The sequence below is a fragment of the Pseudophryne corroboree genome, chromosome 6 (assembly GCF_028390025.1).
Source record: "Pseudophryne corroboree isolate aPseCor3 chromosome 6, aPseCor3.hap2, whole genome shotgun sequence".
NCBI classification, from domain to species: Eukaryota; Metazoa; Chordata; class Amphibia; order Anura; family Myobatrachidae; genus Pseudophryne; species Pseudophryne corroboree.
The window spans coordinates 721,519,822-721,591,910 of record NC_086449.1 but is presented as its reverse complement, the minus strand read 5'-3'; the positions used below and the strand labels follow the sequence as shown (position 1 = coordinate 721,591,910).

Here is a 72,089-nt window from a genome sequence, read left to right as displayed (position 1 = left end):
CATATAATTCACAACCAATAGTGTGCTGTGCTGTATGTCCCAGTATCACATATCTGTGATACTCATGTGGATTTAACACCTGTGGATTAATCTATATATCCTTGCACGGATATTTATTACTATGAACTTTTTTTATTAAATCATTGTTTTTAAATAAAAACCTACATTTTGTCTGATTTTCCTTTTAGTGGGAAGCGGTGTACATGCCTAGAAAAGTTTTAAAGTAAAACTGCTTTTATGTTTATCAGTGGATTATATGCTGGCAAAAATTTATGAATGATATTGCTTGTGAATATGCTGCACTAGATTGTCTTTCTTTGTGTTTTCATATGTCTTACTGACTGGATATTATCTTTCAAAACACTTGAGAAGAAACAAGCAGACTGAGAAAGTTTAAACCACTCAGAAGTTAAGTGAAAATATATGTTGTATTATTGGCTCATTAGGAGGCGCAGAGAAAGGGCCACCCCAATCTTTTTTCTATATTTGTATTTCTTTTGGAAAAAGGATAATGCCCGAGGGGATTGCCTATTCTTTGCTGCCTCGTCTTTAGCGCAAATTGGTGTGGGTGCAATTCTCTTTTTAGTGGATATGACCATACCAAGTTACAAGAACAAAAACAAGAAGTCCTTGCTCTCTCTTGAGATACCTTGCTGACAAAAGTCAGTAGGGATACGAAGGATGTTATCCCATGGAAGAGCGAGTTCAGTACTTCCAGCCCGGTAGTCCAAGCCTATAGTGTCGACGGACAGTAAATTGAAATGCTTTAAGTCCAAAAGACCCATGAATTGCTTTACGAGAGGGAAGAACATTAAGGACAGCATAGTGCATTCAGATATTACAGGTTTTGACCATAATCCCCCCAAATTTCCTCACTGAGGCACCTGGGTGCTATAAATGTCTGGGGTGGACTACATGTAAATCCATGTCAACAGGATCCTCATTTAAACATCCCAGTAGGGAACAGACATATAGTACACGGCATGTACTGTCTTGTACCATGACCCACATCATCTACCTTATCACATGCCCTTGTGGGCTTGGATACGTGGGAAAATCCACCAGGAACCTGAGACAGAGAATGGCACTACATAGATCTGCAATATCGGCAGCGATTAAAAGCAGAAAATCAGACCAGCCTGTCGGCCAGAGTTTTGTTGATAAACATCATGAACTTAGTGCGTTAAAACACATGGTCATTGACCATGTTCCCAGCAACCTAAGGGGTGGAGACAGAAACGGAAAGCTGCTGAAGATGGAAGTGTGCTGGATGTTCAAATTGGATACCATACAACCGAATGGGCTTATTAAACAGATCTTGTGGAACACCATGGGCAAGAGCTAACCCAGTAGATATCTAGAACTGACTGAAGGGAGTACATCGCTTTGGGTAATCCTCTTATGTGAAGAAAGGGGTGGGCTACTGGGCCTTACTTTCCTTTGCTGTCCTTTAAACCACTACTAGGTGTCTTCCTCTTGTACTAATCCAACATAGGGTGGGATATAACAAGTAACCGTACCACTTATTGGGAAGACTCAAGGGAGTAAAGATCCACATACCCTGGAATCTTTGGGTTCACTTTTAGATAAGTATAGGGACTTTGAACCATGTATTCATATTTCCACATTCAGTGGCATATCCTATATTAGGCATATGTCCCTCCCTAAACTAGTTATATAAGTAAACAAATGGGGGCCACTTAGATTAATATGAATAGTTTATTTTCCATAGTAATACACACTTTCTTACGCTGCAACACGCTACATATATTTTATAATTAGACAACACATTACACTAATCATTAGAGATCCACTTGAATATCTATATGATTACGAGCTGTATATTTATTATATCACTTTTTCACTCTTGCAGAACCTGGCGCGCAAGTGCATTTGGAAGCGGCATTGGTAGCCATGGCGACCGTGTCAGGAACAAATCGTGACGTCAAGACTACGGGATCCCGGAAGCGCCCCGGCGGCACGTGTGATGCGGAGTCCGCGAGACGCCGGAAGCTCCCCGGCGCTCGGCAGGGCTGACGGTGCGGGTGATGCTCCTCCACACTAGTGGTGGTGAAAGGCTTTAAAGGTAAACGGTTTTTCTTTGCACATGACTTCACACCTTGACAAAGGGGCTGGGGCCCGCGAAACGTTGGATATGTGATTTGCATAATACACATTTGAAGATTGCACTTTTCAAAGTCTTGGAGTGACGCTGTCTTATTTAGCTCTATTACCTACACCACTACGGAGGGCACCCAGGCAATAGATCCTCATAGGACCAGGAGTGCCGGGCATCATCTTTAACTATATATATATATATATATATATATATAACCTGCACAGTGACCCGGCACTCCTGCGGTCCCCTCCGCCAGCAAACAGCCGCTCCTGGTGCCCTCCTCGTGGAGAGAGTCCTCCGTCATACAAACAGGGTAATGAGGCGGCACTCCGGAGACTTTTCAAAGACTTTAATCAGGTGATCTACGTTTCGGGGACACAGCCCCTTCGTCAGGATAAGTGTGTGTAACAAAAAACAGTGTTTAAATACATACATAAGTGGGAATACTCACACCCGCCGCCTCCAGCCGCGTCGCCCGGTTTCCGGCCGCGTCCTCCCGGTCCCACCGGAAATGACATCATGCCGGCCCGTCCAGCTGACGCGTTGTGGCTAGGAAGAAAGAAACCATAGCAACATATAAACAAAAAATAATATGCCTCCTTTCAGCCATTGCATTGTGCATCAAAACAACACTGGTGTATAAATAAGACGATCTGATCCATACGAAAAATCAAACATATATACATCTTATGGTAATCAGAACGATGTAAGTGTGAAACATAAGTTATATTAATACAACGAGCCGTAGGTTGCATATTAAAATCACGAATAAAATATAAATGTTAGTGGCATAGAGAAAATATTAATAACATGGGAAAAAATTTATTAGTGACATAGGAACTAATATATGTGACATAGTAAAATATGTATCCATAAGGCTATCACATTATTTTTATTGGGATTAAACCTGGTTGTTACCAGTGCAAATAATTATTGCATCATCTTCACTTGCCTGACAACTGCTCATAAAAAACATCTTAGATTAAGGGCTTCATTGAGCCCTTTAGGGGCAAGTGTGCCTAATGTGTGTATCCAACGGGACTCAAGTTGTAGGAGTTTTTTAGATCTGTCTCCACCTCTTAAAGATTTGGGAACCTGGTCAATAATTTTATAACGGAGAGTGGCCATGTTATGTTGTTTTTTAGCAAAATGACGAGCTACTGGCTGTTCGCTATCACCCGCTTTTATGGCTTCACGGATGGCATACCTGTGTTGTGCCATCCTGATCTTAAAAGTACAATCCGTCTTGCCCACATATGATAAACCACATGGGCATGTAAGTAAATAGACCACAAACTTCGATTCACAAGATAGGTACTGTTTGATGTTATATGATTTCCCAGTATGTGGATGCAAAAATTTCGTACCCGGAGTCATATAACTACACGTTGTGCATCCACTACACCGGTAACATCCCGCTTTTCTGCTAAGAAAATGTTCCTTGGCCACACTAAATTGAGAGATATCGGTTTTCATGACTATATCTCTTATACTGCTATTATTAGAATAGCTGGGTAATAATTTAGATTGGAATGCCTCACCCAACCCCTTATCAGTAGCCACAATGGGCCAGATTTGTTTGGTCTTTTTTGTCAGATGACAAGAATTACCCGTTTTAATTCTAGTAGTCATCATCTGACAAAAAAGACCAAACAAATCTGGCCCATTGTGGCTACTGATAAGGGGTTGGGTGAGGCATTCCAATCTAAATTATTACCCAGCTATTCTAATAATAGCAGTATAAGAGATATAGTCATGAAAACCGATATCTCTCAATTTAGTGTGGCCAAGGAACATTTTCTTAGCAGAAAAGCGGGATGTTACCGGTGTAGTGGATGCACAACGTGTAGTTATATGACTCCGGGTACGAAATTTTTGCATCCACATACTGGGAAATCATATAACATCAAACAGTACCTATCTTGTGAATCGAAGTTTGTGGTCTATTTACTTACATGCCCATGTGGTTTATCATATGTGGGCAAGACGGATTGTACTTTTAAGATCAGGATGGCACAACACAGGTATGCCATCCGTGAAGCCATAAAAGCGGGTGATAGCGAACAGCCAGTAGCTCGTCATTTTGCTAAAAAACAACATAACATGGCCACTCTCCGTTATAAAATTATTGACCAGGTTCCCAAATCTTTAAGAGGTGGAGACAGATCTAAAAAACTCCTACAACTTGAGTCCCGTTGGATACACACATTAGGCACACTTGCCCCTAAAGGGCTCAATGAAGCCCTTAATCTAAGATGTTTTTTATGAGCAGTTGTCAGGCAAGTGAAGATGATGCAATAATTATTTGCACTGGTAACAACCAGGTTTAATCCCAATAAAAATAATGTGATAGCCTTATGGATACATATTTTACTATGTCACATATATTAGTTCCTATGTCACTAATAAATTTTTTCCCATGTTATTAATATTTTTTCTATGCCACTAACATTTAGATTTTATTCGTGATTTTAATATGCAACCTACGGCTCGTTGTATTAATATAACTTATGTTTCACACTTACATCGTTCTGATTACCATAAGATGTATATATGTTTGATTTTTCGTATGGATCAGATCGTCTTATTTATACACCAGTGTTGTTTTGATGCACAATGCAATGGCTGAAAGGAGGCATATTATTTTTTGTTTATATGTTGCTATGGTTTCTTTCTTCCTAGCCACAACGCGTCAGCTGGACGGGCCGGCATGATGTCATTTCCGGTGGGACCGGGAGGACGCGGCCGGAAACCGGGCGACGCGGCTGGAGGCGGCGGGTGTGAGTATTCCCACTTATGTATGTATTTAAACACTGTTTTTTGTTACACACACTTATCCTGACGAAGGGGCTGTGTCCCCGAAACGTAGATCACCTGATTAAAGTCTTTGAAAAGTCTCCGGAGTGCCGCCTCATTACCCTGTTTATATATATATATATATATATATATACAGTATATAGACGAGTCAAGTAAGCGGCGCACTGACCAGTCTTCCTTACGAATAAAAACGTCCTTTATTGAGATCCTACGTTTTGGGGATGGACCCCGGCATCAGAGACAGCATAACATATAACAAGTGCATAAAATAAGCATTTATACCTACACCTAATCACAATCAAACAACCTGTTCCACCCGGAGGACGCCTCCCCCTAGGCAGAGAAAGCTGCGGGGAGCCGGAAGTGTGATCAGCTATGTATGTCCGATGGACACACAAGCTGATCACAAAAGAAAAATTTTAAAGTGAAAAAAAAAAATACCTACCCAGGGTCCAGTGATCAGTGCTCCGGTGTGGGCATCCGGTCATCGGGGCTTCCAGCTGCTGCTGTGACCCCCGGTGCAGTAATGTGATGCTGCAAAGCGGCAAATTATAGGCTACATTATCTAAAAATGGGGACAAATCTCACAATTTAGCAGCCCCATAGACACTTATGAAGGACCAAAAAGGCCAGAATGGCCATCTGGTACTTATGGTAAATTCCAAAAGGGTCTGAAGCCTGGCGGTGCAGCTCCACTACTCGGCGCTGTGCTCAGCTGGCATGCAGAGATGGAGTTCGACATGAGACTCGCATTATGCACCAGTCAGGTGTTGCCATAACCCTTTTTTGTGCGCACACAAAGAAATGCCAGTGCTGAAATGCAGTCCCATCCTGTTCCTGGCGACTGCAGCAGATATCTACATACGTACATTCTGGGGATACTCAATCTTTGTGGGTACAGACATTTTCAGGGAATTTCCTGCAATATATAACCCATTGTGTCTTGGAGTTTACTTTATCCATTGCATCACTCACTTAAAAAACCTAGATCTTCCTTCGTTACTGTAAGAACTCAATGTTTAATTTAGATAATTAAAACACCAGTGTTCTGGAATCACTGCAAGCAAGTGCTTATCAGTAGGGACAGCTATCTTAAATTATTTAATGAGTTACAGTGAGCATCACTACCAACTAATGGAGGAATGTGTAAATTGCACTTCGTAAATCATTCTGCAATCCTTAGTGGCACAAAACGTGTTAATTCTCTGGCTGATGTAATTCCAATGTATCACAACTTTCTACTTGGGTTTTATTAATTGGTTTGATTACATTGATTTAAAGAGGCAGCTTGCAAGCTGTGGATTCACAAGCTAATATTGATTTACTAAAGTCCATTTAGTAACACGGCTCCCTGCGCTCTGACAGCTGCTTGGTGATTATTCTGTAAAATGTCATTCCAGCCACCAAACGACATAAGAGTACATGCTGAGAAAACACTCTATTTAACATGGATTCCAGCAAGGCATGCTGGGTGATGTGGCACAGCAAAGCTCCCTGGGAAATCTAAGCATTATATAGCCATTTCTTCCTCATATGGACAATGTATTAGCACCATTGTGTGTGATATGAAAATCATTACGGTGGGTACAGCAATTTACTGGAATAACTCCTAATACTTGAAATAAAACTTATGACTGAAAATTACTGTTGAAAACTCAGACAAACACTGTTGTTGTCATTGGACAGAAGAGCTGTAAATAACAGGCGTTTGTAGCCATGGAAACAAACTGTAAGAGGGGAGACGGTGGTGCGTGTGGTGGTACCTGCTGCCGTGCAGGTGTAGTTTCGGTACTCACCAGGCGCCGCTCTCTCTCACCTTCAGGTACCGAAACCTTCAACGGACCTGGCTGAAATTCCTCTGTCGGACCCGGACACGATGACCTAGGAGGAAGGAGATTACTGAGTGCTGTCCTCCTAACTGTGGACCGAAACGCCCTCCGGAGCCGAGGAAAGTAGTGCTTTCGGGCTAGGTGAGGGTCATCCCAGGCGTCCGCCTCAGAGCCCGAATTTCACCTATTGGCACTCTCGCACCAGGTGGAAATTCTACCTTGCACCGGCGTGCAAGGCTCACCGTTCGCCCTGAAGGAAGGGAGACAGGTAGGGACACACAGACAGATGTTACTCACCGTCCTACGTCTTGTACTCCGATCTTCTCCACTTACAGGTCCCTGTAAGGAGGCAAAAAGAGAAAAAGCCGTGCAGGGCCTAACTCTAATCTAGTGTGCGTCCGCTACACTAACTGCATAACAAAGCCCTCAAACTGGCTCAAGTGTAAGTGGTGCAACACAAACTATGCACAAACTCTATAACAACGTTTTGCCCTGCACGGTAACAACACACACATCGGAGTACAACATCAAACGGTGCTGTCCCTTTAAATCACTACCGCTGAAAGGGGGGTGGGCGCCACACAGCCTGCCCACCTCCTGTACACTTCCGGGGGCTCAGGTCAAGCGGACCTGCCTACCTAACACCTCAGGGTGGCCTGGGCCTAGTGCCCAGTGTCACCTTTATTCACCTTGTGGGGGCACTTACTCACTGGGCCTAGCGCCCCTGACTGCGCACAGGCTGGAGGCCTGACTTCACCCACGGGCCTAGTGCCCGCCTAACTCGTCGCTCGGGGGGTGACCTGGGCCTGGTGCCCAGGGTCACCTTATGTTCTCCTAATGGACCAAAAAAACACTAGGGCCTAATGCCCTCTAATGTCCCCACAGGCCTATTGCCTGGATTGCCCCCGGGCCTAGTGCCCGCCTACTGCGCCGCTTAGATGGCTTGGGCCTAACGCCCAAACCACCGACTGGGTATGTATGCCCCTTCTCTCCGGGCCGGGCCACGGGCCGGGGGGAACCCCGACTGCGTGCAGCCTCGGACCCAGAGGAGCCGATCGATTATACCCACGGGCCGGGAGGGCCCGACTGAATGCCCACAGGCCGGAAGGGCCTGACTTTACCCACGGGCCTAATGCCCGATCACCCGGTGGTCTAGTGGGGAACCACCCTACAAGAGGGTGGTGCAGGCCCAAGGCCTCTTACCCGCCTCGACGGGAGAGGCTGCAGAGGGGAGCTTCGTCAGCTCTTTTGCTTCCCTCTCTCTGCAGCACTCTCCGCCGGACCTCCGCTGCTGGACTCCTGGCTCCGCCTCTTCTGTCTTCTCCGCGCCGGCTGCCGTCTTCCTTCGTCGCTGGTTCTTCAGCCTCCTTCGGCGGCGCTGCTTCTCGTCTTCTCCCGCTGTCTTCTGGAGCTCTTCACTGCTCCGGCTCCGGTGCGAAACTGAGCTCCGCCGCCGCCCAGCGCCTGATATAAGCCGCTGGGAGGAGGCGGAGCCATGACGCGGCGGACTCCGATTGGTCCGCCGCGGCGAGCACTGATTGGCCCGCCACGGAGACTCCTCATTGGGCGCCAAACCACGAGCCGCGATTGGCTCGCATCCGGCGCCCAGCTCAAATCCTGGGGCGCTGATTGGAGGAACTTGGATCCTTTCGGATCCCAGTTCCTCCGTGCCCCGGCCCGACCGCCGTGCCGCCGCCCGCCGCCACCTCACATTTCCCCCCCGTTTGTCCTTTGTAGTCCCTACAAAGGAAGCCTGAGACAAGATAAAATCCGGGTCGGCATACTGAGGACCAGGCACACCGCGGCTGGAACGTTGGGACCGCCAAGGCAAAGGAGGTACCACAGGCCTGGGGGCCACAGCATCCTGGAGGCTACTGTCGTGAGGTGGGACCACTGGGACCCACCAATCTTCATCCAGGCCAGCCCCCCTGGGCAAAGATGTCAATGCGGTGTCCTCCTTAACCATTGGAGCCGTATCCAGACCGGGGGCACCATCGTCCTCCCCGTCCTCTGGGAACCAACAAGGGCGCAGCATATCCCGATGAAGGGTCCTCAACCGACCAGACCCATCTGTCGCTTCCACCTGGTAAACCGGACCCTCTTCGGTGAGGCGCTTTCGGACAACATAGGGCCATAACTCCCACTTCTCCGCCAGTTTGCCGCCCGGCCGTGTCATGCGGACCAGCACCCGCTGCCCCACGTCAAAAGGCTCCGCCCCTCGAGTTCTAGGGGGTATATGAGTGTGGTCGGCTATTCTCCTCCGAGTTACTTCGTGAGCCACCCTTAAACGCTGCTGATGTTCTGCGACCCAGTCTGAGGGCAATGAACCCCCTTCCTCCCGAAATTCAGCCAAGTGCAGGTCTTGCGCTTCACGACCTGGGCGGCCAAACATCAAAAAGAAAGGGGAGTAGCCGGTGGTGCTGTGAACCCGGTTGTTATAGGCCCACACCAGCTCGGCCACATGCTCGGGCCACCTCCTTCTATTGGTGTCCTCCAGGGTCCACAGCATCTGGAGCAAAGTCCGATTGAAACGCTCACAGGCCCCATTTCCCTGAGGATGATACGGAGTGGTACGGGATTTCCGCATCCCATAAAGTCGACAAAGCTGTTCCATTAGTCTCCCTTGGAAACAAGCCCCTTGGTCTGAATGGACCCTCTCGGGGCACCCAAACTGCCGGATGAAATGCTCGACCATGGCTTTGGTAGCAGACTCCGCCGTCTGATCTCTGGTGGGGACCACGACCGTGAACTTGGTGAAGTGATCCGTCATGACCAGGGCATATTGATGACCACTAACGGACTCCCCAATCAGAACATAATCAATCATCAACAACTCCAGGGGATGACTCGTCTGAACAGTATGTACCGGTGCGTGCTGTGCGTTTGGTTTGACAACCCCACATCTCCGACACTCTCGGCACACTCTCTTCACCAACGTCCACAACTGAGGGGCAAAAAATTGGCGCTGCATCCACTGAAAGGTTTTTGCTGCCCCCAAATGGGCTCCGCCCTCGTGCGCTTCCGTCACTAAAGCCCTTAGAGCCGCCTCTGGCACCACAATCTGTTCCACCACCCTGAGTTCGTGGTGAAGGTACACTTGTCGACGCAGCGTTCCGGCGCAGACGAGTAACCGGTCCCAGCTCCGCAGGACCCTTCGACAGTAGGGAGTCAGCCGACTCCTCTCCCACCGGCTAGGCCAATGTCTCTTTTGTTTCCATTGCCTTATGATGCAAAGTCCTGGATCGTTCTCCTGTAAGGAAGCCCACTCTTGTTCCGTGTTCCGGAGCAGAGCAGCACACTCAACTACTGCTGGCCCTCCCGTGGTAACAGGGCCTTCGATCCTGGTCAAGTCCGGGACTTCAGTGCTCTCGTCCTCGAGGTACCTCGAAGTCGGGGGCAGGGGCATAGGAAACCGCGACAGCGCATCCGCGTTCCCGTTACTCTTCCCTGGCCGATAGTGTATTTTATAGCTGAATTTCGCCAACCTGGCTACCCACCGCTGCTCCAGGGCACCCAGCTTTGCAGTTTCTAGATAGGCCAGGGGATTGTTGTCCGTATAGATTTCCACATGGGTAGCGGTCAAGTACTCGGCGAACTTCTCCGTCACGGCCCAGACGACAGCCAACAGTTCTAACTTAAAAGAGCTGTAGTTGTCCGGGTTCCGCTCGGTTTCCCTCAAACTTCGACTACCATATGCGATCACTCGTTCTTGGCCATCTTGTTCTTGCGAAAGGATTGCTCCCAATCCCTGTAGGCTACCATCGGTGCAGAGCCGAAATGGTTTCTCAAAATCAGCATACCCCAGAACCGGAGCCTCCGTGAGCATTTCCTTCAGTCGCCGAAATGCCTTCTCCTGTGCCTCACCCCAGGCTATCACCTGCGATTTTTTTTGTAGTGGGCACCCCTCGAAGCAGGGCATGCAACGGTTCCGCGATTTTCGCAAAGTCCTTGATAAACCGCCGATAGTACCCGACCAACCCCAGGAACGCGCGCAGTTCAGTGGTAGTGGTTGATGTCTTCCAGTCCTGGACTGCTGAAATCTTGCCGGGCGTAGGACAGACTCCTTCTCTGGACACCACATGCCCCAAGTACTCCAAGCTCGACTTTAGAAGATGACACTTGCGGGGCTTGAGCTTGAGCCCATACTTCTCCAGGCGCTGCAACACCACATCCAGACGCGTCAAATGTTCCTCCAGAGTGGGGGCAAACACAATGATATCGTCCAGATATATCAGCAGTGCTTCGAAATTCAAGTCTCCCAAACATCTCTCCATTATCCGCTGGAATGTAGCCGGAGCATTGGTGAGTCCAAAAGGCATGCGCAAGAACTCAAACAGCCCCATCGAAGTTGTAAAGGCGGTCTTTTCTTGATCCGGTGGGTTAACCGCCACTTGCCAGTACCCACTGGCCAAGTCCAGCGTGGAGAAATACAGAGCATTCCCCAGGGCCGCCAAAGACTCCTCTATCCTGGGCAACGGGTAGGCATCTCTCACGGTACTACTATTCAACCGCCGATAGTCCACGCAGAACCGGATGGAACCATCCTTCTTCCGTACCAACACGATGGGCGCAGCCCATGGACTTTTGCTCTCACGAATGACCTGGTTGTCCAACATCTGCCGCAACATCTTCTTGACCTCCTGATAGAGTTTAAGTGGGATGGGACGATACCTTTCCCGGATTGGAGGGCTCTCTCCAGTACGTATCTCGTGTTTCAAATCTTCCGTATATCCGAAATCCTCCTCATGCCGGGAGAACGCCTTCCGCCATTCCCACAGCATATGCTCCAACTTCTGTACCATAACGGGGCTACATTCGTCCAGACAGACATCCATCTGTTCTCGGATAACCCGGCCGCACCAATCCGTACTGGGTTCCTCATCCTTATCCAGGCTCACCGCCATGGACCACGGTCCTTGTTCATCCGTATGCAGCAAGACCTGTCGCCCCCCTGAAACTCCATCTCGGGCGACAGTCGTTACGTTGGCAATGGTGGCTCCTGCCGGAATTTTCCTGGTCTCATCCAGGAGATTACACAGCCGAACCAAAACCTTGCCGTCCCTTACTACCGCCAGGGTTCGGGCTAGGATGATTCCAGAGTCCATTCCAAGGTAACCATTGGGTTCCACCATCACTTCCAATCCCTCCAAGCGTTGGTGAGTCCGCACCTCGAGGGGAAGGATTATTTCCTGGCGGGGAGGTAACTCTATCCGTTGCCGATGACCGGTCCTAATTGCCCCCAGGGATTCCTGCCGATGTCCAGCTTCACATATTCTCCCCACCTGCTGAAATGCTTGTTGCACCGGCCGTTGGACACTCATTTCCTTCCAGTACTGCGGACCCCTTTCCTGGAACAAAAGCTGATTGAGATCTTGGAGGACGTTCATGCCCACAATCACTGGTCCGTGACTCAAACCCGGGCTTCCCACGACCAGTATTCCTTTCTTCCCCACTGCCTGTCCACAGATCGAGATCTCCATCCATACCACTCCGACAACCGGAATAGGAAGGTTGTTGGCAGCCGTAAGGGTAACCCAGCTTTCCAGCACCGAATCCTTCAAATGGGAATAATGCTCCAGGAAACAAGTCTCAGACATGGTGGTGACCTGCGAACCAGTATCCAACAGGCATTTCTGCTCCTATCCCCCAAGACACCCAACCACAACGGGACACTCACCCACTATATCGGCCGAATCCACTATAGTGGTTCTCCCTCCGCTCGTCTCCCTCGCGGGTGGTCCCGCTACCGCGAGGGACTCTAGTTTAACGAAGGGTCTTGCCTAGGCTCACTACATTCCCAGGCAATATGTCCAAACCTATTGCAGCGGTAGCAACGGGGACCCCTACCTTCCCTGGGACGAGCGCCCCCAACATTGGCTCGTGATTCCCTGTGCTGACGGTGCGGCGCCCGATCTTCGGACCCACCCTGACCTCTCTGCCAATGAACCTCTTCTCGCAACTGGGAGATCTCTGCTTTCATTTCCAGAGTGACTTTGGCGAATGCCGCCTTGAGGTCTTGGACACAGGCTTCCATGGGGCTGGGTTCTCTACTGGCCACAGCAGACACTGGTGCCAACCATTGTGGGGCCATGGCATAAGGTCCAAAATTGGCATTTCGATCCCTAGCGACCGCCTCCACTTGGACCTGATGGAAGGTCATCTTCTTGTCGTTGGCAATCTTATCCAACAGGATCTGTCGAATGGGGATACTCCGTAGGCCCAGTGCAAACTGATCCCTCAGCATCACGCTGGGGTTAACCAGGGACCCCAAACCTTCCGGGTCACGCCGCGTGATTTCACTCAACATTTCCTGCAGTGCATTGGCAAACTGGGGTATAGACTCGTCCTCCCTCTGGAATCGGTTGAACAATTGCTGACGCAGGGTTCCCGCAGAAGCCATGTTACCATAGGCACCCTCGAGGATCGCGAGTACCTCTTCCAACGTCTTCCGCTCCTCCTCGGGAACAAGGATCACAGACCGCCAGGCTTCTCCATCCAGCGTATTCAAGGCCAAGTGCAACTGCATTTCAGGGTGCACCCCATACAGCTGGATGATTCCATCCAGCCTCTTCTTCCAGTCTGCCAACGGCATATTCTGCTATCGTACCGAGGGGTATGCGTCAATGCCGGTCCAAAATTTAATTTCCTCTCCGTTCCCGGAGGAGCGTCGTTGTCCGCGTACATGATCCTGCCGACTACGCCAAATGTAAGAGGGGAGACGGCGGTGCGTGTGGTGGTACCTGCTGCCGTGCAGGTGTAGTTTCGGTACTCACCAGGCGCCGCTCTCTCTCACCTTCAGGTACCGGAACCTTCAACGGACCTGGCTGAAATTCCTCTGTCGGAGCCGGACACGATGACCTAGGAGGAAGGAGATTACTGAGTGCTGTCCTCCTAACTGTGGACCGAAACGCCCTCCGGAGCCGAGGAAAGTAGTGCTTTCGGGCTAGGTGAGGGTCATCCCAGGCGTCCGCCTCAGAGCCCGAATTTCACCTATTGGCACTCTCGCACCAGGTGGAAATTCTACCTTGCAGCGGCGTGCAAGGCTCACCGTCCGGCGCCCAGCTCAAATCCTGGGGCGCTGATTGGAGGAACTTGGATCCTCCCGACCAAGAGTGCGCAAAGCTGTCATTAAAGCAAAAGAGGGCTACTTTGATTTGTTTAACACTTTTTTGTTTACAACATTATTCCATATGTGAAGGTGTGTCCAAACTGGTACTGTAATATATATATATATATATATATATATATATATATATGACGAAAACCGAGGACCGGTTGAAACAGCTGTCGGGCTGTGAATGCTGCATTTGACATGTCGTCTCTGTAAGGAATAAAAAACCCTTTTTTTCATTCATCAAAACCGTGAGAGCTGGCTATTTTTGCTTTTTTAGGTACACTGTGAGAAAGTGAGTGTGATTTTATATATATATACGTATTATCTTCTATTGGATGTACCCTTGATACTTTCGGATTACACCGGGTTCTAATTGAATAATGTAAATTACTGGGAGAGCACTGGTCACCACTTTCTCCTGCATGTAATTTCCTGATATCATTCAAACTGCCAGAGGCGGATATTTAAATCCCCATGCTTTAAAGGAAACAACCAGCACAAAGGACCTGCCATGCAATTGACTTGTATGGATATTAAACTACACAATTCCTATGTTTTCTTAGGGGGTTATTCAGACCTGATCGCCGGGCTGCATTTTTTGCTGCCTTGCGATCAGATAGTCGCCGCCTACAGGGAGAGGGTGAATTCGCTGTGCAAGTGTGCGTTCAGATGTGTAGCAGAGCTGCACAAACTGATTTTGTGCAGTCTCTGCTCAGCCCAGGACTTACTCAGCCGCTGTGATTGCTTCTTGCTGATCGGGGCCGGAGCTGGCTTCAGACACCCTACCTTCAAACGCTTTGACATGCCTGCGTTTGTCCGGACACTGGAAATGGTCAGTTGCCACCCACAAATGGCCTCTTCCTGTCAATCACCTTGCGAACCCTCGTGCAGTCGGATTTATCACACCATCCCGTCGCTGACCGGCGATCCCCGTTGCTGCGCATAGTGGAGCATACGCATGCGCAGTTCCGATCTGCTCGCACGCTGTGCGAAAACGCACAGCAGCAATCAGGTCTGAATTACCCACTTAGTGTGTAAATAATGCACGCCATGATCTGTTAGATACACTCAGATAGACAATGGAGAAGTGGGAGTTTGGAGAAATTGCCCATAGCAACCAATAATCCTCTACTTATCTATCATTTTATAGAATGCGTTTGGTAAATGTTAGAAGCTCATTAGTTACTGTGTACATCTTCTCTAGTTGGTCACTATATAACCCCAAAAATGATCAATATTGCTCAGAAACTTGCTATTGCTACATATGTGCCTCAGTGGTGCAAGTAGAAAAAATGTCTTATAGGTACTGTGTGTGCGCGCGCCGAAGGCGCTCACCCCGAAAATGGTCGTGGCCAAATGCCACAGGGGCGTGGCCTATGAAAATGGGGGCGTGGTACACATATGGGGGAGCCAGATACACATATGACCCCAATAGTGCCAGATACACGTTGCCCCACAGTGCCAGATATACATTGCCCCCACAGTGCCAGATATACAATGCCCCACTGTGCCAGATATACAATGCCCCAGCTGTGTCAGATATACATTGCCCCCACAGTGCCAGATATACATTGCCCCCACAGTGCCAGATATACATTTCCCCCGCTGTGTCAGATATACATTGCCCCCACTGTGTCAGATATACATTGCCCCCGCTGTGTCAGATATACATTGCCCCCCTGTGCCAGATATACATTGCCCCCACAGTGCCAGATTTACATTGCCCCCACAGTGCCAGATATACAATGCCCCCACAGTGCCAGATATACATTGCCCCCACAGTACCAGATATACAATGCCCCCACAGTGCCAGATATACATTGCCCCCACAGTGCCAGATATACAATGCCCCCAAAGTTCCAGACATACAATGCCCCCCACAGTGCCAGATATACAATGCCCCCACAGTGCCAGATATACATTGCCCCCACAGTGCCAGATATACAATGCCCCACAGTGCCAGATATACATTGCCCCCACAGTGCCAGATATACATTGCCCCCACAGTGCCAGATATACATTGCCCCCGCTGTCAGATATACATTGCCCCCACAGTGCCAGATATACATTGTCCCCACAGTGCCAGATATACATTGCACCCACAGTGCTAGATATACAATGCCCCCACAGTGCCAGATTTACAATGCCCCACTGTGCCATATATACATTGCCCCCACAGTGCTAGATATACATTGCCCCCACAGTGCCAGATATACATTGCCCCCGCTGTCAGATATACATTGCCCCCACAGTGCCAGATATACATTGTCCCCACAGTGCCAGATATACATTGCACCCACAGTGCTAGATATACAATGCCCCCACAGTGCCAGATTTACAATGCCCCACTGTGCCAGATATACATTGCCCCCACAGTGCCAGATATACATTTCCCCCGCTGTGTCAGATATACATTGCCCCCACTGTGTCAGATATACATTGCCCCCGCTGTGTCAGATATACATTGCCCCCCTGTGCCAGATATACATTGCCCCCACAGTGCCAGATTTACATTGCCCCCACAGTGCCAGATATACAATGCCCCCACAGTGCCAGATATACATTGCCCCCACAGTACCAGATATACAATGCCCCCACAGTGCCAGATATACATTGCCCCCACAGTGCCAGATATACAATGCCCCCAAAGTTCCAGACATACAATGCCCCCCACAGTGCCAGATATACAATGCCCCCACAGTGCCAGATATACATTGCCCCCACAGTGCCAGATATACAATGCCCCACAGTGCCAGATATACATTGCCCCCACAGTGCCAGATATACATTGCCCCCACAGTGCCAGATATACATTGCCCCCGCTGTCAGATATACATTGCCCCCACAGTGCCAGATATACATTGTCCCCACAGTGCCAGATATACATTGCACCCACAGTGCTAGATATACAATGCCCCCACAGTGCCAGATTTACAATGCCCCACTGTGCCATATATACATTGCCCCCACAGTGCTAGATATACATTGCTCCCACAGTGCCAGATATACATTGCCCCCACAGTGCTAGATATACAATGCCCCCACAGTGCCAGATTTACAATGCCCCACTGTGCCAGATATACATTGCCTCCACAGTGCTAGATATAGATTGCCTCACTCAAACTGCTCCACGTCCCCTCCAACTGATGTGCTCTCTGCTCCGCCTCCTCCTAACGCGCGCGGCTCAAGCAGCCTCAGCAGCCAGCCCCCCTCTGCGCCCACTGCCGCGGGATCGTGATGACATCACGATCACGCTTCCAGCACACTGGGAAGGGGAGGCGCAGCAGCGGCAGTAGCGGTACCCGGCCGTCCACAGAAACTGGTGAGCGCTGCACACATCAACGCTGTGAGCGGCGGCCCAGCGGAGTGGGTGTGCTGTACCCGCGGCTAAACTCTTAAGGCTACGCCGTACCCGCCCATACCCGCCCACTTGCAGCACTGATGTGACTCCTAGACACTATGTAATAAGGAGATTGGACCACACCGCTCATATTTAGTAAAGGAGTTCTGAGGGAGTATGGATTCTAAGCAACCTTTTTATTGAGTTGCTATGTACTCAGCTGGATGCAGGGCTCGGAGGGATAAGAGGGCAACTGGCCCGACACCCATTGGGAATGTTCCATCTAAATTGGGACAGTTAGAATATATGTAAATTCTTACACAGAGGGCCAGGGTCTATGCGTGTCAGACTGGAGCATGAAGGGCTCATCAGGAAAAGCAATATATATATATATACACTGCTCAAAAAAATAAAGGGAACACTAAAATAACACATCCTAGATCTGAATGAATGAAATATTCTTATTAAATACTTTGTTCTTTACATAGTTGAATGTGCTGACAACAAAATCACACAAAAAGTAGGATTTTGGTACTTACCAGGTAAATCCTTTTCTTTGAATCCATAGGGGGCACTGGAGTACTCTTGGGATATGGACGGCTTCCACCGGAAGAAGGCACTGAATAAATTAATTTTTGAGACTACTCCTCCCCTCCATATCCTCGAGCACTTCAGTGTTTTTTACTGAGCCGAACAGGATCGATAGAGAGATTGACAAAAGGAGAATTACCTATAATCTCACGGACAACAATAAAGTTGACACAAAACGTAACAGACAACTAAACAGTTGACACCCTAACTGATTAACCTTTGTTAAATTTAAACCAGTCGTGAAAGTGTGTTACCATAAGAACCACTGAACTTCCTAAAACAGATAAACTGCTCTGGGTGGGCGTCCAGTGCCCCCTATGGATTCAAAGAAAAGGATTTACCTGGTAAGTACCAAAATCCTACTTTCTTTTTCATCCACTAGGGGTCACTGGAGTACTCTTGGGATGTACCAAAGTTTCCTCCGTGGCGGGAGAGCTGTTTGGCACTTGTAACACTAAACGGCCAAAGCTAGATGCTGATGCCGCGAACGTATCAAACTTGTAAAAGCGCACAAACGTGTGCACTGAAGACCAAGTAGCCGCACGGCAAAGCTGTGTCGTAGAAGCCCCACGACTCGCTGCCCATGACGTTCCCACAGAACGTGTGGAATGAGCTGTTACTGATGTAGGTGGCTGTAACCTAGCATGAAGGTAAGCCTGACGTATGGTCAGTTTGATCCATCTGGATAAGGTCTGCTTAGAGGCTGGCCAACCCCTCTTAGCCGCATCATAGAGAACAAACAACGTATCCGTCTTACGAACCGTAGACGTTCGGGATACATAGACGCGTAATGCGCGAACCACATCCAACGTTTCAGCATTCTCTGTTAATACCGGAACTACTATTGGTTGATTGATGTGAAAAGACGACACTACCTTTGGTAGAAAAGCGGGATTCGTCCGAAGTTCCGCTCTGTCATCATGAAAAACTAAATACGGTGACTTGCACGACAAGGCACCCAGATCTGAAACTCGCCTAGCCGAAGCTAAGGCTAAAAGAAAAATCGTTTTCCAAGTGAGAAATTTAATATCCACTTGTTGTAAGGGTTCAAAGTAATCGGACTGTAAGAAATCTAAAACCAGATTCAAGTCCCATGGTGCTGTAGGTGGAATGAAAGGAGGCTGTATCCTCATTACACCCTGTAGAAACGTATGTATTGACGGCAACGAGGCCAATTTCCTTTGAAAGTAAATTGACAACGCAGATACCTGCCCCTTTAGTGTGGAAAGACGTAGTCCTCCATCTAACCCCATCTGTAAAAATAACAAAAGACGGGATAAATTAAAAGATGATGTCGGAAACTTCCGAGCTTCACACCAACCTATATAAGTACGCCAGATTCTGTAATAATGAGCTGCCGTAACCGGCTTCCTAGCTCGTACCATGGTTGGTATAACAGACTCCGGAATGCCCTCTCTTCTCAAGATGGCCTTTTCAACAGCCACCCCGTCAAACGCAGCCGCGCTAAATCGGGGTAAAGGAACGGACCCTGTTGTAACAGGTCCGGACGTAGTGGGAGTGGCCACGGATCGTCTGCGAGGAGATCCGAGAACCAAGTTCTCCGAGGCCAATGAGGCGCTATTAGTATGACTGTGACGGACCCTCTCTTGATCCGTTTTAGCAACAGCGGGAGCAGCGGAAACGGTGGAAACAGATACACGAGGCTGTACGGCCACGCGGCTGTGAGAGCATCCACCGCCACTGCCCTTGGATCTCTTGTTCTGGACACATATCGTGACACCTGATGATTGTGGCGGGATGCCATCAGATCCACCTGAGGGTAACCCCACCTCTGGATCAACATCTGAAACACCTCTGGATTTAATGCCCACTCTCCTGGATGAAAATCCCGACGACTGAGAAAATCTGCCTCCCAGTTGTCCACTCCCGGAATGAACACTGCCGACAATATCACCTGGTGATATTCGGCCCATCTGAGGATCCGAGCTACTTCCCGCATTGCCATGCGGCTTCTCGTTCCTCCTTGTTTGTTTATGTATGCGACTGCCGTCGCATTGTCTGACTGCACCTGAACAGTCTGAAAACGAAACATGTACACTGCTTGTCTTAGAGCATTGTAAATCGCCCTGAGTTCCAGAACATTTATGGATAGCGATCTTTCGTGATCTGCCCAGAGGCCCTGGAGCCGATAACTCTGAACTACAGCTCCCCAACCTCTGAGACTTGCGTCTGTTGACAGAATTATCCAATTCACGACGCCGAATCGTCTCCCTGCAGATAGATTGTGTATTTTTAACCACCAGAGAAGAGACACCCTGACTTGTGGCGACAATCTCACCCTGTGGTGCATCTGCAGATGTGATCCCGACCATTGCGCTAACACCTCCAGTTGAAACGGACGTGAGTGAAATCTTCCGAACTGAAGTGCTTCGAAAGCCGCCACCATTGTGCCTAAAAGGCGAATGCACAAATGTACTGAGACTGTGCGTGGCTTGAGCACTAATTGCACCAGATGACGAATGACCTGTACTTTCTGTTGTGGCAGGTAAACCTTTTGATTTACTGTATCGAGAATCATCCCTAGGAATTGAAGTCGTTGACACGGAATTAGATGTGATTTCTTTAAACTGACTATCCAACCGTGCTGAACTAGTACATTGTACGTTAGCAAAGCATGCTGGAGAAGCAATTGTTGAGACGGAGCCTTTATGAGTAGATCGTCCAAATACGGAACAATTATTACTCCTAGGGACCTGAGATGAGCTATCATCACGGACATTACCTTGGTGAATACCCGAGGCGCTGATGAGAGGCCAAACGGCAGAGCCTGAAACTGGTAATGGTCTCGCCTTATTGCAAACCTTAAGAAACTCTGGTGAGGTGGCCAAATCGGAATGTGTAAGTACGCATCTTTGAGATCCAGTGCAATCATGAATTCCTGTGGCTCTAACCCTGCAATTACTGACCTGAGAGATTCCATCTTGAATCTGTGGTAAGTGACGTAATGATTGAGACCTTTTAGGTTCAATATTGGCCTGACTGAGCCATCTGGTTTTGGTACCAGAAACAGACTGGAATAATAACCCTGCCCCTGTTCCTGCACGGGGACCGGAATTACAACTGCAGCATTCAGCAGAGACTGAATGGCAACCTGCAGAACTGCTTTCTTGTCGTCCGACACAGGCAGTCCTGTCGTGAAAAATCTTCCTGTCGGAAGATAATCGAACTCTATTTTGTAACCCTCTAATACTAAATTGCGGATCCACCCATCTGTGGACGTCTGCAGCCACGCCCCCTGAAAGCTCTGAAGGCGTGCTCCCACAATTGGAGATCCGAGATGGGCTGGGAGCCCGTCATGCCACTGGTTTGTTAGTGGTCTTAGTGTCTTGACGACGTGCATTGGATTGTCGGGCACTACGTCCCCGACCTCTTCTACCAGGCGTGACTGCTCCTGTGCCCTGCCCACGAAAGGGCTGAGTTCTAAAGGATTTGAACGCCGGACCAGAATATTTCCGTTTAGGTATAGTTGTAGGCGATGGAAGAAACACAGACTTTCCTCCAGTAGCCTCAGAAATCCATTTGTCCAATTCAGGACCGAAAAGCTTCTCGCCATCATAAGGCAATGCCTCTATACCTTTTTTAACCTCCGTCTCCGCCTGCCAAGAACGCAGCCAAAGTGCTCGTCGTACTATGACTAGCGATGAGGACAGGCGAGAAGTAAGCTGACAGACGTCAGTAGAAGCTGTACATAGATATTCAGCAGCTTCCCAGATTTGATCCGCGAGAAGTATAAGATGGTCATCTTGCAGAGCCGACTTGAGCTCTTTTATCCATACCATTAATGCTTTAGTAACCCAAATGCCAACCAACCCAGGTCTCAGCAGCACTCCAGCTGCTGTATACATGGACCTTAGCATAGCCTCTATTTTACGATCTGCAGGGTCTTTAAGCGTAGTAGCAGTTGGTACTGGTATGGTTAACTTCCTTGTAAGTTTAGATACGGATGAATCCACCGATGGTGGGTTCTCCCATGTAGCTGTCATGGACTCTGGAAACGGGTAACTCGATTTAAATCTACGAGGTATAGAAAACCGTTTATCCGGATTCTTCCGTGTTTCCAGTAACATTTTATTAAGAGATTCCGAAATAGGGAAACACATCGGAGATCTCTGTCGTTTAGTAAAGACTACCTCATCATTCGTCAGGGGCTCCTCAGTTTCCGTAAACTCCAGCGACTGACGTACTGCTCTGATGAGATTATCAATACCTGGGCTGTCAAAATCGTCACTATCTGACTGTTGGTCTATTTCGCCCTCCTCATACTCATGTTCAGTGAGGTCTAGTATCCCAGAGACTGGAAAATTATTAGGAAAAGGAAACTTATCTTTTCCACTCAAGGTGGACCTCTGACCAGATTGAGACTCCCCTGGTAACTCAAATGGTCTCATTTTAAACTCAGATCTTGCCGCCTCTCTTTCTTCACGAGAGGCGGCCAGCTCTGATTGTAAACCAACTAATACATCTGCAAGTAAAGCCCATGGAGGGTCCAGAGATGCTGGCTTTACTTCTGTGGAAATCGTATTTGTGGCTGTATTAACAACACATGCTGTACATGTGGTGGATCCATCAGGCAACACACTCTTACAGACATGACATGAAAAATGTTTCTTAGATTTTGCTGGTGTCTTACTCATTATAAAGACAGACAATACAAACTACACACAGACAGTCTGCACGACTCAGTAATAACACCAAAGTTCCTTGTATATATCAGGCAAGTGCAGTGCCTGCCAGCAATAAGAAAACTGACCCCCAAATTCCCCTAGTACCACTCTTAAGCCGAGATGTAATATAGGAATCCTGGAACAGACAGGAGAACATTAAACATGTTAAGTACCAAGTTTTTCTACCAAGCTTAACACTGCCAATACTGCTAATGTCTCCCCCCACCCCCACGACCTCCGTGTACAGCACCGGGTCGGGGCCTGTGGAACTTTGCATAGGGCCGTGTGAGCGGCCTGTACCTGTATGCCAAGGCAGCGGGGAACTCCTCGGCTGATGCGGGCGGTCAGCGGGAGCAGAGAGCGTACTGCATAGAGCCGTGGAGCGGCCTATGCACACGCGCTCCCGGCCCGCCACACACAGCATAGAGTGGAGTGGCCTCCTGTGTAGCCAGGCAGCGGGGAACATATCGGCTGCTGCGGCGCAGGGAGCAGCGGTCTGCTAGGTAACTTAAGATGCTGGGAGCGGCGGAGAGTGAGAGCGAGCTGCATAGAGCCGTGAAGCGGCCTATGCACACGCGCTCCGGGCAGCGGTCGTTAGTGAGTAAAACATGCCCAATACAATCCCCAATAGTGGGGCGGCAGCATAAGCTGACCGCCCCTACCCAACATACCTGGACCATAACAAAAGTCTATGACGGGGCTTCTCATCCAAGCTCCGTCCAGCTTTTTGCAGGCAGCCTGCAGGTGGAGTGAGGGAGCTCTTTACAGAGAGGTCCAACACTCACGGCTGTTCTCAGCCGCTTCCACTGTCCCTGACCCACGCCTGTTAGAAGGGGGGAAAGGACGTGGAAATCCTTGAAAGGAAAAAAAAAAAACTTAGAAAAAATTCCAATACTTTGTGGACGAGCTCCACTATGCCTTCTAACTGTGTCGAGCACAGAAAAAACACTGAAGTGCTCGAGGATATGGAGGGGAGGAGTAGTCTCAAAAATTAATTTATTCAGTGCCTTCTTCCGGTGGAAGCCGTCCATATCCCAAGAGTACTCCAGTGACCCCTAGTGGATGAAAAAGAAATTATCAATGTAAATCAAATTTATGGAGGTCTGGTTTTGGAGTCACACTCAAAATTAAAGTGGAAAAACACACTACAGGCTGATCCAACTTTGATATAATGTCCTTAAAACAAGTCAAAATGAGGCTCAGTAGTGTGTGTGGCCTCCACGTGCCTGTATGACCTCCCTACAACGCCTGGGCATGCTCTTGTACAGTCTGTGGTGCAACGTGGCATTGGTGGATGGAGCGAGACATGATGTCCCAGATGTGCTCAATTGGATTCAGGTCTGGGGAACGGGTGGGCCAGGCCATAGCATCAATGCCTTCGTCTTGCAGGAACTGCTGACACACTCCAGCCACATGAGGTCTAGCATTGTCTTGCATTAGGAGGAACCCAGGGCCAACCGCACCAGCATATGGTCTCACAAGGGGTCTGAGGATCTCATCTCGGTACCTATTGGCAGTCAGGCTACCTCTGGCGAGCACATGGAGGGCTGTGTGGCCCCCCAAAGAAATGCCACCCCACACCATTACTGACCCACTACCAAACCGGTCATGCTGGATGATGTTGCAGGCAGCAGAAAGTTCTCCTTGGCATCTCCAGACTCTGTCACGTCTGTCACATGTGCTCAGTGAGAACCTGCTTTCATCTGTGAAGAGCACAGGGCGCCAGTGGCGAATTTGCCAATCTTGGTGTTCTCTGGCAAATGCCAAACGTCCTGCACGGTGTTGGGCTGTAAGCACAACCCCCACCTGTGGACGTCGGGCCCTCATACCACCCTCATGGAGTCTGTTTCTGATCGTTTGAGTAGACACATGCACATTTGTGGCTTGCTGGAGGTCATTTTGCAGGGCTCTGGCAGTGCTCCTCCTGTTCCTCCTTGCACAAAGGCGGAGGTAGCGGTCCTGCTGCTAGGTTGTTGCCCTCCTACGGCCACCTCCACGTCTCCTGATGTACTGGCCTGTCTCCTGGTAGCGCCTCCATGCTCTGGACACTACGCTAACAGACACAGCAAACCTTCTTGCCACAGCTCGCATTGATGTGCCATCCTGGATGAGCTGCACTACCTGAGCCACTTGTGTGGGTTGTAGACTCCGTCTTATGCTACCACTAGAGTGAAAGCACCGCCATCTTTCAAAAGTGACCAAAGCATCAGCCAGAAAGCATATGAGCTGAGAAGTGGTCTGTGGTCTCCACCTGCAGAACAACTCCTTTATTGGGGGTGTCTTGCTAATTGCCTATAATTTCCACCTGTTGTCTATTCCATTTGCACAACAGCATGTGAAATTGATTGTCAATCAGTGTTGCTTCCTAAGTGGACAGTTTGATTTCACAGAAGTGTGATTGACTTGGAGTTACATTGTGTTGTTTAAGTGTTCCCTTTTTTTTGAGCAGTATATATATATAGTGATAAAGAAGTTGTGTAGTGGAAGCACACACTGACTCTGGACTTCTTCACCACAGTTTTATTTCATGAGGATGACCGCAAACCAGTAACCATTGCAGAGTGATTGTTCACAGTCGTGTCAAATACTAACAGGCAGCTTTTCCAGCGTCAGTAATACAGACAACTGGCCCAGACAGACCTTATATACCCTAGACTCCTCCTCCCCCTCCCAGACTCTCAGGGAACTATTCACAGCTGCTCTGTTTTGATCAGTCACATGCCTTCAGCTGTGCTAGGGTGCAGGAAGAAATACACCGAAATCAACAAATGTGTAAGACACTTTTTTTTTTTTACTCTGCAGCACAAAAGCCCAACTTTGGACAGATTTCTGCTCACCACCTTAGGAGGGTACGAGCAAAAGTATTGGGCGCTTGTGGCACTTGCGCCCTTCAGCAGAAATAATTTAATAGCTTTCTGTCACTTTATACAGGCAGCAGTGCAAAATAATTGAATACATTAGTTGCCCCAGTCCCCCACAGAAAACTGACCTGACCTGTTGATATGAAGAAAAAGATTAGATAGAGGATCTCAATGCCCTCAGCTACAGATGGCACCAGCAGTCCAGCAGTTGCTGCAGCTTCAGAGTAGGCTCCAGCGAACTGGTGGTGGTTCTGGTGCTGTGCTTGCCACCAGTCTTGATCAGTCCAGAGTCCTGTCAGTGGCCGCACTCAGGGCCGTCTTTTCATATGGGCTCAATGGGCTCTTGCCCAAGGGCCCCAGGAGAAAAAGGGCCCTAGGCTGATAGCTGAGGGTCCCCTCTTTCCAGGGGCACCAGATTTTTGAAAATCGGCCCAGGGGAACTGGAGATATCCGACTTCAAAGCAGTGGTCCCCATCCAAGCCTGTTAATTGTTCTTCCCAGCCAGATATATCAAGTTCTGTCTGACTTAGCGTTTTTCTGAGGGTATACTCCAAAAGCTGGGACTCTCCTCTTTCAGTGGACACTGGCAGCTTGTCTCTACTAAGCCCATAACCAGAGATATCAGCCTTCAAGCAGCTGGTCCCTGCTCCAGCTCCACACACCTAATATGCAGTTTTATATTTTTGTTGGTGGATTGCTCTGGTTCCTGAACTCTGATCCCCAAGTCCCCAGTACCTCGTGAAAGGTGGGACTCCCTAGGTTTTTTTTATCCCATTAAAGCTAAGAAATCTATTTCCAGGAACTGGAGATATCTGCAGTAAAGCAAGCTGTCCTGACCCCCGGAAAATGATGAATATTAAGCCCACTCCACTATCCACCCCTCCCCTGTGTATTAAACACCCCCTACCACCCTGGAAGTCATGTACCGGGGCCCCTCCATTCCGCACAATGTCCCCTTCTACAGGTTAGTGTTCTCCTTCCCGCCCCATCTGTGCAGTAAAGGTGTAATTAGCAGAAATGATTTCTCCATGTCCTAAATGCTGAGCAAAAGATAGAACATTCCCTACCCCCCACGGGACATAAAAGCTGCCGCTGATAGCACCCCCACCCCTACCAATGATGGGTGGGTAGGGGCCCCAGTGCATTGCTGTGCCCAGGGGCCTACACTGCTGTTAAGACAGCTCTGGCCGCACTACACCCCTTATGGGATGGGGACTTTGTGTGGCCACTCCAAAGCAACAGTCCACAAGCTCCCCTCATGCCTCACATTGCTAAACTAACACTGCTCCCTTCGTGCCTCACAGTGCTCATTTCACACTGCTCCCTTTATTACTCACAGTGCTCTTCTCATGCCCTCACACTGCTTCCCTCATGTATCTAACTGAGCTGAGGTGTTCTTAGCATATAAATAAACATACAAACATGACAGGTTTACATAAACAACTACTTTACTACATCTGCATCTTCTGTTGGTGTGCCAACACACCAACACTTCATAACAGTGCCACTTGCTGACAGACACAGGCACACACACACACCTCTCCTGATGACAGCGGCACTTGCACCGCCTAGTCATGATTAGTCCCAGCCCCCTGCTCAGACTTCATCCTCCTTTCCAGAGAAACAGCAGAAAGTTTTCCAGAGTCATCTCCTACTCCATTAGTTGCCCAAAAAGCTTTTAATGCCTGTGGTCTGGGGAACAGTAATCCTTCATCCCCAGGCCAGCCGACACTGGATAGTGAGGGCTTACTTTCAATGGGGGCATGGAGCTGCTGCTCCATTTGCTCCATTGTTTATCTGGCCCTGAGTGCACTGCTGGGGGCATATCCAGTGCTTCCACACAATGTTTCGATGCAGAGCTGGCCCTAGGCATAGGCAACCTAGTCAAATGCCCAGGGCATTTGGTATGCCTAGGGGCATGCACTCCATGCCTATGGCCAGGCTCAGATTGACAGCAGGCAGCTGCAGGACCTGGACGGTAAAGCTTGATGAAGCTCCGTCTCCCGCACAGGGTCCACTCTCCTATCTCTTCCCTCACTCCTCCAAACTCCACCCTCCGTTCGCAGCACCACTGACCCCCTCCCCGTCATCACCTGCACAGGCTCCCCTCTGTTCTCTGATTCCTCTAAGCTCCGCCCCCCCACCACCCCATTCACAGCACCGTCGAACCCCACCCCTGCACAGGCTTCCCTCTCCTCTCTCTTATCTCACTGCTCCAAGCTCTGCCCCCCATTTCACTACCCTCAACCCCCATCATCTCTCACACTGGCTCCCCACTCCTTTCTGTTCCCTCACTGCTCTAATCCCTCCCTATCTGCAGTACCCCATTCCCCGCTTACCGTCACAGGCTCCCCTCCCTTGCCTCACAACCAGTGGCATAATAACCATAGGTGCAGAGGATGCGGCTGCTACAGGGCCTGCTGCTGCCCTGCTCCCAGTCACGCTGTAGCACACAGGCTTCCCCGCCATCAAAGCGGAATCTGATTGTCTGCTGGGTGGACATTACAGGCAGCCCTGCTGCACTCCCACACAATCAGGGTCAGTCTGACCATTCGCAAGGCACCCCCTCCCCCGAGCAGCACTACTGTGCTCAGTGGGGAGAGTTTCAGAAATCTGTACCGTGATGTCATGACGCAGCTGCATATTCTATGAAATGTGACCACGCAGGGAGACACTGAAGTGGCTGCTGATGAGGAGTCGGAACCCTGGATGGATGCCAGCTGCAGTGCCAGCGTGGAATCCCTGGATGGATGGCAACTTCAGACACCCTGGACATGGACAGTTTAGTGTTGTATGGGCATTACTGTGTAGGGCATAATTTGCAGTGGGCATTACTGTGTGGGTTGTAATGTGGCACAATGGGCATTACTGTGTCGGGCATAATGCGCATTATTTACATATATAAAGAAGATTTGTAGTGGAAGCACACACTGTCTCTGGACTTCTAGACATGTTATACAGAGCAGCAGGTGACCGTGAGACACATTCCAACCTCCACACATGGAACTCTGCCACCCATGGGTGGGACAGCAGGGCGGTGCCCGAGAAGTGAGACTGTCCCACCAACATAGGGACAGTGGGTAGACCCTGGCCTGTGATATGACGGGATACGGTCGTTAGGTCGACACATCTTAGGTCGACAGTCATTAGGTCGACCACTGAAGGTCAACATGCATTGTCGACATGGTCAATAGGTCGACGTGTACGAGGTCAAAAGGTCGACATGAGTTTTTCACCTTTATTTAAATTTTTTTGATTATTCCATACTTGACGATCCACGTGGACTACGATTGGAACGGTAACCTGTGCAGAGCGAAGCATGGCGAGCGAAACGAGCCATGCGAGAGGACACGGTGCACTAATTGGGGTTCCCCGTCACTTTACGAAGAAAACGACACCAAAAACTGTCCAAAACTCATGTTGACCTTTTCACCTGTTGACATAGTAAATGTCGACTTAATTCCCATGTCGACCTAGTGCATGCCGACCTAATGCCCATGTTGACCATCAGTGGTCGACCTAATGACTGTCGACCTAAGTTGAGTCTACCCAGCGACCCATACCTGATATGTCAACAGGTCAAATTACTAGCATCAGCTTTTTACCCTATATAAGAGTCCATCGTGACACTGTCCTAAACATGTGGGAGGACTTTCAGGTGTCTGTAATACAGAGATAAATGTATGATGTCACTTATCTCTGCGCTAAGAGACATCCTAGTTGCAGGATTTCTTAGTGCAGCAATGTATTGTAAAGAAAGTCACTGAAGAGGTGTTACTGTTACTCATCCCTCTGGCAGTCTCTGTCCAGCCTACTTTTGACATAATGGCTATTTGACACCCACGCTGCGCATGCTTGAAATCTCAATGTTGGATACGGTGGAAAGATCTGTAAGTAACCAGAGTGCCATCCTCACATGGCGTTTTGTGTAACTAGACAAGCATTGAAAAACTCAACGTTTTCTCACATAGTAAGTTCCCATCATGCTTTATGGCCATAACTGGCTATGGCGACGGTGTTATGAGGAGAAGTTGATGCCTTTTAATAAAGTAGTGCTAATTCCAAAAAAAAGGTGTTAAACTTATCACCACTTGATACATTTGCCCTATAGCCCTTAACATTTAAACAGATCTGTGGGGAATGTCAGGTTAACAAAGATTTTTATTTTTATTTTTTTTACCTTAATATTACAGTATATATCTGAAAAAGTCAGTCTTGCAGTTTATTGGTCCTTAAAGGTGTAAAAAGTTTAGCTAGATCAATTTAAACTAAACTAGATATTTATGATTTTTTTATGTTTATGCATTAATAGGGGTTTGACTTTATTATATATATATTTTTTTGCTTTGAGGTGGGATTTACTCTTATTGTTAATATTTTTATTACTCCCTGTTCACAACAGGTCCAATCTGTATCTCCTCCTCCTACCCCACACATTTTCTCTGCAATACGGGATAACGGAGAGGTAGCAGGTTACAGGAACAGGTGCTGAGATCCGCTAGTCTCTATTCAGGAGTTTACTTGTTTAATGAGCCAAACATTGTAGAACAGATAGAGGAATGTGTGTTATTTATGAACAGCAGCAAGATATAAATCTGGGGCAAAACTAGTGCAAATATATATTGCCCTAGATTTATCAAAGAAGAAAAAATCTCGTTAGCTTAATTAGGAATGTGTTTTCTTGATGACTTTTTGCCCGAGTTTTGCAGAATAGAGACTTTGATAAATGGTTCCTATAGATTCGTTGCCTGTTCTTTACCCAATAAGCCTCTCATGACTCCTCTTGGCTTCTGTTTGCCCAGGAAAAAAATAATTTTCTCTCATTAGTTAATTAAGGGGTTTTATATGTAAAATATAGCCACAAAACAAGAGATAAGGGAAAATCAGCCATTCATCATAAATATTGATTAGGAGCCAGAGAGACATAAATCAAATGGATAAAGTCACTAAATCAGTGATACACTCTGTAAAGGGACAGATACAGGATTAATCAAGCAGTAACGAGCAGCGGTGATTAATTGTCTTCCTGTAATGACATCACAGGCGCCTAAAAAGAGATACATCATTAGTATAATATTCACCAATTGAGATATATATATGTACACACACACACACACACACACACACACACACACACATATATAAAATAATATAAATATGTATTCACCCTATCTTCCTACATCATGGAATTGTAATGTATTTATTTGGGAATTCTTACCACTTCTTAACACGAAACACTCTATAATGTTATTAAAAGAAAAGCAGCTCTAGAGCCATAACAGGTAAAAATCAGACATTTGATTAATAACATAAGTATTCATGCCCTTTATTAAGATACACCTAAATAACCCCTAGAGCAATTCGCTGCATTCACAGGTCGCATAATGAATGGATTGGAGACCACCTATGTACATCTAAAGTGTTTCAGTGTATTTAAAAATAAATCTGTCTGGCAAACATCCTACAGTAGACATTGCCACACAAGAACGTCATCACAAATGTCAAAGAACATTCAAACCATATCTCCAAAAGAGTCTAATAAAAAGAATGACCATCAAATTTCCAATATTTTTTTTATATTTCCCAGATCACTGACAAGTTCATAAAAAGAAAAGGAAAGAACATGGCATAACTGTGAATATGTCTGGAAAGAGATGTCCTTCAAAGCTGAGCACATATACAAGAAGAACACGTAGGGGTACAGTATATTTACTATTATTCGTATTTCTGCTGATTTTAGCGAGCAACTTTTTGAGAAAAAACACGGTAATTTACTAAACTACTGTGTTTTTTCAGTTCGAGTTCACCGATGTCGTTGAACTATTGCCGGCAGTGTTTAACAGGAGAGAATAGTAAAACACCGCCGGACTTAACACAATGAAGTCCGGACGGATCAGTGAGATCCGTGCATGGCTTCATTGTGTAAAAGTATGTGAAAGAGTTAAAAATGTAAAAAAAAATTTTTGCATGGGGTCCCCCCTCCTAAGCATAACTAGCCTCAGGCTCTTTGAGCTGGTCCTGGTTGTTAAAATACCAGTGGGAAATTGCACAGGGGTTCCCCAGTATTTATACAACCAACACCAGGCTCTTGGCATGGTCCTGTTTCCAAAAATACGGGGGACAAAAGACGTAGCGGTCCCTCGTATTTTTGAAACCAGCACTGGGCTACACTAGCCAGGGAGATAATGCCACAGCCGGGGAACACTTTTATATTGGTCTCTGCGTCCGTGGCATTATCCCCTAACTACTTACCCCTGGCTGGGGTTCCCTGGGGGAGTGGGGTCCCCTTAAATCAAGGGGTCCCCCCTCCAGGCACCCAAGGGCCAGGGGTGAAGCCCTAGGCTGTCCCCCCCATCCCTGGGCGGTGGATGGAGGGCTGATAGCCTTTAAAGATGTAAAAAGTAGAATATTGTCTTTTTGCTGCAGGAAATTAACGGGCCCACTGGTACCTGTAGTTCCACAACAAAAGAAATACCCAAAAAAAACACTACACACAAACACACACACACACACACAGTGAAAGTACAAGTTTATTTACACATACATGCACACTTACACACTCACACATACTTACCTAGTGTCCAACGGAGCCCATCGGTCCCCTTGTCTAGTAGACTCCATTGGGGTACCTGTAATAAGAGAGCTCTGTGCCGGCTATTGCTTTAACCCGCTGCTATTCCAGAGGTTCTAAAAAGTCTGAACACGAAGAACTCCCATTTGGGCATGGGTCCCCTGCCATTCCCAGCACCCTCAAGCCAGGTAACATTGGAGAGAGACCTCCCAGGGATGGGTAGCATGTGTGTGTGTGTGTGTGTGTGTGTGTGTGTGTGTGTGTGTGTGTGTGTGTGTGTGTGTGTGTGTGTGTGTGTGTGTGTATGCATGGCTATAAATACAGTATGTGTGTCTATATTTGAGTACATATAAGTATGTGTCTGTATGCATATTTACATGTATCTGTATGTATATGTCTCATTGAACAGTTTATGCTGCCAGGCTTGTAGTAGGATTATTTTTGTTTCAAAATAACAATCATGTCCTCTTTTTTTATATGCTAAGGAAAAGTTTTAATTTTATGCGTAAAATACTACTGAGGTCACCATCTGCTGACAGCCTTGGATTTACGTTCACATCATTAAATGTTAATTGTGATGTTTTCCACCGCACATTCTCCATTCTTGTCCTGGTGCAATGTGTATAATGTGCTTTGCCTGACGCAAAGCGTATAACGTGCGCTACCTGGTGCAATGCGTATAACGTGCTCTACCTGGTGCAATGCGTATAACGTGCTTTACCTGGTGCAATGTGTATAACGTGCTCTACGTGGCGCAATGTGTATAACGTGCTCTACCTGGTGCAATGTGTATAACGTGCGCTACCTGGTGCAATGTGTATAACGTGCTCTACCTGGTGCAATGTGTATAACGTGCTCTGCCTGGTGCAATGTGTATAACGTGCTCTGCCTGGTGCATTGTGTATAACGTGCTCTGCCTGGTGCAATGTGTATAACGTGCTCTACCTGGTGCAATGTGTATAACGTGCTCTACCTGGTGCAATATGTATAACGTGCTCTACCTGGCGTAGTGTGTATAACGTACTCTGCCTGGTGCAATGTGTATAATGTGCTCTGTCTGGTGCATTGTGTATAACGTGCTCTGCCTGGTGCATTGTGTATAACGTGCTCTGCCTGGTGCAATGTGTATAACGTGCTCTACCTGGTGCAATGTGTATAACGTGCTCTACCTGGTGCAATATGTATAACGTGCTCTACCTGGCGTAGTGTGTATAACGTACTCTGCCTGGTGCAATGTGTATAATGTGCTCTGTCTGGTGCATTGTGTATAACGTGCTCTGCCTGGTGCATTGTGTATAACGTGCTCTGCCTGGTGCAATGTGTATAACGTGCTCTACCTGGTGCAATATGTATAACGTGCTCTACCTGGCGTAGTGTGTATAATGTGCTCTGCCTGGTGCAATGTGTATAATGTGCTCTGTCTGGTGCATTGTGTATAACGTGCTCTGCCTGGTGCATTGTGTATAACGTGCTCTGCCTGGTGCAATGTGTATAACGTGCTCTACCTGGTGCAATGTGTATAACGTGCTCTACCTGGTGCAATATGTATAACGTGCTCTACCTGGCGTAGTGTGTATAACGTACTCTGCCTGGTGCAATGTGTATAATGTGCTCTGTCTGGTGCATTGTGTATAACGTGCTCTGCCTGGTGCATTGTGTATAACGTGCTCTGCCTGGTGCAATGTGTATAACGTGCTCTACCTGGTGCAATATGTATAACGTGCTCTACCTGGTGTAGTGTGTATAATGTGCTCTGCCTGGTGCAATGTGTATAATGTGCTCTGTCTGGTGCATTGTGTATAACGTGCTCTGCCTGGTGCATTGTGTATAACGTGCTCTGCCTGGTGCAATGTGTATAACGTGCTCTACCTGGTGCAATGTGTATAACGTGCTCTACCTGGTGCAATATGTATAACGTGCTCTACCTGGCGTAGTGTGTATAACGTACTCTGCCTGGTGCAATGTGTATAATGTGCTCTGTCTGGTGCATTGTGTATAACGTGCTCTGCCTGGTGCATTGTGTATAACGTGCTCTGCCTGGTGCAATGTGTATAACGTGCTCTACCTGGTGCAATATGTATAACGTGCTCTACCTGGCGTAGTGTGTATAATGTGCTCTGCCTGGTGCAATGTGTATAATGTGCTCTGTCTGGTGCATTGTGTATAACGTGCTCTGCCTGGTGCATTGTGTATAACGTGCTCTGCCTGGTGCAATGTGTATAACGTGCTCTACCTGGTGCAATGTGTATAACGTGCTCTACCTGGTGCAATATGTATAACGTGCTCTACCTGGCGTAGTGTGTATAACGTACTCTGCCTGGTGCAATGTGTATAATGTGCTCTGTCTGGTGCATTGTGTATAACGTGCTCTGCCTGGTGCATTGTGTATAACGTGCTCTGCCTGGTGCAATGTGTATAACGTGCTCTACCTGGTGCAATATGTATAACGTGCTCTACCTGGTGTAGTGTGTATAATGTGCTCTGCCTGGTGCAATGTGTATAATGTGCTCTGTCTGGTGCATTGTGTATAACGTGCTCTGCCTGGTGCATTGTGTATAACGTGCTCTGCCTGGTGCAATGTGTATAACGTGCTCTACCTGGTGCAATGTGTATAACGTGCTCTACCTGGTGCAATATGTATAACGTGCTCTACCTGGCGCAATGTGTATAACGTGCTCTACCTGGCGTAGTGTGTATAACGTACTCTGCCTGGTGCAATGTGTATAATGTGCTCTGTCTGGTGCATTGTGTATAACGTGCTCTGCCTGGTGCATTGTGTATAACGTGCTCTGCCTGGTGCAATGTGTATAACGTGCTCTACCTGGCGCAAAGTGTAGAACGTGCTCTATCTGGTGCAATATGTATAACGTGCTCTACCTGGCGTAGTGTGTATAGGAGGCTCCCCTCCTATATGCCCACTGTTCAACTGTCAGCCCCAGAAAATGATATAAAGTAAATGCTTGTGAATCTTCCTTACCAAGCGTTATGACAAACCTTTGTCGCCAATTTCACCCCTTGATAGACTCATTAATCAAGAACCTCCTAGGAATCATATTATTACTGGTGTATCTACAGTATAATGGGTGCAAGGTGTGCGGTCCAGAGGATCTCGCACATCCTGCACCCATTTAATTATACTTACCGCATTATTGGCCTGGTGCTGGCTGTAGAGCTGCTAAATTCACTCGGAAAATGGCCGCCACATGCGCAATAGAGATATCCCTGAAAACGTGGTGAGGGCACCATGTTCCACGTAGACCTGTGCGTGCGCAGTAGACTCTGGCACAATGCCAGAGTGTAATGTACCTCCGGAGAGAAGGAGTCCCAAACAGAGCTTGCACACGGGCCCACACCTCTCTTAAAGCACTTCTGCATATTGTACTATATATCCTGGCTTGGGAGCATGAAAATTAACCTTTTGCCCAGATTATTTCTGCCAAATACCCGCTGTGCAGATTGCTTCCTCTATTTTCGGTGGTGTTCAACAGCAGATATTTCACTTTGGGGGAGTGTAGACGTTGCCCAAAGCAAATAATCAGCTTCTGTCATTTATCTAGCACAGTCTTTGAAATGGCAAGCTGATTGGTTGCTTTAGACAACTACTCCACTCTATCTCTCTTTTCAAGGCTTGATACATCGCCCTTTATGTTGTTACTGTAGGTTGATGTCCCAGAGTCCTACAAAAGAAACTACAGTATATTGTCACAACATTCTTTGTGAGGCTATACACAACCTTAAGGAGCTACCGTAAGGGGGGATGTACTAAGCAGTGATAAAAGTGGAGAAGTGAGCCAGTGGAGAAGTTGTAAATGGGAACCAATCAGCAATGATGTAACATTTATAATTTGCATACTATAAAAGTATACAGAGTAGCTGATTGGTTGCCATGGGCAGCGTCTCCACTGGCTCACTTCTCCACTTTTATCACTGCTTAGTACTTGTCCTCCTAAATGCTGAAATGTGCTTATTATCCCCCTGCCTTAGTAATGCATACAGACCATACTTGCCTACTTTTGAAAAAGCATTTCAGGGAGATTGTGAAATTTACATCTACAAGTGCGGATGTGTACTTCTACATCAGAGAGGCGTGTCATAAAAATGACTTACATCCAAATGTAAATGAACCCCACGGGTTAGTAAGATCTACTTGTTGAAGAAACGACACTGATATTTTGTTTGTTTGTGTATTGTGTTTTACAAGAGGTTCCATATACTGTAAGTGGCCACAAGAAACTTTATTTAAAATACATGTAGCCACAGGTATCACTGTGCCTTATAACCAATGCCGGGAAATGGCACTGATGAGCACATTTGAATGTATGTATTTCTGATTTATTTTTTTCTCCAATAATGTAACAGCTACATAATGGGGATAACTTACAATCAGGGAGATTGCTGACTATTCAGGGAGTCAGGGAGATTGCTGCTATTTCAGGGAGTCTCCTGCAGAATGAGGGAGGGTAGGCAAGTATGATACAGACATTGGTGATCATATGTGCTTTAGAAAGGTGCAGAATGTCATTAAGGAACAGATTACTAACAGAGTGTTATGGGCCCTACACACTGGCCGACTTCACTGCACGATATGAACGATCTCGTTCATTAATGAACGAGATAACGTTCATATCGTGCAGTGTGGAGTCACCAGCGATGAACGATGCGCGGCCCCGCGCTCGTTCATCGCTGGTGACATGTCGGCTGTGCATGCAGGCCAATATGGACGAGATCGTCCATATTTGCCTGCACGTCTATGGAGCCAGGTGACGGGGGGAGTGAAGAAACTTCACTCCCCCCGTCACTGCCCCCCCGCCGCCGGGTCACCCGTCTGCCGTATCGGCCGTCGGGCACCTCGGCGGCACATCGCGAGATGTGTAGGGCCCATTAGAAGCAGCCGCAGCAGCTCACATGTCCAGCCGCTTGCTAGGCAATTAGGACTCTCTGAGGCTGTAATGCCTGTTGGTTCCGGCTGTAACTAAGTAACCGGGATGCTTCCTTCCTATGTGCAGATACTCAGCTGCAGTCTAGTAATTACAAGGGGCCTGTCTCTGTAAGTACAGCTACTTAGCTGCAGTGTAATTACAAGGGGGGTGATTCTGTTCTTGGGTTCTGATTTGCTCCCTAAACAGTTAAAGCACGCCAAGGGCTTCAGTGCACTGCTGGTTGTAGCTTCTACAATTTATTATTCAGGTTACAATAAAGACATTAGAGCAGCAAATAGGGTAGACTCATCAGAACTTTCAAAGATTCTAGTATAAATTTCCATACCAGAGGTTCCCAAACGCAGTCCTCAAGGGACTCTAATGGTCCAGTTCATGGATATCCTTATAACCTGGCCTGTTAGGGTGCCTTGAGGACTGCTTTGGGAACCTACAGTATGTTCCAGACCAAAAAGTCTAATAGTAATTGTGTATAAAGAAGAAAACTCCGGATCAAGTATAGACCACAAATGTTGCCAGCGTATTGAAACAAAGTCTGTAGATGCCGTGCACAGCGGCGTAACTACTGCCCCTGCAGCCCTCGCAGTGGCTTGGGGGCGAGGGGCTGCGGGGGCGCCGCCACTGTCAATCTGCGGTCTCCTCACTAACCCGCCGCCACTGTAAGGAGGGACACGGAGCGGAGGGCACAGCGCTCGCCTCTCCTGTGTCCCTCCTGGGTCTCCGGCGGGTCTAATAAAGGAAGTGCCGTTCGTGAGCTCTGATTAGCTCACGAACCGGCACTTCCTTTAACAGACCCGCCGGAGACCTAGGAGGGACACAGGAGAGGCGCGCGCTGTGCCCTCCGAGTCCCTCCAAGACAAAACAGCGGGGGAGCGGGGGGGCGGGCACTGGGGGAGCATATGTGGCACTGAGGGGGCATATATAGCACTGGGGGGGTGTATGTGTACCTGGCACATGGGGGGGCTATATTTGGCACTGGGGGTACGTGAGTACCTGGCACTGTTGGGGAATAACTGGCGCTGGGGGCATATATGGCACTGGAGGGGTATATGTGTACCTGGCACATGGGGGGGCTATATTTGCCACTGGGGGCATGTGAGTACCTGGCACTGTGGGGGAATATCTGGCACTGGGGTCATTTGTGGCACTGGGGGGGTATATGTTGTCGAAGTCAAAAATATTACATAAAGAGAACATACAAACTACACACATGAGTCGCTATACTTGCAAATACGCGCAGCGAGCACAGCAATATATGGTAACACACGCATTTACACGGACATGCCACAGAGATGGATTCGACACTTATTTCATACAGTACATAATTATAATAATATCAAGCGCCGGACATCATGGTCATTTGGAATTATGTAATGAAGTGGTGTCATGTATGTGTATTAATTGAACAAAACCAGATACACCTGTCATGTTTGGTATTGAAGCAAGCAGATTGGTGTGTAGATTAATTTGATACGTGTTATTAAGTTGTAGGACATTGCAACAAATAGTTATGATTATATGTATAAAAGCTAAAATCACTTTTATTAGAATAATAGATATTCCAAACAGGAAACTCATGCCAGCCCTTTGGATGTCTTCAAGGCTGAATCTGATTACCATATACAAAGGAACTGGTGACTCATCGTGAGTCCTCTCCCCCAGAAACTAGATAACACTCTGCTGACCACACAGTCAGTCAGTTCCTGTTTGGTCTCAGAGGAAGATGAAGTCTACAGAGAGAGAGAGTCATATGGAGGGACAAACTTATATGAGAAAGATATGGTATTGTATTGCTGGCATTTAACTGTAACTATATATAACTGTATGTAACTATGTTTTAACTACTTACTGTGTGAGTGTAACCATGTAACAATAGGTATACTGTACTTTGTAACATATTGAATCCATATCCTTTTTAATAACAAATATATACATCAATGAGCTTTGGAACTCAGATAATGTGTGGGTGTATTGTTTTTCTCTTATGGGATGCAGTGTTTTGCGATGTACAGCGCACTTTTATCGTATATGGTAATAAGATGCGCCTGGCGTCTGCAATATATATTAGAGCGGGCATATTAAATATTTGTGAGAAATCAATATGGCATTCTTAGATGGAGGCTGGTCCGCGATATCATGTCCTTAATGATGCACTGTACATTATAAACGCGACGCTGTGGTCGATCAGCTTGTGATGGATGCATCATAAAAGCTGAGAAAATCATATCCGTGTGTATTGTCGTGTTATTAGTAAGATGCTGATATGAAATTCAAGGGACAATGCGTTTCTCATAATATTTAAGATGCTAAAATGTATTTTTATTGTTGCAAAACAAGGTTCAAATAAGTCATATTGTGTTTGATTCAGATTGGATTGTTTATCTGTTTAAGTAGGTTTAAAAGTATATTTAAAAGTTGCTGCATAGCCTTGATATAGTTTTATTTTTAACTCAGGCCTAAAATAACTTCTGGTGCTTTTATGATGTGTGATTTCTTTGTGACAAAGGAAGCCGCATGGTCTGTCCTCCATTTTGGACTAACCACATCGCCTGTCCACCATTTTGTGTAACCCTCATGGATGTGGAAGGGGGAGGAGCAGCGACCATTTTGGAAAGGTCATTTTCTAAATGGCTGATTTTCACTGCTCAGAATAATCATCTCTCCTTGGTCACATCAAACACCATTTATGAGTTACCAATGCATTTATTTAACCTATGCCATAGTCAATTACAAATAGTTTCAGCTGGGCCTAGTGAGAGTTAATAGATGAATACTTAGTGTAAGAATTACACACACATATAAAAAAGGTTTTTTTTTTCTTTTACCTCTAGGATTCAGTTAACTCTGCTTGCTAGTTTAGGATAGCCATTGAAATGTTAATTAACCTGTCCCACTACCCTCTTGAACAGGCATATGAACCTCTGTTGATATGCAAATTACAGACTTTAAAGGAAATGCATTCATTCAGTAGGTGTGTACTGTGTGGGGGTTCTATGAGAGTCAAGTGATATATATTATATAAATATATATTATATATAATATTATTATAATTATGTGTGTGTTTATATCAGTGTATGTTCTGCAAGATAGCTATCCAATCTGAATCATATCAATTAAATTATTGATTATTGCTAGAGTCATTATAGATCTGTGTGAAATAGGATACATTTGTTGCTATATAGGTAAATTTATAGGTAAATTTGAAATAACAGGGGCCCTCATTCCGAGTTGGTCGCTAAGTTTTTCGTTCGCACAACATATTCGCAAAGTTGCGTTAGTGTAGTAAATTTGCGAACATCCGCCCCCAACGTATTTTTGCACATTCGTACGCAGTATTACACAAAGTGGGCGTACGCCAAATGACATCGCAGCAATGCGAAACCATCGCAGCATTGCGAAACTATCGCATTAACACATACTTCATCGTAAAATTACTAAGTTTTAGTATATTTACCCATCCATGTTAAAAGTGCACACTTTTGTGGACAAACGCACCACAATGCTTTTTTTTCCCCTATTCAGTGGAATTACACCTTTATGTTAAAAGTCCACAAGCCCTCCTCAATTACGAACCCAATTAGTGTAATTAATGTCAATGGTCCTGACCAATTAAGTCTCCAAAGTAAACCAGAAGAACACTTTGTAGCTCTAATTGGCCAGAAACATTGTTGTTTAAATTTGTAAAATATAGATATTGTAATTTTTATTGTTATAATGCAAATGTTTGAAGTATTGTGTATATGTGTAGTGTGTGAATAAATGTCTTTTCATGTATTTAAAAACCATAACCTCCTAACGAGTTTTGTGTGTGTAGAATTTTGTGTTTTATATTTTTATTTTTAAGCTTAAGTAAGATGTGTGAACTGTTTAAGGTCACCAATTTCTGCAAGGCAATGTGCTGTTCCTTTATAGCATAAATAAGCACAACACCCACTTAACTTCAACAATTTTTTTATTTTTTTTATTTGTTTTTTTGTTTTTTTAAGAAACTTTTAACAAAATTAAAATAAAAATATCACAGATTTTTTTTCTATTGCCTCGATATCTGCTAACACTTCCCTTAAATGGGCTTTCAGCCGCCCTAAAAGTTCAGGCAAAGTGCTGGGATCTCCAACTGCAGAATCTGAAAAGAAGAGTCAAAGAAAACATTAATAACTTACTCACATTACCTATTATACAAGCAGGGCACAAAGCACACTTTAATGCAGGCCTGGCCAAACTGATGCCCTCCAGCTGTTGTGAAACTACATAGACCAGCATGCCTTGACACAGTTTTGGGGACAGAGAATGCAAAACGGTGTCAGGGCATGCTGGAATGTGTAGTTTCTCAGCAGCTGTATGTCCGCAGTTTGGAGAGGCCTGCTTTAATTCCTAAGTGACGACATCATGGCTGTTTTCAAGATAAATCAGTAGCAGAACAACACACAAGCCTGCTCAGCAATCTTTTTTTGTTTATTACAAGAAAGTGGACCACACCATGGGGTACATTTATTACTACTGGAGTTCTATTTAAGAAGGGACGTTGCCCATAGCAACCAATAAAAATAAAAATATTATCTTGTAAAAGTGGACTTACAAATTTAAACTATAATCTTATTGGTTGCTATGGGCAACGTCCCATGTTAAAGAGAACTCCACTTAAGTAGAAATGTTACCATCAAAACTGAGCACAGATAAACCATGTTGTCCTGGCAACCCTGTTGAACTAATGAGTGTCGACCTAGAGTGGACACACAAAACATTGCACACATAACACTACATATAATGACACTCTTTAAAAATTCAATGCAACATGTACACCATGAATAATAACTCTTTTTTTTTTTTCCTTGGTAGCGTATTCCCAACAGTACAACAGGGCATGTTTTGAGATTGTAAGTCTAAGTAGGTAATCATTATTGTAAAAATGTAAAAACACTTACTTTCCTCCACAACATTGTCACTTAGCCCATCTGGGGCTTCTTCTGCCCATTCGCTGGGTGGTGATGCCAGCTGGATGGGGGAAGGCGGCTGGATGGGGGAAGGAGGAGGGATTGGGGAAGGAGGAGGGATGGGGGAAGGAGGAGGGATTGGGGATGTGATTTCAGAGGGTGGGTCTGATTGAGAGGGCGAGGGGGGCGGAGAGAATGTTAGGCCAATAGAGGGTGAGGGGGGCTGAGAAGGTGATTTGGAAGTTGAAGGAGAAGGGGTATGGGAAGGAGGAGAAGGGGTCACAGAAAGAGAAGGAGAGGTGGGGTGAGAAGGGGAGTGGAAAGTGGAGTGGGCCTGGGAAGCTGAGGGTGACTGGGAAGCTGAGGGGGATTGGGAAGCTGAGGGGGACTGGGAAGCTGAGGGAGACTGGGAAGCTGAGGGGGACTGGGAAGCAGAGGGGGATTGGGAAGCTGAGGGGGACTGGGAAGCTGAGGGGGATTGGGAAGGGGAGGGGGAGTGAGAAGGGGAGGGGGACTGGGAAGTGGAGGGGGAGTGAGAAGGGGAAGGGGGCTGAGATGGTGCCTCATGTGTTGCTTGCCGTTGTGGTCGTCCTATAATGATATTTGTGTTAAAATTTAATTTGCATGTTAAATTACATACTAAACAATTGTAAATTTCACTGTTCTGTTCCATGTAAAAGACACAGTGGTTTTTTTTAAACAAAAAAAAAAAAAAATTCCTCTTCATGTTGCCCACAGCAAACTAAATGAGTCCAAACAATTATTTGGACGCTCATTCCTTAATCTATTCCATTGAGTCATATTGATTGGTCTAGGCAACATCACCAGATCACTATTCAAGCCACCTTCTTATATAGACAGCACTGATCAAGTTTTTTGGTACAGTTTCCTGCCTGGTTTTTTTTTCAGGAAAACATGCACTTGTTTGGTGACATTTTGCTACAGTCAGTACTGTTTGCCCTAACCACACACACTGTCCTATTGTAAAAAAATGTTCACTCAGTGTTGCAATTAGCCTACCACTTAGTGTAAATTTGCACAATTTATGCTATTAATCTTATGTAATGTAACTTACTGCGTGCATGCATTGCGCGGATTTGCTGCCGGATCTCCGCCAACAGCTCTGGAGTCCTCCTGCGGAGATCACTCCATCTCCTCTCCAACTGTATTATTGTCCGCCTGCTGCGGACGCGAGAACGCAGCAGGCGGCGGACCTCCGCGTAGGCCTCGCGATTAACCCGATTTGGGATGAAGCGCCCAACGCGGCCTACGCGGCGGTCCATCACCGCAACCAGGACGCGGAGCTCCCGCCTGGTGAAAGGTGCCGCACGCATCATGGCAATGGCGTTTTCCTTATTTGGGCATATATTTATAGTGTCTGCTAGCATGTGATTGGTCCAAAATCTATGCTGTAATTTCTAATAACTTTATTGATCTTTGCAATGCTGGGAAGAGCAGAGTGTTAATTAGCACGAGCGGAAATACGCATTCGCAGAAGGAATTTTAAAAAAAATAAAACATAAAACAAAACAAACAGACACAGACACACACACAGTTTTGGGTAAATTCAGATACATATCTGTGTACTCACCACAGTTTGTGTGATCATTCAGCTGGACAGTCACAAAGTGGACAACATTAAGTTTCATTTGTTTGTGTGTTTGTTGAAATAAACAGGATTTTAGGATAGAAAACAAATAAGGACACTATTTAGCAACATCACAGTATTGTTTTTGCAAATAACACATTGTAAGCTTAACGTGTTAACGGATTTAGTGGCAAATAAATATTACATATTCCAACGCCAAAAAATAATTACCCAATGGCCTTACAATAGCAAACAAAATGACAAAATTAATCAAAATACAAAAGCATACTGTGGTTTTATTTTGATTAAAAAAGAAAAACTTAAAACACTATACCTGAAATATTCCGCAACAATGCTTGCCCTGACTTGGCTCCCCCTCCGTGTAACACTCCCCCCACCGAAGTGTCGGACAACCCCTGGCTCCTCATCAGGCAATTCCTCTGTCTGAGGAAGCTCTACGCTACTCCTTACCGCGATGTTGTGTAGTATAGCGCACAGGACCACTAGTTTACTTGCCATCTCCGGCGAATACATGATGTCGCCACCAGTGCGGTGGAGCACACGAAACCGCCCTTTAAGGACCCCAATTGTGCGCTCCACCAGCTGCCTAGTGGCAGTAAGCGCGGAGTTAAATGCCGTCTGTGGTCCTGGCCTGGGATTACGGTAAGGAGTCATGAGCCAGGGGGTGCAAGGATATCCACGGTCTCCTGTTTGATGATAAACCAAAATTAGAAATAGTCTATTTTTTTAAAAATTAAAATATTTTACACAAAATTGTGCAACAACTCACCCAATAACCACATGTCTGCTCGTTGACTTGATCTTAATCTGTGCCATATCCCTGATTGTCTAATGACATACGCATCATGGGAACTTCCAGTAAACTTTGCATTCAGGGAAAGGATCTGGAGGGATGGCCCACAAACAACCATTACATTCAGAGAATGAAACAGTTTCCTGTTTCTATAAATTTCTTCATTATGTTTTGGTGGCTGAATAGCTACATGTGTGCCATCCACAACCCCAATAACATGTGGGAAGCGACTACCACCTTCCTCAAATTGCCGCTTCACCACATCTAGGGCACCAACATCCAAAGGCATAGCAATAAATTGCTTCACACGCTTTAGGAAAGCCTGGCAGACACGCCGCAGGACCTTACTGAACTGGCCCTGCGACATGCCAACCAGGTCTCCTACCACATGCTGATAAGAGCCTGTAGCCAAAAAATGTAACACAGCAAGGAATTGTGTCAATGGTGGTATTGCTGTAGGATACCGAATTTCAGACTCCAGATCACTCTCTATTATGGAGAGAGTGTCTAGGATTAGATTTGGTGGCAGCCAGTATCTACGTACAACCACATCATCTGGCATCCCAAAAAGTAGGACACGGGGTCGGAAAATTGGTGGCCTAGCACGCCTCCGTTGCCTTGGTTGATGAGGAGCCGGTTGTGGTTGTGGGGCTGGCGGTTGGGGTGGGAGTGCTGGCGTGGGTTGGGGAGGTAGGGCTTCGGCAGCAATAAATATTGACATCACACACTTTAAAAAATAAAACAAAAAAAGGTTGAATAAGACAAAAACAAAGTCCAAAAAATATACAACCAAAATTTAAAAAAAAAAAGGGGGTGTCAACTTACTGCAGGAGCGTAAGACATTTTTTCTGAGTTCAATTCAGGAACAAAAGGAATATTATCACAAAAAAGATAAACAAAATTATTTTTTTGATGAAAGCTACATATGTTAAATTGTAAATGTAAAAAATAGTATTAAAAAAAAAATCACAGCATCAAACACATCACAAACACCTACTAAAAAATAATGACTAATTGGTTTAAAAAATTACAATAAAACAAACAAAAAGTTAGCCCTTTAGTAGCTAGTCCAGCCAAGAACAACACTACTTTGCTGATCAATCCTGGTAAAAAACATAGCATTTATTAACAAGATGGAAAACAAACATTATCAAAACACTTTGAACAAACACAAACAGGCACCAACACAAGCCCAGGGAACTTACCAGATCCAAAATAACTAAAGGACCAATTTGTGTTATATAGCACACAAATTTGAAATAATAGACTAGGGTTACGTCACCCAAAACAATTCTCCTACAAGAGACCAAAAATGACAGTCAAAAACAACATACAGACCATTAACACAAACAGGCACCAACACAGGCCAAGGGAACTTACCTGATCCAAAATAAAGAAAGGACCAATTTGTGTTATATAGCACACAAATTTGAAATAATAGACTAGGGTTACGTCACCCAAAACAATTCTCCTACAAGAGACCAAAAATGACAGTCAAAAACAACATACAGACCATTAACACAAACAGGCACCAACACAGGCCAAGGGAACTTACCTGATCCAAAATAAAGAAAGGACCAATTTGTGTTATATAGCACACAAATTTGAAATAATAGACTAGGGTTACGTCACCCAAAACAATTCTCCTACAAGAGACCAAAAATGACAGTCAAAAACAACATACAGACCATTAACACAAACAGGCACCAACACAGGCCAAGGGAACTTACCTGATCCAAAATAAAGAAAGGACCAATTTGTGTTATATAGCACACAAATTTGAAATAATAGACTAGGGTTACGTCACCCAAAACAATTCTCCTACAAGAGACCAAAAATGACAGTCAAAAACAACATACAGACCATTAACACAAACAGGCACCAACACAGGCCAAGGGAACTTACCTGATCCAAAATAAAGAAAGGACCAATTTGTGTTATATAGCACACAAATTTGAAATAATAGACTAGGGTTACGTCACCCAAAACAATTCTCCTACAAGAGACCAAAAATGACAGTAAAAGCAATGAAGCACAGGTTTATTTGCACAAATGGACTAGCAAAATATATATGTGTAAAAAAGACTAACAAACAATCAACATAAAATAAAAACTTTTTAAAAAAACAAAAAACAACAAGACGAATTCCAGAATACTCACAAACGTAAATTCGCAGACAAAATGCTACACTGTCTATATTCTAAACGCAAACGAAAGGACAAATGTATGCTTGACAATTACTCACCTGGAAAAATCCTATAGCACCTTCACGCACAAGCCAACAAACTCAACAGTGAAAGAAACTCCAAACTACCTACACTCACAGCGTGCAAAGTAGGCCCTTAAATAAGCAGTGCAATCAGTAACCAGATTAACATTGTACACCTGTGTGAATTAACGCGACGCACGTAGGTATAAATAAGCACACACCTCGGCGTACACACGTCATCGCAAACATGGCTTCTCGTGAGCAAATCGCAGCAGAGATGGACCGCATTGCAGAGCAGCAGATGGCATTGCGGAAAAGACGCCTAGATTGCCAAAGGCGCATGTTGGAATACGCCTCTGCGGATGTTGAAGAGGCAGGACCTAGTACTCTGCAAATGTCTGCTTCTGAACCCCAACAATTGACTGGGGATACCCTGCCACACACACATAGTGACCAAACTGAGGGAGAATTGGCTTTAGCCACACAAACACAACAGACAGAAGCTGCTAGTGAGGAGGAAGATGGTGATGACCAACAAGAAGAAACCTCACAGGCTACCTCCAGACGGAAGAAAAGACAGCCTGCATTCACTAAGAGGGAGTTGCGTGTTTTGGTCACGCAGGCCATGTCCAAAATCCATAGAGGCCCCAAAAACATGGGGGCTGCTTCAAAAGATCGCATCTGGAGAGACATCACAAAATCTGTGAATGAAGTTGGCTCTGTCGTCAGAACATCACAGGAAGTGAGACGACGGTAAGTGCATCTTGACAGTCATTTTTCTGTGATAAGTTGACTAAAAAATGTAGTTACATGTGATGTTATGTCTAGCAAACACAAGCAGAACACGTGTCCTATATATTAGCTTAGACAAATAATAAGACTCTACTTTGTCCCTCTTTCACAATACATATGTAGGTGGGCCGACTTCAAATCCCGCCTGAAGGCAAAGAGGGCTGCGGAGTGGAATGCCTCAAGGGCTACAGGTGGAGGAGCACCTGTCGCTGTGGAGTATACTGACTTGGAGGAGATGGCGATGCCCTGTGTCAGTTATGAGGAGGGCCAAGGGGTGTCTCATATGGACACGGACCTGCCTGAGATCCTGACGGGACATGACTTGGAAGGTAAGTTTACACATTTAGTTGTCTGTAATTTTGACTGTATTTATAATAATAAACTAATTTTGTATCCTACTTTTTCCCCACACATTCTTCTATTTGCTTGCCACAAAACACAGCACAGGGGGGTGATCCGTTTGAGTCACAGGACGGTTATGTGGTTGAGGCTGAAGTGGAGGGACCTAGTGAGTCTGGCAGTGTGGGCCAACAAATCCCACCTCTGCAGGTTCCTACTGGCCCCCCCACCCAACCCTCTGCTATCCCGGAGATCCTGCTTGAAATCGCTAGGTATGGTGAGAGCCTAAATCGGTTTCAAGACGGGGTCATCCGGGAGGTAAGCCAGATAGCTGTCCGGCTCACTGAGCACCGAACCTGTGTTGAGCAAGGTGTTGCTCAACTCTGCCAACGTCTGGCAGAGATCAGGCAGGGCCAAGAACAACTTGCCTCCTCATTCCAAAGCCTTGCAAATAACATCTTGCAAGGGCTCCAGGCCATCGCTGTCTCCCTTGCCCACAGTGGCAGAGAGCCACCCACATCGGCTCCCTCCCCTGCCCCTGCCCAGGAAGAACAGCCCACTGGGCAGGCCCAACGAAGGTCGCTCCGCAGACCTTCCAAAGAAGAACAGCCTCAGGCGGGGAGAAAAAGAAGAAAATGATGTCTCTCCAGATGGGCAGCACCCATGTTTTTGATGTTGCCTCTATGTATTTTTGGAGTTGGCTTGTGTGGCCAGAATGGATAACTCCCTCTTAGTGAAATGTATTCTTTCTGTTTGGATGTATTGTAGCCTGTGAGTTTATGTGTATAAACACCAGAGCCATCTTCCTCTTACTAGTGTGCTATGTATTGTTGTGTTTGTGTGGTGGATCCTAATTCTTTCTCATTTGGTTTAAAATTTGTGTGTGGCAGGGTGTGTCATGTTTTATTTATGCTTAAAAAATATACTTTTGTCAGAAGCAGAATTTTGCAGAGTACTGAGTTCTGCTATCTAATGATTGTCAGTGCCATCTGCTTGCTGCTTGGTCCATCTCTGCCTGTGCGACTCACGTGGAGCCATGTTGTTTAAATGTTGTGAAATATTATTATAGTAATAAAAAACATATTTTAAAAATTTGTGCAGTTTCTTCAAGGTAATGCAGTTCCAGAAAGATTAGGTCAGCATATAGACACTTGTAGACCAATCTGCAAATTCTCCTTAAAAATTGCAAAAAACAAAAAAAAAAGGTATGCTTTGCACCACACTTTAATGTCCATATTAAGTAAACAGACACAACGCTTTTTATAAATATCTATGGTCAACAGGACATCATTTCAAACATTGTCAGATATTATAATCAAATATTATTGTGACTTTTAAGACTAAATTAAAGTGTATGCTGCATTATGTGGGTGTTGGATTATTTGTAAAAAATTTTGCAGATTTCAAACACTTTCACAAATATTTTCACTTGTTTGTATTTGGGAGTCTTCCACACATTAAAACAATTTAAAAAAATGCTTACACAACAACTTCAACAAAAATCACACCCTTATTTGGCAGTGTGTGAGATTTATATGTGAGTAGAATAAACATGTAATGTGTGTTCAGACAATTGCTGGTTGGTAACTTTCATCTGCTCATTAATTAACAAGTAATTGGACATCAGATGAATGTGCTATCCAATTAACTGCTAATTACTGCATACACACTTGTACCAGTACTTCGCAAATGTAGAGTAACTGCAGACCTACTCGGCTGCTGCGTGAATGTTGCTACGGTTTCCTATGTTAGTTTTAACAGCGACAATGTTTATTTGCGAAAAACACGCCCATTGCGAGTTGCATACTCCCACACTGTACGCCCACTTTCACGCCCATGTCGGAGCATTGCGAAGTCTCGCCTCTGCCACGCCCACGCCACTCCTCGTTTTCGTTTGCCAGTTACGGCTTTTTTTTTTCTGAGTAATTTTGCACAGTTGTCGTACGTATGTACTCGCGCATGCGTAATCACGCATTTGCGCATGCGCAGATACTTACATTTCGTACATTTGCGTTGCGAAGACTCTTAGCGACCAACTCGGAATGAGGGCCAGTATTTTAAGGAAGTAAGCATAAAGACACAAATGCAGTTCTGCATAAAAGTTTATACAGAACAAGTTGTGTCTAGTGGGCAATAGTAATTAGTATTGTTCACATTTATAGAGCTGTGTGATTTATTGCGGACGCAGGGTTTTGTACACGTGTCTCGGCAAAGTAAAGGATTGCGCACGCAGCCTAAGGGACACGCACGGTCGCATGTTTACGCAAAGTGCGTAAGAATGCGGGCGCTGAGTACAAATTATACAATAGTGTCGTTTAGTTCAAAGGTGGGATAGTAGACATTTAATACAATAGCACATAACTATCAGATTTCAAAAGCAGGTTACTCTAAATTTAGTTTAAAAAAAAAACTGTATTGCCTCTGGGGTAAAGCTGCCTATCTGAATGAATCCAAATTTTCTGTACAGAAAAGACAAAGTGTACTTGAGTGAGCGAACTTAGGAGAGAGTGGATTTGAACTCCGGAAATCGGGTCCCGTGGTACACCAAGCAGGATGAGGCTTGGTTGCGTGAGGCGGCTGACTCACGTTAATATATACTGAAATACGCAAATCGTGAAGAGATTTGCAGAGGAGCGTAATAGGGAATTGTGCATTGTGTAGTACTGAAGGAAAAAGATTTATTGAAAAGGTTTTTTGTTACGCTCCGGGCTGTGTGTCACAGTTTGTACATTGACCCGTGGTCGTACAGCAGATAGGTAACAAGTACCTATACGCTGTTCGATTGGACCGCGCGTTTGTGGGTGTGATACATAGCGCAACTTGATATCCCTTTTACGAGCTTTTGCGTAAAATCGCGGTATCACAAGTGCTGAGTAGAGCATACGCAAGCGTGATTTGTGTATAAGTGTATAGGGAGTTTTCGCTGGTCTCTTTCAGGAAAATCTCCAACGGCGGATATTTACTGGAAAGGGTAAGTCACTCCCAACACTTCCAGTAAATAGAAACTAGATAGGGCCTCACTGGATATGCAGTGTTCATTATTGAAGTGAGTTGTGGTATTTAGCGGAGATGGAGCGAGTGAAAGCGCTAGGTGTCTTTCACCGTCTATTGTATTGTGCATTTGGGGATTGCGCTTATTGGCAAAAAGTCCGCGATGGGATCCAATTGCACAAGCAGTGGGCGTTTGGTAGCTAAGGTTCAGGCTGAAGAGGTGCGACCAAAAGCGTCAGCAAGGTTTATTATGTGTGAAAAATATGGGTCACACACGGAGGCTTTTTGCAATGAATGGGTATGTATGACTGACAAAGATAGGGTACCATTCCCTAAGGTGAGCAGCTTTGAACCAGAGGTATTGCAGAACTTAAGGATAAGAATATGTCTGATAAAATCCCGAAAACAAAGGGTCAGACATACAAATTGTTTAAACCTGTGACAGCAAGAGGGGTTGGTGAGTTTGAACCAAATGTATTGCAGGTGGTATGTCTAACCAAAGTCATATAAGACAAGAATGGAAATATACAGTAAGAACTGTTTGAACTTGTAGCAACAATAAATAAGTAGGAAGAAAAAAAAAAATAGAATGCAAGTACATCGCCATATGTAGATGTGGAAGCAGTTACGGCCAGCATACAAACTATAGAAAATAATAAAAATATGAAAAATATGACTGTAACCTATATATGTACTAATGAATGTTGAAGTTTTATTTAGGAGAAGGTGACCTGATTGTTTTCAGCCATTTCTCATGTACCCAGAGGAGTATCCAACCGGTAAAAGAAGAGCAGTAGCCTGTGGGGGAAGTGGCTGAGACCAGTGGAACAGGTAAGTATGGTATCATTCGTGTACATATATAGTAAAATGAAAAAATAAAACTAAAAAAAATCAAGAAAGTAACGTCAGAGATGGAGAAAAAAAAACCTGTCTGCACATTAGTATTTGCCAGTAGGAAAGCGGGCAGAGACAAGGTAACCCCCGGGTATTTCTTTCAGTTACCATATAAGAAGTATTCATTCCTAGTAATGCCCCTAGTAAAGATGAGTTTGGAAATGTTTGTTGGACCATGTACAGACCCCTAATACGGGATGAGAAGGATTGAATGAAATACTTCGCATGACCTAGAAGCTTGTTAAACTTTTTTTGTTTTTGTCTTTTGCAGAAATAGAAAACTCTGCATCTGGATAAGATCAGTGGTAAACACTAATTCGGCAAATGGGAGATGGCTGTCTCTGTGCAAATGGACGGGCTCAATAAGGCATTGAGTGTCAGGGTGCAGACTTCTTTGCAAAATTGGAAAGGTCACAGTAGCTAATCTTAGATAGTGTGCTATTGAACATCACAAGAATAGTGCTAGGCGCAGTGAACAACAGGTGGAGAGGTTGAGGATGGTAAGTATACTGGCACATACAGGAAAGACCCATCAGTCCAAACCCCAGATCCAGATCCCTAATGGTCAATAATATGTTACACTTGTAGGAAGAAAGGGCATTTTGCCAGAGATTGTAGGAGTAGTAGGACACATAGTCAATATAGATCCCCTAGACAGAAAACACAAGCCACATTATTAAACACATAGACGGGACCAAGGTACACATATAGTAAGGAATCATAAGCCATATAGAAAACACAGATTCGGTTAATGGGAAGAACAGAATAAATGCAACTTACTAATGTTACATTTCACTGTTCTAGATGCATCTCCATCACAGGTAGAGGAAATTATCTCACAGATACCGGGTTCCCTATGAATTTAGGATGGACAGGACACTGGATTGATGGCTGGGATAGTCCCAGTAGAGATAAGAAACACAGACATTTTTTTAATGGGAGTAGACCAAGTAGAGAATCACTTCCCCATAGTGCCCAATCCAGTTGTCAAATTTTTTATAAAATCTTCTTCACCTCTACAAACTCATCTGTCACCAACCTCTATTCTGTTTCTCTACAGTTTTCTTCTTCATCTTTTGCATTCACGCAGGGTGGTACAATACATGGACCCAATTACAGTTCAAACTCCACATGCCTAGGTCCTTCAGAGTTCTGCCCGAACCCAGTATATCTCAACAGAACGATGACACCAGTAGGGTGGAGAATGGGAATACTGGTGAAGGGAAATTTTGTATAGACACTGATATGCCTGTTGGTGAATGGCAAACCTGACATTTTCCTTTTCATTTTCTTCTTTTTCTCCTCTAGAGATGTTTCTTTTTTCTTTTTTTCTTATTTGAGTTATGCTCATGGTACTCTACATTGCAAACACAGAAGAGGTAAATTAAGATACAAAAAATTTGTGTTCCCTGCAGGAAGAGGCAGTCTGGAGGACAAAGGGGTATGGCCAGGAGTCCTCAGGACTGTGGGAAGGTGGACACAGTAGCCAGTAGCCCCCAGAGCATACCTTCCAAGTCTAGATGAGGTGGCACACGGTCTGACTCATCTAGGCAAAGAGGGAAGGTGCAGGCTGATGAGAGTCTACTGGTGTGCGCCAGGATTCTATTCTCATGCAGGTAAAGAGAGTAATGACCTGTCTTACTTGCTTGAGGAAGAATATTGGTAAAGCAATACCAACAGAGCCATCCCATATCCATCCTGCAGACGGATCTTTTCAGGAAATACAAATCTACTTCGTACAGTTAACACCCTTTAGGAATTATTGTTATGTATTGGTGTGCACTGATATTTTCTCAAACTGGGTAGAGGCATTTCCTGCCGCCACGGATGCTGCTGTGTTTACCACAAAGAAAAAATTTGCAGAAATTTGTGTGTAGATAATGGTACCCCTAGAAGTAGGAGCAAAGCCTGAAATTGTACTATTGTGATCATAGATACTGCCACTAGTATTATGTAGCTTCGGAACCACTCCCAGATCTTCACTTAACGAATCACCCTCTTCGAAATTTGTTTTTGTTTTAGTATTTGTGATTTTTGGTTGTTTTTGGAAGACAACCTCATGTCATGATTGATCCGCACAATGATCAGAAATACACCAATGAGGTGACAGTACAGTACCTTATTGAGATGAGCCAGCATTTGAGAACTTGACAAAGAACTTGAAACTGTAGATTGCTGGTATGCCAAATGCTAACTGTCTTGATTGTGAACCAAGAGACTGTGTGATTGTTCTTACGCTCAGGTTGCCTAATAGACAGGTGGGAAGGACCATACCAAGATTTGTTGACAGCACTAAAGGTCGCCGAAAGAGAGACTTGGGTCCACTCATCCCACTGAAAGAAGGTCGCTGACCCGGAGAGAACTCGTGACAAAGTAGTTTATTGCTCACATTCATCGAGTTTGTGTGTTCGAAGTGAACTGTGTGTTTCAAGTGAACTGTGTGTTCAAAGAGCAAGGTGGAGAGCAAAGTGAACTGTGTGTTCCAAGTGAACTGTGTTTTCAAAGAGCAAGGCAAAGAGATCGCAAAAGTATCACCAGAGACTCTGTTCCGTGAAGACTGAGAGGCGGCACTGTTGAACACTACCTGAGCGTACTAAAGGATTGCAGAAAGACCAGTCATTGTAATTGATTTGTTATGAACAAGAGTTGTTTTGTTCTATTTCTCTTTTCTCTCTTTCCCGCTGACAAACATTTTCTTTCAGGATATTCTATTTTTGCGAGGTTTTTTTTATGAGGAGTCGAGTGTGGGACTGGAACTGGTTCTGTAGGAAGGAGTGATTTCCTTATAGGACCCCAGAATTAGCCAATCAGTTTGTTAAAGTCAGAGAAAAATCAAAGTTCTAGTAGTTATGGAGTTCAGAGGTAATCAGGAAGAATCAGAAAATGGCTATTCACACATTGCAGAGTGGCTCTCCCCGAACTCCGAAGGTTTATGTTATTTAGGAAGGACACTACTTATAACCCTTGTACAATGATTAAACAGACCTAGCATACGTTCCAGAAATGGAAACAATGTTCAGAAAATGATAGGAATATGTAGATCATGAAAATTTTATATGTCACTGTCACGATTTGTTTGTGTCCTCTTCATCTACCCAGCAGAACCTCAATCGAATCCAAACATCAGTGTACAAAGACGTAGGTACATGTATGTGTGAAATGTTCGTTGCAAATCAGACATTATAGGCCAAAGCACTGTCCCAGCATACTCTATAGGTTGAATGTTGTCCCACACCCAACCAGTGGTCCCGTGACCGCCGAGTGCATATAGAGGATGTCTCGTCCTCCTCCCTGTCCTCCCCAAATATAGTCAAGTGTCTGATTTGCGAAATGCATACATACTTGTGTCTAGGTCACCGATTATGGTATGAAATATTTTTTCTTTTGTTAATAATTGATGGCAGTTATTGTTTACTGCCAAAGGGTGGACTGTCGAAGTCAAAAATATTACATAAAGAGAACATACAAACTACACACATATGAGTCACTATACTTGCAAATATGCGCAGCGAGCACAGCAATATATGATAACACACGCATTTACACGGACATGCCACAGAGATGGATTCGACACTTATTTCATACAGTACATAATTATAATAATATCAAGCGCCGGACATCATGGTCATTTGGAATTATGTAATGAAGTGGTGTCATGTATGTGTATTATTTGAACGAAACCAGATACACCTGTCATGTTTGGTATTGAAGCAAGCAGATTGGTGTGTAGATTAATTTGATACTTGTTATTAAGTTGTAGGACATTGCAACAAATAGTTATGATTGTATGTATAAAAGCTAAAATCACTTTTATTAGAATAATAGATATTCCAAACAGGAAACTCAGGCCAGCCCTTTGGATGTCTTCAAGGCTGAATCTGATTACCATATACAAAGGAACTGGTGACTCATCGTGAGTCCCCTCCCCCAGAAACTAGATAACACTCTGCTGACCACACAGTCAGTCAGTTCCTGTTTGGTCTCAGAGGAAGATGAAGTCTACAGAGAGAGAGAGAGAGTCATATGGAGGGACAAACTTATATGAGAAAGATATGGTATTGTATCGCTGGCATTTAACTGTAACTATATATAACTGTATGTAACTATGTTTTAACTGCTTACTGTGTGAGTGTAACCATGTAACAATAGGTATACTGTACTTTGTAATATATTGAATCCATATCCTTTTTAATAACAAATATATACATCAATGAGCTTTGGAACTCAGATAATGTGTGGGTGTATTGTTTTTCTCTTATGGGATGCAGTGTTTTGCGATGTACAGCGCACTTTTATCGTATATGGTAATAAGATGCGCCTGGCGTCTGCAATATATATTAGAGCGGGCATTTTAAATATTTGTGAGAAATCAATATGGCATTCTTAATGTGTACCTGGCACATGGGGGGAGGCTATATTTGGTACTGGGGGCATGTGAGTACCTGGCACCGTGGGGAAATATCTGCCACTGGGGGGACATATGTGGCACTGGGAGCACAGCCCTAGCAACAAGCACTACCCCCTAGCAACGAGCATGACACCCAGTGCATGAAACCCTGGCAACGAGCATGACACCCTGAGCATGAAAACCCCTGGCACCGTGCATGGAACCAAGAGCATGAAACCCCTGGCAACGAGCAGGTAATTTAAAAGTAATTAGAAGCGTTACTGTAGGACTTAATGTGTAATGGGCATTGCAGTGTGTGGCATAATGTATCACGGACATTGCGGTGTGTGTCAAAATGTGTCACATGCATTACGGTGTGTGGCATAATGTATCACGGACATTGCGGTATGTGTCATAATGTGTCACAGGCATTACGGTGTGTGGCATACTATATCACGGGCATTGTGGTATGTGGTATAATGTCTCAGGGTCATTGCAGTGTGGCATAATGTATAACAGGCATTGCGGTATGTGGCATAGGGTATAACGGGCATTGCGGTATGTGTCACAGGCATTACGGTGTATGGTATACTATATCACGGGCATTGTGATATGTGGTATAATATCTCAGGGTCATTGCAGCGTGTGGCATAATGTATCACGGACATTGCGGTGTGTGTCATAATGTGTCAGGCATTACGGTGTGTTGTGTACTATATCACGGGCATTGTGGTATGTGGTATAATGTCTCAGGGTCATTGCAGTGTGTGTCATAATGTGTCCTAGGCACTGTATGTGCTATAATGTATCAGGGGCATTGCAGTGTGTGGCATAATGTATCACGGATATTGCGATTCCAGTCATAATGTGTCACAGGCATTACGGTGTGTGGCATAATGTGTCTGGGGCATTATGGTGTGTGCATATTGTGTCATGTGCATTATTGTGTGTGGCATAATGTCTTAGGGCAATTGCAGAATGTGGCATAATGTATACTGGGCATTACTATAAGGAGGAAAAATGACAAATAATGTAAGGGGCATGAATCAGGATTATTTTTCTTTCCTGTGGTGGCTAACGTCTGGGCGTGCAGGTTGCAAAACTGGGGTATAAGGTAGTCTTTTCCTGCAATGTCACGCCCCTTTATGCGAATCCACGCCCATTTCAATGAAGCCACGCCCCCTTTTTGTGTCCCTTCAGTAGTGCCAATTATGGGGGATGGGGGGGGCGCTGAAGAATTTTTTGGCTTGGGGGAGAAAAATTTCTAGTTACGCCACTGGCCGTGCAAACTTTGTATCAGTGTGTGATTCAAAAATACCCAGTGAGAAGGGTCATATCCACATCAGTGCAGCAGGTTTAAAGGCTCAATAGACCTCCCACCAAGCGAGGATGTCCCGCAGACCGCACACAGCTTGTACTGTATATGCACTTTTACTGCTAACCAGTGGCAGCTGCAGCAGCGACCATATACTGTAGTGCAGAGAGATCTCGCTTACACATATAACCTACTCCCGGATGGTAGCACAACACGGTAAGGAAAGGGGGATGTCCTGCTGTCAGCCAAGGTGTCTTAGTCCTGCTGATCCACCTTTCCTGCAAGCAGTAGCTCAAGCACAGCGAAGGGAGGGTACCGATCCTGCACTCATAATGACTCTGGATATCAACACAGAAGCTTGTAGCGCCAAGTGGAGAACTCCAGACATGATACAGTAACATAATGGGAGGAAATGTAATAGGGGGTGAGAATCAGGATGTGAGGGATTTTTTTGAGAATTCTCCTGTTTTGTTTTTTTTAAGTGGCAATCATTTACATGCCAAAACCACATTGATTTTGTCATGTAAATGATTGCCACTTTTACAAAAACAGGAGAACTTTCACAAATCTCTCACATCCTGATTCTCACATCCTATTGCATTCCCCCATTCACTCTGATACGTTTATGAACTTTCCCTTTAAAGAAACCGCCAAGAGAAAGGTGGAGAAACGCGCCAGAATGATTGTGTACAAGTACCAGAAAAACATATCTTTCAGGAATGGTGGCTGTTACAGGTGAAGCCCAACATAGTTGGACATTGGGAATCATGTGGTTATCTAGGTGTGCCCTAACGTTATAGAAACAAGGTGCTAGATACTGGCAAGGGACTGTTAATGGAGCCAATCAGAACCCCAGGACAGAGACAATTACTTAGACCGCAGCTGGATAGCAGCACAAATAAAGGAAGTGTCCCTGCTGCTTAGTAACAGCTAAGACCCTCAGGCAGTATGACAGCACAGTGCCCTTATTGAATAGAAACCGTCTGGACCTGCGAGCGGCTGCGGCGGATCCTCCAAACACAGAGCACCTGGAACTCTATTATAATAGAGATCCTACAGGAAAAACCAATGGTGAAGCTAGGCTTTCAGTTACCTGGGGCAAAAACTCAGTCTCTCTTCCCCCATCATTCCTCCTGTGTAATTAGTAGTCATCCTCTACCTATATGACCGCTATATAATGCAGAGACCATTGCAGTGACCATCATATAATACATAAAGCATCTCAGTGACCGCATTATAATGTAAAGCACGTTCCCAGCTGATGGAGCTGCTGAGTGAGGCACCATTTAACTCTGCGGCGGCCTCAGACAACCTCAGTGGCGACGGGGGCCCGGGATCCACCCTCCTGCGATACAGCCTGCTGACCCTGCACTTTAGTCACTGACACTGACTTAATTATTATTGAATAAGTCATTCTTCCTAAGGGATTATTAGTTCACTAGACTTATCAGTTTACTAATAACCCCTTAGGAAGAATGGCTGATTCAATAATAATTTAATTATGATTTTACAGCTTATGCAAGAACTAGTGTATTAGTGCAGATATCAAAACCATGATAAGACGTATATTAATATTTTTTGACATTTAAAGATAACTTATTGGATTGAACACAATCACAATGCTGATTGATAAATTATACTTTATTTCTCTAACGTCCTAAGTGGATGCTGGGGACTCCGTAAGGACCATGGGGAATAGCGGCTCCGCAGGAGACTGGGCACATCTAAAGAAAGCTTTAGGACTATCTGGTGTGCACTGGCTCCTCCCCCTATGACCCTCCTCCAAGCCTCAGATCTCTGTGCCCGAACGATAAGGGTGCACACTAGGGGCTCTCCTGAGCTTCTTAGTGAAAGTTTTAGATTAGGTTTTTTATTTTCAGTGAGACCTGCTGGCAACAGGCTCACTGCATCGAGGGACTAAGGGGAGAAGAAGCGAACTCACCTGCGTGCAGAGTGGATTGGGCTTCTTAGGCTACTGGACATTAGCTCCAAAGGGACGATCACAGGCCCAGCTTGGATGGGTCCCAGAGCCGCGCCGCCGGCCCCCTTACAGAGCCAGAAGAGGTCCGGAAAATCGGCGGCAGAAGACGTCCTGTCTTCAACAAGGTAGCGCACAGCACTGCAGCTGTGCGCCATTGCTCTCAGCACACTTCACACTTCGGTCACTGAGGGTGCAGGGCGCTGGGGGGGGGGCGCCCTGAGACGCAATAAAAACACCTTGGATGGCAAAAAAATGCATCACATATAGCTCCTGGGCTATATGGATGCATTTAACCCCTGCCAGAATCCATAAAAAAGCAGGTGAAAAGTCCGCGAAAAAGGGGCGGAGCCTATCTCCTCAGCACACTGGCGCCATTTTCCCTCACAGCTCCGTTGGAGGGAAGCTCCCTGTCTCTCCCCTGCAGTCACTACACTACAGAAAGGGTTAAAAAAAGAGAGGGGGGCACTAATTAGGCGCAGTATTAACTATACAGCAGCTATAAGGGGAAAAACACTTATAGAAGGTTATCCCTGTGTATATATATAGCGCTCTGGTGTGTGCTGGCAAACTCTCCCTCTGTCTCCCCAAAGGGCTAGTGGGGTCCTGTCCTCTATCAGAGCATTCCCTGTGTGTGTGCTGTATGTCGGTACTTTTGTGTCGACATGTATGAGGAGAAAAATGATGTGGAGACGGAGCAGATTGCCTGTAATAGTGATGTCACCCCCTAGGGGGTCGACACCTGAGTGGATGAACTGTTGGAAGGAATTATGTGACAGTGTCAGCTCTGTATAAAAGACAGTGGTTGACATGAGACAGCCGGCTACTCAGCTTGTGCCTGTCCAAACGTCTCATAGGCCGTCAGGGGCTCTAAAGCGCCCGTTACCTCAGATGGCAGATATAGACGCCGACACGGATACTGACTCCAGTGTCGACGGTGAAGAGACGAATGTGACTTCCAGTAGGGCCACACGTTACATGATTGAGGCAATGAAAAATGTTTTACACATTTCTGATAATACGAGTACCACCAAAAAAGGGGTATTATGTTCGGTGAGGAAAAACTACCTGTAGTTTTCCTGAATCTGAGAAATTAAATGAGGTGTGTGATGATGCGTGGGTTTCCCCCGATAACAACGGATAATTTCTAAAATGTTATTGGCATTATATCCTTTCCCGCCAGAGGTTAGGGTGCGTTGGGAAACACCCCCTAGGGGGGTTAAAGCGCTCACACGCTTGTAAGGGCTCTACCTTCGCCTGAGATGGCCGCCCTTAAGGATCCTGCTGATAGAAAGCAGGAGGGTATCCTAAAAGGTATTTACACACATACTGGTGTTATACTGCGACCAGCAATCGCCTCAGCCTGGATGTGCAGTGCTGGGTTGGCGTGGTCGGATTCCCTGACTGAAAATATTGATACCCTAGATAGGGACAGTATATTTTTGCCTATAGAGCATTTAAAAGATGCATTTTTATATATGCGTGATGCACAGCGGAATATTTGCCGACTGGCATCAAGTCTAAGCGCGTTGTCCATTTCTACCAGTAGAGGGTTATGGACACGTCAGTGGTCAGGTGATGCGTATTCCAAACGGCATTTGGAAGTATTGCTTTATTAAGGGAGGAGTTATTTGGGGTCGGTCTTTCAGACCTGGTGGCCACGGCAACAGCTGGGAATTCCACGTTTGTACCCCAGGTCGCCTCTCAACATGAGAAGACGCCGTATTATCAGGCGCAGTCTTTTCGTGGACAAGCGGGCAAAAGGTTCCTCATTTCTGCCCCGTGACAGAGGGAGAGGAAAAAGGCTGCAGAAATCAGCCAGTTCCCAGGAACAGAAACCCTCTCCCGCCTCTGCCAAGCCCTCAGTATACGCTGGGGCTTTACAAGCAGAATCAGGCACGGTGGGGGGCCCGTCTCAATGAATTTCAGCGCGCAGTGGGCTCACTCGCAAGTAGACCCCTGGATCCTTCAGGTGATATCTCAGGGGTACAAATTAGAATTCGAGACGTCTCCCCCTCGCCGTTTCCTAAAGTCGGCTTTACCGATGTCTCCTTCTGACAGGGAGACAGTTTTGGAAGCCATTCACAAGCTGTATTCCCAGCAGGTGATAATCAAGATACCCCTCCTGCAACAGGGAACGGGGTATTATTCCACACTGTTGTGGTACCGAAGCCGGACGGCTCGGTGAGACCGATTCTAAATCTAAAATCTTTGAACACTTACGTACAGAGGTTCAAATTCAAGATTGAGTCACTCAGAGCAGTGATTGCGAACCTGGAAGAAGGGGACTACATGATGTCTCGGGACATCAAGGATGCTTACCTTCAGGTCAAAATTTACCCTTCTCACCAAGGGTACCTCAGGTTTATGGTACAGAACTGTCACTATCAGTTCAGACGCTGCCGTATGGATGGTACACGGCACCCCGGGTCTTTACCAAGGTAATGGCCGAAATGATGATATTCCTTCGAAGGAAGTGAATTTTAGTTATCCCTTCCTTGGACAATTCCCTGATAAGGGTAAGATCCAGGGAACAGTTGGAGGTCGGTGTAGCACTATCTCAGGTAGTGTTGCGGCAGCACGATTGGATTCTCAATATTCCAAAATCGCACCTGGTTCCGACGACGTGTCTTCTGTTCCTAGGGATGATCCTGGACACAGTCCAGAAAAAGGTGTTTCTCCCGGAGGAGAAAGCCAGGGAGTTATCCGAGCTAGTCAGGAACCTCCTAAAACCGAGCCAAGTCTCAGTGCATCAATGCACAAGGGTTCTGGGTAAAATGGTGGCTTCCTACGAAGCAATCCCATTCGGCAGATTCCACGCAAGAACTTTCCAGTGGGACCTGCGGGACAAATGGTCCGGATCGCATCTTCAGATGCATCAGCGGATAACCCTGTCACCAAGGACAAGGGTGTCCCTCCTGTGGTGGTTGCAGAGTGCTCATCTTCTAGAGGGCCGCAGATTAGGCATTCAGGACTGGGTCCTGGTGACCACTGATGCCAGCCTGCAAGGCTGGGGAGCAGTCACACAGGGAAGGAATATCCAGGGCTTATGGTCAAGCCTGGAGACATCACTTCACATAAATATCCTGAAGCTAAGGGACATTTACAATGCTCTAAGCTTAGCAAGACCTCTGCTTCAAGGTCAGCCGGTGTTGATCCAGTCGGACAACATCACGGCAGTCACCCACGTAAACAGACAGGGTGGCACAAGAAGCAGGAGGGCAATGGCAGAAGCTGCAAGGATTCTTCGCTGGGCGGAAAATCATGTGATAGCACTGTCAGCAGTATTCATTCCGGGAGTGGACAACTGGGAAGCAGACTTCCTCAGCACGACCTCCACCCGGGAGAGTGGGGACTTCACCCAGAAGTCTTCCACATGATTAAAAACTCGACAGGTATTGCGCCAGGTCCAGGGACCCTCAGGCAATAAGCTGTAGACGCTCTGGTAACACCGTGGGTGTACCAGTCAGGGTATGTGTTCCCTCCTCTGCCTCTCATACCCAAGGTACTGAGATTGATAAGATGGAGAGGAGTAAGCACTATATTCGTGGTTCCGGATTGGCCAAGAAGGACTTGGTAACCGGAACTTCAAGAGATGCTCACGGAGGATCCGTGGCCTCTACCTCTAAGAAGGGACCTGCTCCAGCAAGGACCCTGTCTGTTCCAAGACTTACCGCGGCTGCGTTTGACGGCATGGCGGTTGAACACCGGATCCTGAAGGAAAAAAGGCATTCCGGATGAAGTCATCCCTATCCTGATCAAAGCCAGGAAGGATGTAACCGCAAAAACATTATCACCGCAATTGGCGAAAATATGTTGCGTGGTGCGAGGCCAGTAAGGCCCGACGGAGGAAATTCAACTGGGTCGATTCCTACATTTCCTGCAAACAGGAGTGTCTATGGGCCTGAAATTGAGGTCCATTAAGGTTCAAATTTCGGCCCTGTCAATTTTCTTCCAAAAAGAACTAGCTTCAGTCCCTGAAGTTCAGACGTTTGTAAAAGGGGTACTGCATATACAGCCTCCTTTTGTGCCTCCAGTGGCACTTTGGGATCTCAATGTAGTTTTGGGTTCCAAAAGTCACATTGGTTTGAACCACTTAAATCTGTGGAGTTAAAATATCTCACATGGAAAGTGGTCATGCTGTTGGCCCTGGCCTGGGCCAGGCGCGTGTCAGAATTGGCGGCTTTATCCTGAAAAAGCCCTTATCTGATTTTCCATTCGGACAGGGCGGAATTGAGGACTCGTCCTCAGTTTCTCCCCAAGGTGGTTTCAGCGTCTCACCTGAACCAACCTATTGGTGGTGCCTGCGGCTACTAGGGACTTGGAGGCCTCCAAGTTGCTAGACGTTGTCAGTGCCCTGAAAATATATGTTTCCAGGACGGCTGGAGTCAGGAAATCTGACTCGCTGTTTATCCTGTGTGCACCCAACAAGCTGGGTGCTCCTGCTTCTAAGCAGACTATTGCTCGTTGGATTTGTAGTACAATTCAGCTTGCACATTCTGTGGCAGGCCTGCCACAGCCAAAAATCTGTAAATGCCCACTCCACAAGGAAGGTGGGCTCATCTTGGGCGGCTGCCCGAGGGGTCTCGGCTTTACAACTTTGCCGAGCAGCTACTTGGTCAGGAGCAAATACGTTTGTAAAATTCTACAAAATTGATATCCTGGCTGAGGAGGACCTGGAGTTCTCTCATTTGGTGCTGCAGAGTCATCCGCACTCTCCCGCCCGTTTGGGAGCTTTGGTATAATCCCCATGGTCCTTACGGAGTCCCCAGCATCCACTTAGGACGTTAGAGAAAATAAGAATTTACTTACCGATAATTCTATTTCTCATAGTCCGTAGTGGATGCTGGGCGCCCATCCCAAGTGCGGATTGTCTGCAATACTTGTACATAGTTATTGTTACAAAAATCGGGTTATTGCTGTAGTGAGCCATCTTTTCAGAGGCTCCTCTGTTATCATGCTGTTAACTGGGTTCAGATCACAGGTTATACGGTGTGATTGGTGTGGCTGGTATGAGTCTTACCCGGGATTCAAAATCCTTCCTTATTGTGTACGCTCGTCCGGGCACAGTATCCTAACTGAGGCTTGGAGGAGGGTCATAGGGGGAGGAGCCAGTGCACACCAGATAGTCCTAAAGCTTTCTTTAGATGTGCCCAGTCTCCTGCGGAGCCGCTATTCCCCATGGTCCTTACGGAGTCCCCAGCATCCACTACGGACTATGAGAAATAGAATTATCGGTAAGTAAATTCTTATTTTTTTATAACATTGCCACTGTACTGTAGGGAATTATTGATAGGGCCCCCCACAGACCCTGTCTGCAAATCACTGAACAATATCTATGTGTGTATAGGCAAAGTTAGATGCATTGGGGAAACAATAATCCTGGGAAATAATCACAGGATCACAGGATCTGTGAAACATTGTGATTGCTGATGTATGGACTCCTTAAGCCTTGGAGAAAGAGAAAGTGGGCAGAGATAAAGGGGAGATGTATTTACATGTGCCTGCCCAGTTGTGATGTCAGTCACCTACGGCCTCTGCAGCAAGTGTATGGGTAGTCTGCAGGGGTATGGGTCATTAGGCCAACCACACTTAGGTGGATAGTCATTAGGTCGACATGGTCATTAGGTCGACATGTACTAAGTCGACATGGAAATAAGGTGACTTTTTGTGTCGTTTTCATCAAAAAGTGACGGGGAACCCCAATTAGTGCACCGTGTCCCCTCACATGGCTTCGGGCAAGGTGCCTTGCTCCGCTACCGCTGCGCTCGGCACAGGTTACTATTCCCAGTCGTAGTCCACGTGGATCGTAAAGTATAAAAAAGTTTTCATTCCCCCCCCCAAAAAAAAAACTCATGTGGACCTTTTTCCATGTCGACCTAGTACATGTCGACCTAATGACCATGTCGACCTAATGCATGTCGACCAATAGTGGTCGACCTAATTACTATCGACCAACGTGTTGTCGACCTATTGACCGTATCTGCAGATATATCAGCCATTGGCTGTGCTGCACAACCGTTGCGATATGCCTGAGAACAACGTCATTCACAGACATATTGAGGGTACACACCTGCCGACGCATCCACAATGTATTGGCCATTCAATTAAATGACCAATATATCGGAAAGTATATACCCAGCTTTGGGAGCTGGTTGGTTGGCACTTTATCTCCGTCCACTTTATCTCTCTCCAAGGCTTAGTACATAGTTAATGAGGCTGAAAAAAGGCAAAAAGCCCATCGGGTTCAACCTGTATTCTGTATTAAGCAGTGCACATTATAATGCACCAGCCGAAATAATGGTTTCGTACCTATTGACAACTATATGTTGTATCACACCCATATACTTAATGTCAATATATTAAATGCTATAGCCTTGGATACTTTTTTCAGCTAGAAAACTGTCCAATCCGTTTTTAAATGCATTCACAGAGTCCGCCATTATTATCTTCTCCGGCAGGGAGTTCCAAATACTTATTGCCCTTACGGTGAAGAACCCTTTCCTACGATTTGTATGGCATTTTCTCTCCTCCAGCCTCAGTGAGTGCCCACGTGTTCTATACAGAGTTCTAGATCCCCTGCTAACTCTTTGTATTGACCCTTTACATATTTGAAGATATTAATAATGTCTCCTCTTAGTCTCCTCTTTTCAAGGAAATACATATTTAACCTAGTAAGCCTTTCCTCATACTCCAATGTCTCTAACCCTTTTATCAGCTTAGTAGCTCGGCTTTGCACTCTTTCGAGTTCCCCGATATCTTTTTTATAATATGGTGCCCAAAATTGAACACAATATTCCAGGTGCGGATTACATCCTTGTCCCTTGTCTCACTACCCCGTTTTATGCATGTGAGCACTTTACTTGCCTTCTTTGCTGCATTTTTACATTGTTGACTGTTATTAAGCCTATTATCTATGAGCACCCACAAATCTTTTTCCACTACTGCTACCCCTATATTTTCCCCATTAAGTGTGTAGGATGCAAGTTTGTTTTTAATCCCACAGTGCATAACTTTTGCATTTTTCAATATTGAACCTCATTACCCATTTAGACGCCCAGGTTTCAAATTTAAGTAAGTAATTCTGTAGGAGACTCCACATCGCTTACTGAATTAATTACCTTACACAGTTTGGTATCATCTGCAAAGATTGACACTTTGCTTCCCAGACCTATTCCTAGATCATTAATAAATTTATTGAACAGTAGCGGACCAAGTACGGACCCTTGTGGTATTCCGCTGACTACTGGGGTCCAGCTGGAGAATGTCTCATTGACTCTTTGTACTCTTATCCAGCCAATTACCTATCTCTGTACAAATAGTATATCCTACGCCAAGTTCCTTTAATTTGATGATTAGTCTCCTGTGAGGCACTGTATCAAAGGCTTTTGCAAAATCTAAAAAGACAACATCCACTGCTTTGCCTTGGTCGAGATTATCGCTCACTTCCTCGTAGAAGCTAATTAAGTTAGTTTGACATGATCTGTCCCTTACAAACCCGTGCTGACTCTTGCTAATAATCTTATTAACCTGCAGATAATTCTGTATGCTATCCCTCAAAATTCCTTCCAATATTTTACCCACTAAAGAGGTTATACTAACTGGTCTATAGTTCCCAGGATGAGTTTTAGATCCATTTTTAAATATGGGTACTACTTCCGCTATATGTCAATCCCTCGGTACCATACCTGATCTAATTGAACTATAGAAAATCAAGTATAAGGGTTTTGCTAGCTGTGCCCTAAGCTCCATAATAACCCTCGGGTGAAAACCATCTGGGCCCGGTGATTTATTTATTTTTTATCTGAAGAAATTTTATTAGAGGTTTTCAATACAGAGCATACACAACAATTTGAAAACAAATAAAGCCAATAACACAGTGGTAGTACGTCTGTAAACCATGATACAGGGTAGCAAAGTAACAATACTAAAAAGCATAAAAATCAGAAACAAAAGGAGAATAGGGGAAAGGAGGAAGAGAGAAGATAGAGAAAGAGAGAAACACAAAATAGGAGAGATGCTGACAGTCAGTATTCCAGGGAAAATGTAGAGAACCTGCGCATATATATGTATAACCTGAACTAAACAGTGGGCAGATACTTAGAAAAAAACAGAAAAGGCTAATGTGTATGATCTATCCTTTGACAATTAGCCCTACCCGGGCTATGTCAAGAGGGCTCGGCCTCAGCATTTCACAGATTCATAGCAACAGAAAAGTAAAACAGTCACACAATACAAGACAAGGCATTTCGGGGAGCAATAAAGGAGGAATAATAATCAGACCAAGGCAACCATTTGAGTAGAGGGGATTGAGGAGCTAAGGAATATTTAACACTCATAGTTTCCATTTCGAAATTGCGCTGGATTGATGCTATAATTTTGGACAAACGCGGTGGGTCTGTTCTTTTCCAATATTGAGCAATGGCGGCCCTAGCGGCTATGAGAATATGGACTATAACATAAGAGTGTTCAGAGGGTACAGAGGGAGGGAAATAATGTAAAAAAACAATCTCAGGATGGGGAGGGAGGAGCACCTTTGTGACCTTTTCAATTAGTCCAAAAACCTCCGTCCAAAGCAGCCTAATAATCAGGTATGTCCAAAATATATGTATTACTGTATCCTCCAACCCACAATGTCTCCAACAGAATTTAGAGGAATCAGGCCAGATCCTATGGAGTCTATCTGGTGTGTGATAAAGGCCATGGATTAATTTAAACATCATTTCAGTGTGATTGGTGCACCGAGACATTTTAAAAAATATTCATGAAAATATTTTTCCATTCATGATCTGTCAGAGGGATATTAAATTCTGTCTCCCAACGCACTTGAATATGTAATTTCACATCATTGTACGGAGAGAGGAGAGTAACATACCACTGAGATATACCACCTTTGTGGTGTATGGAGGAGAAGTTACCCAAGATATATGGAGCGGGAGTAGGGGAGGAGAGAGGATCAGGTATATTCGCCATTATCCAATGTCGAATGCATAGATATTTATAAAAGTCCTTTGACGGTATCAAATGTTGGGATTGTAGCTGTTGGAAAGTTTTAAGCCCTGAATTATCGTATAAGTCCTTGACCAGCTGAATGCCAAGCTCCCGCCAGCTCCGCAAAGAAAGATCTGGGAGCAGTTTAGAAATCGCTAAAAGGGATAGGTGCGAGGAGGGCAGCGGGCAGTCGCCCAAATTAGTAACCAATCTGTCCCAAACTTTAAGAGAATTAGTTACGCTCCTCAGAAGTTTAGCAGAAGGGGGCCTATGTGAAGGTTTGACCCAAATTAAGTCTGGAAGAGGAAAATCAGAGCACATATGTCTTTCAATATCTACCCAGGGTTTTACGGACTCTGTCCGGAGCCAGTCCTTCAACTGATCAAGGAGACACGCATGCTGGTAAAATTCAAGATTAGGGAAAGCAAGACCGCCGCTACCTTTGGATCTAAACAAGCGAGTTCTAGCTATCCTGGGTTTTTTACCCTTCCAAATAAAAGTAGACATGACAGAGTAGAATTTGTTAAGGAGAGCAAGCGGGACTAAGTAAGGTATGGCTCTGAACAGGTAAAGAATTTTAGGGAGGAGCATCATTTTAATCGAGGAAAGTCGTCCTAACCAAGAAATTTCAGAATTCGCCCACTGTTTAGTGAGGATTTTGAACTGGTCTAAGAGAGGGAGGTAGTTACAATCCACCGCGGAATGAGATCTGGAGGGGATCCTGATCCCAAGATATTGAAGGGAAGAGTCTTGCCAGGCATAAGGATATGTAGATTGTAGGGATTGGAGTGGGATCGGATCGATATCGAAGGCTAGCGCCTCTGTTTTAGCCGTGTTCAGTTTGTAGTAGGAGACTTCAGAGTAAGCCTGAAGAATATCGTGGATAGCTGGGAGAGAGGATTCAGGTTTAGTTACAAACAGCAGGACGTCATCTGCAAACAGGCAAGTCTTATGTTGTGTGGGACCTATATAAACTCCACTAACAAGGGTAGAAGACCTCATTTTCTCTGCCAAAGGTTTTATTGCTAGGATGAAAATTAATGGCGACAGTGGGCATCCCTGGCGAGTGCTGTTGGTGATGGGGAAAAGATCAGATAGAAACCCATTACTAAAAACGCGCGCTGAGGGATGTGTGTATAGACGTAGAACATTTTGTAAAAATTGTCCCGCGAACCCAAATCGGACATGTATAACCAATGAATCCTGTCGAAAGCTTTCTCCGCGTCAAGAGAGAGCAGTAGTAGGGGCTCCCGAAGTGTGGATTGAGCTTCAAGAAGGGAGAATATTCTCCTAGTATTATCAGGGGCTTGGCGACCGATAGTGAAACCCACTTGATCTTGATGTATCAAAGTGGGGATCAACGGATTCAGTCTATTTGCAAGCAGTTTGGCATACAGCTTAATATCTGTGTTTAAAAGTGCTATGGGTCTATAATTTGCGCAGAGATGGGTTCTTGCCAGGCTTGAGAATCGTTATCACCTGTGACTCCAACATTTCTCCAGGGAAGGGTTAGAGGAGGCGTCATTGTACAAATTAAGAAGAAGTGGGGAGAGTGAATCCTGGAAGGCAATATAAAAGAGATTAATAAACCCATCTGGGTCGGGGGCCTTGTCCTTTTTGAGAGCTTTCAGAGAGGCCTGGATTTCGCTCTCAGTCCAGGGGGTGCAAAGTGTGGAAGCATCATCGGGGGAAATGGAAGGCAAATTAATGGAATCCAGGAAAGACCGTATAAGCTGCAAGGAAGGTTGAGGAGTGAGGTAGTCATGTTTGAGGTTGTATAGTTTTCTATAGTAAGAAGCAAATTGGTTTGCAATATCTTTAGGGTTCAGGGACAGCAATCCATCCGGGTTAGTCAAATTTTTAATTCTATTGATAAGATTTTTCCCTCTAAGTTTCCGCGCCAATAATTTACCAGCCCTATTGCCTAATGTGTAATATTTTTGGTTTAGGTTGGAGACTGCTCTTTGTACGTGCAAAAGGTACAGACTGTTCAGTTTCCTCTTCGCTTCAGTCAGAGACGTGAGAATGAGATCGTCTGCAGGGGACTGTTTATGTTTAGTTTCTAAAGTAGTCACCTCCAACTCATAGGCCAACTGGACTTCCCGGTCACGGCGCCCTATATGAGCTGAAGCATGGATAGCTGCACCTCTCAGGACTGCCTTAAGGGCACACCAATGATTAGAAATAGAGGTATCAGCAGGACTATTGGTGGCCAGATAAGAAGACAAGGCCTCTCGTAATATAGAGACTCCGTCCTCATCTTTCAAAATGTAATCCCGCAACCTCCAAGGGCGTGGAGGAGGGGTAGACGGTTTGTATGACCAGGACCAAATTAAAGGTGCATGATCTGACCACGAAATCGGCAAAATTTTAACGGTAGGGATCGATTGTAATGTCCATTTATCCGTCAGGAGCAAATAGATCCTAGAATAGGATCTGTGCACTGCCGAATAAAATGTGTAGTCTCTGGCACCAATATTCCTGACTCTCCAAGCGTCATATAGATCGAATTCAGTCAGTAAGTGTGAGAAGGAGGAGGCTAGCGATTTGGCCGCGTTGGCAGATTGTTTATCAAGTTTCGAGGATTTGTCTAGATTAGGGTCAGGAGCCATATTAAAGTCACCCATAAGAAAAGTCGCACCTTTCCTAACACTATACAACTTTTGAAAAAAGGATTTCAGGAACCGGGGTTGATTGGAATTAGGGGCATAAAGGGAAACCAAAGTGACATACCTAGTTCGCAATTTCCCCACTAGAATCAGATATCTGCCATTGCCATCCACCCACTTACCCTCCAACTGGAAAGAGCACGATTTATGGAAAAGAATAGCGACTCCATTCCTTTTAAACGGACCACAAGAGACATAGTGAACTGGGTAATTGGTATTGGAAAACTGTGGGGGAGAGTGCAATGGAAAGTAGGATTCCTGTATAGCCACTACATTCGCCTTGTGATCAGCAAAATATTTCAGAGCCAAACGCCTCTTGTGGGGTGAATTGAGCCCTTTGACATTAAGACTTAAAAAAGTGGCCATGGGGGAGGGTATGACAGAGTGGTACACAGCACAGCGAAAAGCATCAGTAACAGTCGTGTCAAAATGTAATACATATCGGCATAGCCCTCCAAGAAAAAAGAAGCAAAGTCAGCATCAGTAAAGAAAAGAACATAAGAAGAGAAAACAGAACAAAAAATAAAACAGGGGAAAAAAACAAAAATAGCATCCATAAAGGAGCTAGAGGTCCCGTCACACGGGTATCGTGACGGGCAAATATGGGTGGGTGGCGTGTCGGCCAAAAATACCCACCGTCGCTTCCAAACCAGAGCATACTTAGCAGGTAATTATCAATCACAAAAATAAAAATAAAATAAGCAAGGTCATCCTAAAATGAGAAGAAATGGACATTTGCTATATAATTAAAACAAGAACAGTTCTACCTCAACCTAAGATTAACGAAAACATTGGAACATCAGGCGAATAGCAAAGCCTATAGGGTAATAATCACGTAAACACAGATAAACCTGTAAAGAAAAAAGCTAAATAATAGCTATCTTATGGATAGCCCAAGGTAAGCTTCAGCCCGGAGCCAATGTCCAGTCTTGGGCAATTCGTTTCGGTGATGTAGCGGGGGGAGCAGGTGGTATATCAAGAAGGATGTCCCATTTTTTCAAGATTTTAGGCCCATCCTCAGGGGTGTTGATGACAGTGGTAGTACCATTACGTAGCACTATCAACTTAGTAGGGAATCTCCACTTATATTGGACTGTAGCTTTCCGTAAGGCTGACGTAATAGCGGAAAATGAACGCCTTTTGGCCAGAGTCGCTGGGGACAGGTCCGGGAAAAGTTGAAGAGAATCCAGACAAGTCGCCATAGGTGAAGAGGGCATTGCTGCACGCAAGATCTTCTCCTTAATGTGGAAAAAGTGAACCCTGAGAAGGGTGTCCCGGGGGGCCTGAGCAGGTGCTTGTCTAGACTTTGGGAGTCTATGAATCCTGT

At 45.6% G+C, this 72,089-nt stretch overlaps 1 protein-coding gene across 1 annotated transcript; it reads right to left on the bottom strand.

Moving 5' to 3' along the window:
- Window positions 1-40,900: 40,900 nt before the first annotated feature.
- Window positions 40,901-45,106, bottom strand: LOC134935610 (putative nuclease HARBI1). Its single transcript, XM_063930551.1, has 5 exons — window positions 44,174-45,106; window positions 43,718-44,090; window positions 43,387-43,408; window positions 41,787-42,386; window positions 40,901-40,987 (listed from the first exon to the last, which is right to left on the bottom strand). The coding sequence occupies exons 1-3, from the start codon at window positions 44,916-44,918 to the stop codon at window positions 43,405-43,407; spliced, it is 1,122 nt and encodes a 373-aa protein (XP_063786621.1). The 5' UTR covers window positions 44,919-45,106; the 3' UTR covers window positions 40,901-40,987; window positions 41,787-42,386; window positions 43,387-43,404.
- Between the last annotated feature and the right edge of the window lie 26,983 nt (window positions 45,107-72,089).

Bases quoted from the DNA above. Each gene is read 5' to 3' on its own strand.
- LOC134935610 (XM_063930551.1), bottom strand. From the start codon at position 44,918: ATGTCAATATTTATTGCTGCCGAAGCCCTACCTCCCCAACCCACGCCA. The intron at 44,091-44,173 runs GTGAGTTGTTGC...ATCATCAAACAG, and splicing joins AGCAGACATGTGGTTATTGG to GAGACCGTGGATATCCTTGC.